Below are 72,089 nucleotides of genomic sequence, written 5' to 3' on the forward strand. Positions count from 1 at the left end.
ATGACTTCCCCAATGGGCACCAAGTCCATTTTGCTGAGCCGACGTCCAAGGGATGATGACTCCAAGGTGGGCTTTGACAAGTGGCCTTTCATGACCACCCACACATGGGGGGAAGACGCCCGAGGAACCTGGACCCTGGAGCTGGGGTTTGTTGGGAGCACACCCCAGAAGGGGGTGCTGAAGGAGTGGACACTAATGCTGCATGGCACGCAGAGCGCCCCTTACATTGACCAGGTTGTGAGGGATTACCAGTCCAAGCTGGCCATGTCCAAGAAGGAGGAGCTGGAAGAGGAGCTGGATGAAGCCGTGGAGAGAAGTCTGAAGAGCATCCTGCGTGAGAACTAGCACCTCACCCGGGCCTCCACCGCCTCCCTCCCTCCCCCATCTCTGCCTTCTCTGTCCTCGTTCCACACTCTGTCAGGAGCCTAGCAATTACTGTCACCCTCACATAAGCGATCCCAACCCCCTGACCTGAAGCTTCGCTCACTGTCACTAATTCTTTTCTTTACAATGGAAGCACTCTTTTTCATTCTCTGCCCCAAATACAGTGTTCCCATCAACACCTATGTCCTATTTGTGACTCTAAGCTCTTTGTTTGTGTCATTCAAATAGGTGATAGCCAGCAAACAAAACTGGGACAGCTTTCTCCTCCATTTTTTTCATATCTGAGAAGAGACTGCATTGAAAAAGCCATGCACAGTGACTCCAAGAATGCTAATTCATGGTCTCAACTGAGAACCTGTTACATAAAAAGAAAAAGATTATAACAGAAGGTGAGCTCTGAATCTCTAAAGCACAACAGATGCCGTCGATCCTTTGGGGAAAAATGTTTTGAGCTTAGCAAGATTTTTCAGTGACGTAGATGGTAGTTATGATGCGAAAGACACCATCCGTGACAGCCCTGATTACTGGCTGGGGAAAGAAACAGTCAAAATGCACGAGCATTGGAAATCCTAACCACCAACACCAACAGGTGTTGTCCTACTCAGCCAGCGTGATACATATAAAACCTACGTAGCTTGGCTGTCCTTTTCACCAGCTGCTGCTCTGAGTTATGGTAAAATCTGCTAGAGAAACCCAAATTACTCAGTTTGTATAGAATTCATCCTAGCCCCAATTTTCTGGGGTCCCTCACATAGCTATTCAGAAGAAAAAAAAAGACAAGGGAAGTCTGGCCACATGTCAAGTAAAGAATAGCTTTGTAGCTTAGAACACAGGAACGTTCCTTTTCCTAAATCACTTTGGGGCTTCTTCATCTGATGTAAGTGAGACATGAAATGAGTATTTTTGGCATACATATACTTAGGCTTTGACTTCCAAAACATATGGTTGTGGTTTCTTTGATATGTTGGGGGAATAGCCTGTGTTCTAGAAGAGGTGTGTGAAGGGTGAAGGGGGCATGTTCGAAGATGTGGACCTCCATTTGTGTGGAGCCTCTTCTGCCAAACTGGAGGGTGGGGGGGATGCTGACTCTTCCTCCAGCAACGTGAGACCTGAAGGAAGCAAGAGATAGACCTCCGTAGGGAAAGCACACAGTCAGTCACCATGTTGATAGCAATCCATGAAGGTAGTCAACATGCAACCCAAAGGTGACACGTCTCTCCCTGCTGACCCCAAAAGACACAGCACCATTTTATTACCAAATAGAAATGCTTTCTGACCTGTCATCCCTTTGGTTTTCTACCCGAGGATTGTCCCCTCATCAGCAATCCCAATGCCCATCCATTCCCAAGAAATGAGTTATTTTTTTGATTTGATTCCCAGGAACAGGTCAACCACTCCTGGCTGAACTTCTCCCTTCCCATGGGAGCACGTAGCAAAGCTTGGAGCACCTTTCCTTTAAAGCCAGCAACACAGGGCACTAGGTTCTGTTCCCTGAAGGTGGCAACTTTAAGAGAAAACTCTGTAAAACCCATTTTCTTTCCCCTCCACATATTGGCATGAATTTCTGTCTTCTCTAACACCGTATGACCTTCTCTATATGATGCTTTAAAATGTGATATTATTTATGATTTTTAAAAGAAATTTATTACCTGTCGCAAAGGTCTTTTTAAACCAGTTTAGATTTAAAGAAAAAAATTAATAGAAACCATCAAAAATCCATTTCATATTAACAGTCTGAAAATAAACCAAAGGACATTATGTGTGCATAGGTGTATAAGTGCACACAGAAATATATATACATATGTAGACTATATACATGTGTGTATGTATGTGTATATATATATATATATACACTTGTATAAATGTATATACACACATATATCTAAAATGTGTGTATGTGTATTTATTGAAGAAACAGACACCATATTCATCTCGAAAAGAATATTCAGAGACTATCAAGATGATTCTGGCTGAAGAAAAAGGCCGGTGGAAATTCAGGTGAAAATGTTCATCGATTCCCATTACATCACCTCTGTGATTTTTGCAGCTCTCTGTATAAACATTAAATGTCTTATATAGCATCAAAAATATAAAATAGTTGTCCATATTTTCACAGCTGTGGTATAATTTATGAAATTAGAGAGTAACTTATCAGCTTCTTAATAGAAATGGCAAGTTTTGATATGAGTATACAGTATATAAAAATATATATAGTGCTATATACAAATATTTGGTCTCTATTTCATTTTTTGCACCAGTATTAACTAACACAACAAATATGTCCAGCTAGTGAGGTTTTTATGATATCCCTGATCCCAATGCAAGAGACAATTATTTATAATCATTTATTTTAAAAAATGAAAATAAGTGAATAATGATTAATCAAGTTAACATTGTTACTCCCTGTGACAGAATTTTATAAGTAAATTTAAAAAGACATGTTGTAAATTAGGAGACTTAACAATAAAGCATTGCCTTCCAGAAATTACGTGGGATGTGAAATATATTACATAAAAACACTTCCATCTGTTCTAGGAGCAGATAATAAAAAGTTGCCAAAAAGAAAGCTAAAAAGCCTGCTTTCATAAATTTGCCTGAGAGATTCATAATTAGCAGATAAATCATATACAAATTACAATCTACAGTAGCATTTTTCAAACCCAGGTTATATCCCATTAGGTTGTAAAAAAATTTAGAGAGTCAAGAGCAACATTTTGGAAGAGAATAAAATAGAATAGAAGAGAAACTGGAATAGAATGGAATAGGTCATGCATATTAGTAAGTATTTCTTAAAATGTCTGCTTTGGGAATGTGTGTGTGTGTGTGTGTGTGTGTGTGTGTGTGTTGGATCGCAAGGTAAAATATTTCTAATTGTGACTTGTGATCAAAAATCTTTTATAAAGACTATTCTAGAATGTATTTATCAAGCTAGACTGAGTTATGCTGTAATAACAAGCAGCCCCAAAATGTCAGTGGCCTAACACAGCAAAGGCATATCGTTCACACTAATTCTTCGGTGGGTTCGGGTGACTCCCCAGGGCCAGTGACTGAGGGATTCAGGATGCTTTAATCTTCAGTCTTATAGTTTGTGATCAAAACACAAGATTGCTAAATCACTACACGGAAGAGAACCCATGGAAGACACTCATCCACTCTTTATGTTCAGATTGAAGGAGACATACATATACAGTAAAACCTTGGTTTGCGAACAGCATTTGTTCTGGAAATAGGCATGTAATCCAAAGCACTTGTATATTAAAGTAAATTTCAAGAACCATTGGCTCAGTTGTGATCATGTGACATTCGGCATCGTGTAGCACTTGTATTGCAAGACATCACTCATGTATCAAGTTAAAATTTATTAAAAATGTTTGCCTGTCTTGCAGAACACTTGTAGAACAAGTACTCACAATCCAAGGTTTTACTGTATGCCATTTAAACTGCTATGCATTGGTCAGTACTGGTAAATGACCACACCTAAATGCAAAGCAACTGGGAAATGTAGGACAACTAATGGAATACTTGGTGAGCATCAGAGCCTCTACCACAGATAGAGCTTGACATTCTCTTAAAATATAGTTAAGTACTGATTTACATGGCAAACCACTCCTCATGGATAGCATTACAAAGTAGCTGTAACCCATGTAACCACACACTATTCTAGCAATCTTAATAGTTATTAATAAAGTGTTAATGCATTTTATTTATCATGGTTCATTGTAAAAACAATGTTTAGTTTTCTCCTATAATAGAATATGTATCAAACCAAATGAGTAAAATCTTAAGAGAGGCTATGACCAAAACCAGCCATTGAAAGGCATAAGGTCCAAAGTCTGAGGTTGTGACAAACTGAAACACTGCTTTTCAATACTTAGGTCCAAAAATTGATTTCCAAAAGATTAAGTTAAAACTGATCATTCTTATTGTGTTATTACTGTACAGTCATTGTTATTATCACTTATAAATTAGTAAGAGTGGTTTTCAGGTGATCAATGGCTTTCATTGCAGTGAAAACCACATACTATAAAACTTTGGGAAACATAGCTAAGCATTTATTTTTATTTTTTTAATGTTTATTTTTGAGAGAGAAAGAAAGACAGAGCATGAATGATGAAGGGCCAGAGAGAGGGAGACATAGAATCTGAAGCAGGCTTCAGACTCTGAGCCCTCTGTCAACACAGAGCCCAAAGCAGGGCTCAAACCCACAAACTGTGAGATCATGACCTGAGCCAAAGTTAGACACTTAACTGACGGTACCACCCAGGCACCCCTAAGCATTTTATATTTAGAGACAGAAGTGCTTAATTAGGGGAACTGGTGCTCTCATAGCCAGAGTAAGCTCTTGGATGCAAAGAGTTTAATTTGACAAAAATTTCTAAAAATCAAAATGCCAAGATTAAAGACCATGCTTGTAAGAGACAATAAGGGGTTCTAAAAACTCTGGGGGTTCGAAGTAACATCAGCACCAAGGACGATGGTTTGGTTATAGCCAGCTGGGTGGTTCCAAAGAAGGGTTCAACACAAAAGGTGGGGAGAAGGGCCAGCACTCAGCACGTGAGTGCTTAGGGAAATGGACAGTCAAGAAAACAAAAGTTGGCAGATGGGATCTAGAGGTGTAAAGCATAAGGAAACCCTCAGGCTGGTATAAAGGAGAATTCTAGTCTCTGAAGAGCTCAGGTCTGTTGAGGACAGAGCCCACTGCACAGAAAGCCATCCCCAGACAACACCATCCACCTGCCAATGGTCAGACTCCATGCCCACCCACAGCCTCCTGAGCCTTATTTGGCTTCCCAAGGACACTGACACCAGGAGAGGGGGTAACCAGTACAAGGGATACCAGCACCTGGAGCTCTAGGGAAACTTCTTTGCACTGCAAATTAATCAAGTAGTTCTTGAATTCTTCCACTAGTCTCTTAGGTATTTAGTTGCCAAGAGACCCTTTCCTTGGGTTCAAAACACGCCAGCTGAATTTGCTTTTGGATTTATAAGGGACCAGGAATCAAAGTTTAACCTGAGGCAAGTTCTCCAAGCCAGCCTACCAGCTTTATTTTTCTGTTAGAAGAGTCTTGCTGTTTTGAACCTGGGGATGGAATGAACCAAGTGAGAAATGTGCTTGGCCCAAGAGATGAAGACTTCATACTGCGAAGTTCCTAATGTTTGGTGCTACACAGTTTGGGGTAGCATGGGGGTGACTGGTGATCTCAGCCCACAGAGTTTTAAATGCCACCACAGCCAAATGAGTCTGAGAATTCCTTTGGTTTGATGTTAACGGACTCTGATTTCCACCACGGAGGCTTCAGGCCAACCTGCCCTCCCCATCCCAGTGTGTGTGACCCACCTCACAGTGCCTTCAAAGATGTCTGTCAGCACCCAAGAGGACACCCCATAGGGCTACTCCAAGCTGGACAGAAGGCAGAGGCTGCAACTTGTCTTTTTCTCTGGAGCCACTGACCACAGATGACAGATAAGTCACTAATAAATTCGTGATAGGAAGGATATAAGAATGTAGGTGAAGGGGCAGGTGTGACTAGTGAGGGTACCAGCACAGCAGTTATTGACCAGGGATGTATCTCATGATAGAATATACATCTCAACTCCAAAACCCTATTTGTTTGAATAAAACATAAGCCACTGTGGCTTTTTTTGTGGCATTTATTTGCTTTTATCCAAGCATGAGAAATCAAAGGCAAGCATTTTTACTATCAAGATATCTGCAGGGTGTCCTTTATCATCAATGTGTCAAATGTCATATGAGTTTTGAGGAAGGATATAAGAATGTAGGTGAAGGGGCAGGTGTGACTAGTGAGGGTACCAGCACAGCAGTTATTGACCAGGGATGTATCTCATGATAGAATATACATCTCAACTCCAAAACCCTATTTGTTTGAATAAAACATAAGCCACTGTGGCTTTTTTTGTGGCATTTATTTGCTTTTATCCAAGCATGAGAAATCAAAGGCAAGCATTTTTACTATCAAGATATCTGCAGGGTGTCCTTTATCATCAATGTGTCAAATGTCATATGAGTTTTGAGGTGACTTTGTTCACCAGCAACATCCCAACGACAAACCTATGATACAAAAATTGTAGGAAAGCTAGATTATAATGGAGGCTTGATGATTTTTTCTTATAAAATAAGCTTTAAGTCAAGGGGAAAGACCTAAATGGAACTTTCCAATGGGAAAGGAGAAGGAAGAAACAAGTAGAGACGCCAGGTTAGAAATGTCTTCTGGGGCACCTGGGTGCCTTAGTTGGTTAGGCATTTGACTTCAGCTCAAGTCATGATCTCACAGTTCGTGAATTCGAGCCCCACATCAGGAAAGCTCAAGCCCTGCTTCAGGCTCTACACTGACCGTGTGGAGCCTTCGTGATTTTCTCTCTCTCCCTCCCTCTCTCTCTACCCCTTCCTCACTCATGCTTGCTCTCTCTCTCAAAAAGAAAAGAAATGTCTTCTGATATGTAAATTAATTTTGTATTAGACCCTGTTGGAGCATGCCCTATATCATGGGTCAGCAAACCCTGGGACCCAATCCAGCTTTCTGCCTGTTTTTATAAGTAAGCCTTCACTGAAGACAATCCTGGGGCACCTGGTTGGTTTCAGCTGGTTGAACATTTGACTTGATTTCTTTCAACTCGGGTCATGATCTCACAGTCACGGGAGCTGAACATGGATTCTGCTTAAGATTTTCTCTCTCCCTCTGCCCTTCTCCCCTGCTTGCACACTCTTTCTCGCTCTGAAAGAATTTTTAAAAAAGGAAGGAATGAAGGAAGGAAGGAAGGAAGGAAGGAAGGAAAGAAGGAAGGAAGGTAAGAAGGAAGGAAGAAAAAGAAAGAAAGAAAGAAAGAAAGAAAGAAAGAAAGAAAGAAAGAAAGAAAGAAAGAAAGAAAGAAAGAAAAGAAAGAAAGAGAGAGAAAACAGTCACGCCTGTTCACTTTTATATTGTATGTTAGCATGCTTTCATGCTAAAGCAGCAGGGTTGAGCGGTGCCTGGGTGGCTCAGTCGCTTAGGCGTCCAACTTCAGCTCAGGTTATGATCTCTCAGTCCATGAGTTCAAGCCTCGTGTCGGCCTCTGTGCTAACAGCACAGAGCCTGGAACCTGCTTTGGATTCTGTCTCCCTCTCACTCTGCCCCTCCCCCAGTCATGCTCACTCTCGCTCTCTCTCTCTCTCTCTCTCCCCCCCTCAAAAATAAATGAACATTAAAAATACCCACAAAGTTGGGGGTGCCACCTGAGGGTGGGGGTTGTTGCTGGGCATGTGCCAACCAGCCATCTTAGGTTGGGTCCTCCCACAAGTGGAGTCTGAAATAAGGAGTTGAGGTCAAGTCACTTATTAGAAAGGAGCATCTATATACAGGGGACAGGAAAGTAAGGCAGGGATAGAAGGAAACGGATTCAGGGCGTATGGGTAAATGGGTTTCTCTGTGGTCATCTGGGGATCAGACCCCCCAGGGAGAGCGTGGGACATCTCAGAGCTAGCCCAATGGAGGGGAGTGGGAGTGGGGTATTTATGCAGGAGATCCTGTCCATCCTGATGGAGGGCGGCCCCTGGGAGCACCAATGTCCCAGTGCTCCCAACCTGCCGGCTATGATGACCGAGCACACTCCTACGGCCACGGGAGCCCCGGAGGCAGAGTTGCATGTGCTTGGCATGAGGAGCGTAGGGGTGCAGGCATGAACCAGAACAGCAAGGGTCAGAGAATCCGGGGGGGGCAACACCCACAGTGGCTCCCACAACAGCGGTTACCGGTCACCAACTCAAACGCTTGGCAAATGGAAGGGGTGAGCAGCTGGGATTCAGCTTCCTTACGGACGAGGCAGCTTCAGGAGACTCTCAGTCCTGGACCTGAGGCGGAGTCGGGGAAGAGGAGGCTGGGACTCTGGTGCAGCTGCCACCTGCCCGCCGGCACTTCAGGTACCCGGGGCCTTGTCAAAGCCCCAGCGCTCTCTTGCCACCAATGCTACCAGGAGGCCTGCTCTGAGCCCCATGCTTACCGACAAGAAATGCTTTTTATAAAATTAAAGCACTTGTTTTCAGAGACCTCAGGGAGAGGGAAAGCTATGCAACGAACCCATTCTGCAGCTCCTTGGGGAAAACGGAACTAAGCAGGAAAAATGGAGAGAAGGAGGCAAGAAAAGAGCAAGTGGGGCTCCGCGGGACTGGGGACTAGCCCAGCTACACCCTCAAAAGTGTCCGTTGTGAGCAGTCCCACATTCCACGTGGTGAGGCCAGCTTGAGGTTAAGGCAAGGCAGTCAGGAAATAGTGTTTTCTTGGTTCCTGCCTCCTTCCTTTATTTCATCTCCTTCAGCGTCCCTCTATAGTCCCCTTTATTTCTCCTCCTTAAAAAGGCTAAGTCCGTTCCTGCCCCAGGGCCTTTGCACTTGCAATTCCTCTGGCTGAATCCTCTTCCCTCAGCTCTGTACATGACTGGCCCACCTTGTCATTCAGATCACATGTCACCTCGTCCATGGGGTCTTTGCTTGACCATCCAATCCAAAGTAGACCCATGGTCACTTTTAGTTGGTTCCCTTCCTAGTATTGTTGGACCAATTTTTCTCTTAGTTATCTGCTTGCTTACGCACTTCCTCCCCCACCTTGCCAAAAATGTCCGGTTGTGAGAGCAGAATCACATCTGGTCTTTCTCTGCTGCCTCCCAGTGCCCAGAACCATGCATGGCACAGAACAGACCCTCAATCCATTTTTGATGATAGACTGAATATAAAAATAACATTTCTTTCCAAAGTGATACCCCTGCCTTTGAAAAGAAGAATATGAACTGAACCTACAGTCCACACAGTAAAAAGACTTCATGGGGGAAGAGATAAAGTCTTCAGTGGCTGTGATGTTGAATATAATATACACACGGATTCAAATTCCTAGTACATTCTGGGCTCCAGCTAATGGTTTCCATCACTCTCCTTTAAGCTTTTAAATTATAAATATTTCAAAAGTGTGCAATGGAGTGGGCCCTTCCATTCATCTTTTAGAAAGAACAACAAAAGCATATTTCTTTCTTGAAGTCAAAACCTCAAATGAATTCAGAACAAGGTTTTTTTAACGCTCTAAATAGAAAGAAAGGTGACTATTAAGTATTCTTTCTATTATTCATAACAAAGAAATAATAGAATGTAATTTACGACCCCATCAATTTTGTCTAATAACATGTCGCTGTGTTGCCAGATACTTTTGTTTAGGCAGATGCAATAATCCATTTAAGCACATTTACTCAGTGCCCACATGAGCATCTACATAGGGTAGGAGCAGCTTCTCAATTGGTAGAAGTGAAAAAAATTTTAGACTCGTAGTAGAAAAACAGATGCCTAGACGCAACATAGAATTTTTGTAAGGCTCTAGTTTGAAGTGGGGCACCTGGGTGGCTTAGTTGGTTAAGCATCCAACTTCAGCTTTGGTCATGATCTCGCAGTTAATGAGTTTGAGCCCTGCATGGGGCTCTGTGCTGACAGCTCAGAGCCTGGAGCTGCTTTGGATTCTGTGTCTCCCTCTCTCTTTGCCCCCCTCCCACCATACTCTGTCTCTGTCTCTGTCTCTCTGTCAAAAATAAGTAAATATTAAAAAAATATTTTTAAAAGATTCTAGTTTGAAGTAATTTGTTCGTTTCCTAGGATGTGACACAGGAAGTATCTATATGCACATGTGCATGTGTGTGTGTGTGCAAGAGGGCATGCAGACGCATGTATATTATGGTATACTATATTATGATAATTGAGATCATTGATGAACCTGAAAAATCTCCCCTATTAGCCCAGCACATGGTATATGCTCATAAGTGCTTGTTGGACCAAACAGGCAAATCCTACCCAAGGAACTACACAGTGACATTTGATTTTGCTTTCTGAAACCTGACCTCTGATTGCAGTTTCTGAGTGAGAACATTTTCAGTATCCAGACAAAAGGACATTGGGGACATACGCTGTGGCAGACGGCACTGGTGCCCCAATTAGATCCTCTTGACCCACGTATTTCCATACCCAATGTCCAAACGCCTGCACCTGTTTTTCTGCGCCTGAGGGTTTTCCTGCCCTTCAGCTAGTGCCCTGGGAGCAGCCCTCCCCACTGGCGGACCGGAGTTGGTGGATGGGTACTCTAGCTCCCTCCTCACTCGGGGGGCGGGGGGGGGGGGTGGTGGTGGCAGGAGGATAACTCTAGGGCATGTGTTCTACTCCATCCCCCAGAGTCCCTTGGGGCGACTGAGCTCCAAGTACCCACAGTGCTCACCGATCTGGCAGCATGCTTCTCATTGGCTGCCTTGCTGTCCCCGGCTCTCTCTTGCACACCCCTTCTGGCGCTTTCTGGGATCAGACCCCAAAGACACTACATTCAAATCCCTCCTTCAGGATCAGCTTCTCAGCGAACCCAAACTAAGATAGACACCTTTCATCATGTACCTCTAATAAAACACTCCTCCATGTGAACAGGTGTTTGCACTTGAAATGCAATAGAAAGGCACCCAGGGATCAACTAGCATGTTTCTGTGTGAAGTACAGACACTCGTCGACTCTCTAACGAGTCTCTCCGTGACCCATGATGAAAGGCATGTCTCTTTCCTTAAAGGAGCAGGGTGTGATGACCCCTGACCAGGGCAGCCCTGTCCTGAGCACGGCTGCCCCGCCTACACTCCCGAGGCCCCTGTTAATTAGACAAAGGGTGTGCAAGCAAAGAAAACTTTTTAATTAAGGCTTCATTAGCAATGTCAGAAGGGCCAACTATGGTCTAATCCAAACAAGGAACCTTCACTCTTTTGTCTTCTGTTCTAAAACATCAAGGCACTTCCCCTACAGTGGCCCCAAAGACACTGTTTCCCCCTGAGCCCAGGAATTTTAAGAGCTCTTCTCTCCTGCTTTCTTCTTGTTTGCCTTTGTCTTCCCAATCATGGTCTCCACAATGACAGCTGTTTCTTCATACGTCTGGATGCTCTCTGTGGAAAACTTCTCAATGGATTCCATCACTTCCACCTTCTCATACGCCAAAGTCCTGGGCAGACTTCTCTCCTGTGGGTCGCTGCTCCTAGCCTCATGTCCCCCAGATCCATCCGGACCGACCCCGGGCCTTTGAGACTGGGGTGTAGACGGTCCCTCTGGACCAGGTGGGATCACGGGAGAAGGCCTCTTGGACTCCTCCTCCTCCTTCTCCTCCTCCTCTTCCTTCTGGTCATCAGGTTTCTCCTCAGGTCCTTTCAGTTCTTCAGCACTAAAATCATCCTTCTTGTCGGCAGGATGCTGGTTGGGTGGCTTTCTGTCTTCCTTCTCCTGAAGATCGCCCTGTCCATTCTCCAGAGGGGGACCCGGCTGCTCAGGAGAGGGCTCCACAGGGCTGTCGCGATGCAGAGAGTCATCTTCAATAGAGATAACCACTCCACCTTTGGCCGGGATGGAGGAGGAACAGAACCCAGGGTCCACATAACTGGCATCCCCAGATACCAGCACGTACCGCCCTTTAGTGTAGAGGTCAGCTGGAGGCTCAGGTTCTTTGGGGCTTTTCACCTTGTCCTTGACCATCTTGAACAGTTTCCCAAAGGCTTTGCTTATCTGCCCTCCATCTGGCACGTCCTCTGGAGCCCCTTCTGGGGTTGGGAGACTTGCTTCTTCACCTCCTGATTCGAGCTTACATTCACCTTCTTCTTTGGGTACCACCTGCACCAGCTTTGTGTCTTCTGGACCTTTCAGTGGTATGTCTTCCAGACTCTCATCAGCTTTGTCTTTAGCTATAATCTCCTTTTTCCTCGGAATGTTCTTGGGAAGACCTTTCTGTCTTGGTTTTGCTGCTGTTATATCCTGCACAGCCCTAGTGAGATCTAAAAAAAGGGGGGGGAGGGGGCAGGGGCATAAGTCAAGTTTGTCAATGAAAGAGGAAGAAAATGTATTTGCTGGAAAATATGCTGTTTTGGAGACCAAGGCCTAGCACAGGGGTAGAGTTTACCATACATGGGGCAAAACGAAGAGGGGAAGATGCCTGGGTCTGACCAGAAGCGTTCATGGCCCCCATGAAGGTCCCAGCTCTGCAACCAGCCAGGTGACTCTGGACAAGTCGCTTGATCCCTCTGGGCTTGCAGAGAGGAGGAAAGCTACTGCCTGTTCTGGCACTCATAGTTTCCACCCCACTGGGCGCAACTTACTGAGACATTCTACCCCAATAACACTCGGTGTCCCCACCCCAGCCCCTGCTGAGCTCATGATGAATACTGATCTACAGGCTCGTCGATGGAACTCAATCTACAGAGTTACCCTCGCCTGGACTTCCCCAAAGGAGAGATGGCAAAGCTGGCTGGGCCTCTGGTGTGTTCTGAATGGCTTCAGGCAGGGGAATCAATCTCCCCTGCTCCACATGCATCCCAAGCTAAATAGATACAAATGCTCCTTGAGCAGCATCCCTTTCCTCCTGGGCAAGAGAGGAAGCAAGGTACTAAATTCAGAAATGAAAGGAATCCCCTGTTCCCAAGGCTGTCTTCATTTCTTCACACTAGCTAAAACGAAAAACTGAAAGTTTAAGAAAACATACACAATCTCGCCTTGCTTCATCCATGAGGCATTTCAACCTAACTCACACACAAGTTTCATCTCGAAAGTCTTCTCCATGCCCTCCCTCCATGAACCAGAGGATGACAGACAAGCAAAGGCATCTAGCACGGGCTGACTCAGAAAGCTGAAATGAACCATGAAGCCATAAGGGCGAAAGGGATGTACAAAGAGACATGTCAAAGATGGCCTGCTAGGGGCAGGTGTGGGGGAAGCGGGGGGCTTGCAGGAACCAGAGGAAAAGGCAGCCCCCTGTTCAAAATCATTAAGAAGTTCCAGACAGTGGGGCACTTGGGTGGCTCAGTCAGTTGAGCACCCGACTCTTGATTTTAGCTCAGGTCATGATCTTGTGGTTTGTGAGTTCAAACCTCACATTGGGCTCTGCACTAACAGTGTGGAGCCTGCTTGGGATTCTCTCTCTCCCTCTCCCGCAGCCCTTCTCCTATGCATGTGCATCCCCCCAACCCCCACCTCTCAAAATAAAATGTTTTTAAAAAAAATACAGTTTCAAGACAGTCACAACCGAGCACCACACCAAGTGTGTGCTTGTCCTTGTGTGTACAGGGCCCTGTGTGTGGTCGCATTCTCCTACAGCCAGCCCTGAGACTGCGGCCCCCTTCCAACATGTTCTGACTCTGAAACCCACTTCCACAAACTCCTCTGAGCTCTCTGAGGGACATGGATTTGAAGGCACCATAGGTACGAGCAATCAGCAGCACCCTCTTCTTGTCCCCTATAGCACCAGGGAGACTTAGCTGTGAGGTAACATCTCTCAGGTCCATGAAACCATCCCCAAAGGACCAAATGTTGAAGGCAGAAGCCATGCTTGCCAACCAAGCTGGTTCTGCTTGGTTTTGAAAGGAAGAGAAAAGAGGGATAATTGAGCGTTGACTCTGCCCCAGACACTGCATTAATAAGCACTTTTGCACAGCATAGCTCATTTCCTTTGCTAAAGTGAATATTGAATTATATTTCCCCCCAATTTAATGCTTCAAGTTCAAGGATGACATTCCCAAGGTGGCCTATCCCCCAGTCTGATTTTTCTCCTTGTAAGCTTTCTAACTCAGTCCCTCAGCACCTGTGGGAGTGAATCAGAGAGGGAGAGAAGACCTCACATAAAAGCATTTAATTTTCAAGTGGATCAGAAGGAAGCATACATGTTAAGCTCAGGAAGAGAGCCGTTTGATTTTTTCCCCCCACTTTTCCATGATGGAAAATAGCAGAAGCCAGGGTTAGGAAGCATTACCTTTTCCACCAAGCCGAGAGCTAAGAGAGGTTCCATGGCTTGGGGTGAACAGGGCAACAGGAGTGTCAATGAAGGCGGAGCTCAGCCTGGAGAAAGAACCAGAAAGAGGATGGTTGCCATCTTGAATTCATCAAACCAAACAGATGGTGGGGGATTAAGAGTGAGTCTTTAATGTGAGCAAAAATGAGGAAAGCTTTCTCTAAATCACACTATTCATGAAACATACACACACTTATACAGTAGATGAAAATGTGGAAGATTTCTTTGAGCTTGAGTCATACACTGTGAAACACACAGGGGAATTATAAAATAGGGATTGCTTGTAATCTAAAAAATGCCACTTCTCTGTTGAACAGAGTTTTTGTTTTTGCTTGTTTTAATAAAAAAGTAGTAAGCCCAGGTGGAAGTATTTAGGGCAAGCAGGATATGGTATCTCCAACTCTTTTTTTAAAAAATAATATGCATTATATATAAATAGAGAAAAAATTGATTAAGCAATTGCGACAAAATATAAACAAGTGGTGAGTCTGAGAATAGAGTGTTCAGGAGTTCCTTGTTCTGTGCTTGTGACGTTGCTATCAACTTGAAATTACAACAAAATTCAAAGTTTTAAGCAAACCAATGAGAGGGCTATCCGATGACCCTTTTGTGAAGCCTTGCCTTCAAAACAAAAATCTTCACACAGTCACTTAAATGCCAGTACAAGGCGTATTTCCATGTGTGCATAAAGCGTTCACTGTGACGCAAATATAATTTAGGATTACACAACAATCCACTGACCATAACTAGAGAAAGAAAAAGAAAATCTTGCCTTCTCTGCTGAACATTGGATCACTCATGGCCAAGACACAGCACTCTAAGACAAGGAAGGAACTGCTCCTAGTGGGGCAATCCTGGATGCCTCTCTTTCAATTCAATCTAAACTCCCCAAATCAGTAAGACTTAATCAAAGAATCACAACTTAATAAAGTGAGAGACCTTCTATGAGGTAACTTCTATGAGTCCCCAATCTGCTCTCTGAATAATATCTATGGATACGGACATGGACATGGACACAGATACAGATGATGTGGATGTAGTTATAAATAATGCAGATGCAGATATGGATAGATGCACATGTACACAACACAGGTGAGCACAGACATGATGTAGGTGCAGACACACTTGATACAGGTACATGTGTAAGTGTGCACAGACATGAAGATGACATAGATGCAGGTGTAGATGAAGTATGAAGATGCAGATAATGTAGATGTAGGTGTAGTTGTAGATGTGGATGTAGACGATGTAGATGTGGATGTAGACGATATAGATGTGGATGTAGACGATGTGGATGTAGGTGATGTTGATGGAGGTATAGATATAAATGTGGATGTAGATGGTGTATATGTGGATGTAGGTGATGGAGATGTTGATGTATGTGATGTAGATGGAAGTGTAGACGTGGATGTAAATGACGGAGATGAAGGTGCAGATGTAAATGATGTGGATGTGGATGTAGATGATGCAGATGGGGGTGTAGCTGTAGACAGATGTAGAGGATGTAGACGGAGGTGTGGTTGTAGATGTGGATGTAGAGGATATAGATGGAGGCGTAGATGGCATACACGTAGACGGTGTAGATGTAAGTGTAGGGGTAGGCGGAGATGATGTAGATGTAGGGATAGGTATAGGTGTCCGTTTAAATGTAAGTGCTGTTGGTACAGGTGCAGATTATATGATACAGAAGTAGATGACATGCACATGTGGATGTAGATGCAGATGTAAGTGTAGGTGTCAGTACACCCAAATGACACAGAGTAATGATGGAGGCTGTAGGTTTAGATGATGTAGAGATAGAGGAATAGAGAGAGAGAGAAAGAGAGATAGGGGGTAGGGATGGGGATAGTGATAGGGGATAGGGAAACAGACAAGAATAGGGGATAGGGACGAGATAGGGATGGGGATGGGGGACAGGGATAGGGACGGGGGTAAGGATAGGGACAGGGGATAGGAATAGGGACAGGGATAAGGACAGGGATGGGGGACAGGGATAGAGACAGGGATAAGGACATAGGATAGGAACAGGGGTAGGGGATAAGGATACAGATAATTTCTCAGTGATCCTGAAGTTAATGGAGCTTAACTCACAGCTCCATTATGAACGAGACCAGCCAGTGCATTGACAGTCACATTACTGACCTGTCCAGGTGACAAAAACAATGATAGTAGCAGCAGTAATAACACCAACACCTCCGAGCGCTTGTCGAGTGCCAGGCACTGCATTAGGCACCTCACCAGCAGCATCTGGATAAATACTCCCAGGCATCCCACGTACTAAGACATTTATGTCCCCAGAGGCCTGTGGGGCCCAAAGCAACCTTCTCCATGGGGTCTTTTGCAACCACCCTACTTAAAATTTCAAACATTCCCACCATCGCCCCATTGCCACTCCCCTCTCCCCCGTCACAATTTACTCCATGGTACTTGTCATCTGTTACAAAGCCACCCGTCAGCTGCCTCCCCAGCTAGCATTCCAGCTCCACGAGGCCATGGGGTCCTGACTCCTCCCCTACCACCTGGGACAGTGCCTGGCACACAGGAAGCACTCATAGAGGACCTGGGAACTAAGCCAGCGGCCAGGACGTAGAGAGAGATGCACCGCCTCTGGGCCGTGCCCGTCTGTGACCGCACCTGTTGCCCTCATTCTCAATGATCCGGTGGTACCGCTCCAGCTCATTCTTCAGGGTTTGCTGGGCGACCACCAGCTGCCGGCAGTCATAGGAAGATCTCTCCAGGCTCCTCTCGGTCTCCTCAATCTCCTTCCGCAGGGTTTCGATCTGCTCGTTATAGAGCTGAATCTCATCATCATAACACTCGTGGGCATCTTTAATAGCGTGCTCCAGGGCCGCTGTCTGTGGGCAAAAGACAAAGCTGTAAGGAAACCCACCCTGCTTCTCCCCAGGACACAGACGTCTCAGGATGACAAACCCAGAAAACAAAAAGAAAACCTGTCTGTGGAATAAAGTGTACAATTCAAATAAACTAGATCACTCATATTCTGAGTTAGCATAAACCTGGCTAAAAGATAAATAGAAAGAGGGGTGCCTGGGTGGCTCAGTCGGTTGAGTGTCTGACTTTGGCTCAGGTCATGAACTCGCTTTTGTGAGTTTGAGCCCCGAGTTGGGTATTGTGCACTCAGCGCAGAGCCTGGAGCCTGCTTGGATTCTGTGTCTTCCTTCTCTCTGCCCCTTTCCCACTTGCACTCTGTCTCTATCTCTCTCAAAAATAAAGATTAAAAAAATTAAAGATAAATAGAAAGAAGTCCACATACTAAATAGACAATATGCTATTTTCACTGAAATAATGAAGTCAGGGGCAGGTGCTCCTTGTTCTTATTTAATCACTGTGGCACTTTAATTTTTCCTGATTTCTAACTAGTAGAGTTACATATATGTTTCAGTAGCTAAACTGTGTGGATGCACTTTTGTATACGTAAAATAGCTTCATGGGGCGCCTGGGTGGCTCAGTCGGTTAAGTAAAGTAGCTTCAGGCTAACACTATTTAAATACTAAGGCAGAACAAGTCCAAATTAAGGTAGGAAAATAGAAATATGACAGAATATAAGGTGGTCTTACAGTCACTTTAAGAGCTCCCACCAATGCACAAAGAGCCACATGTGTCCTTTTTTACAATAAGCTCAGTATGTGTGCAGTCATGACTTTTATAATCACATTTTCCCCAGTAGAAAAGAATTCACCGTGCCTTATCAGTCCTCAAAACAAAATGAAGCAGAGTAAACCAAAAAGTCACTTGTACCTAGAACATCCCAAAATTCACTGCACATTTGAACCACTGGAGGATGCTATTAAGCTGCAGATCCTGACTCAGCAGGTCTGGGAGAGGTCAGCGGCTCCACAGTTCTAACCAGTGTCCACACGACACCACTGGTGCTGGTCTCTGGCCCACACAGTGAGTCATGGGGGGCTGGACAGGTATCTGAATTCAACTTCATGTATGTTTGCCACAAGGTATCTCACATGCAGCTGAATGTGTATGTTGGACAAATCTAGAGGGTGATTACTCCTAGGAGGACACCTGATTCCTCACTTTTTTTTAAAAGTTTATTTCTTTATTTTGGCGGGGGGGGGGAAGGAAAAAAAGGAAGGAAAAAAAAAACCAAAGAAACAAAAAAAAAAAAAAGAAAAAAAAAAAAAGAATAAAACCAAAAAAAGAAAAAAAAAAAACAAAAACAAAAAAAAAAAAAAAAAAAATAAACAAAAAAAACAACCAAGAAACAAAAAATACAAAAATTAAAAAAAAAAAAAGACATAGAAAAAAAAAATTACCAAAAAAAAAAACATTAAAAAACAAGATAAAAAAGATTTAAAGAAAAAAAAAAAAAAAAAAAGAAAGAAAGAAAAGAAAAAAAAGAAAGAAAAAAGGAAAAAAAGAAAAGAAAAAAAGAAAGAAAAAGGAAAAAAAGAAAGAAAGAAGGAAAAAAGGAAGGAAAAAAGAAAAAAAAGGGAAAAAAAAAAAAATAACCCAGGAAAAAAAAAACAAAAAAAAAAAAACCCCATAAAAAAAGACAAAAACAAAAAAAAAAAAAAAGAAAACCAAAAAAAAAAAAAAAACAAAAAACCAAACAAAACAAAAAAAACAAGGGCTGGGCCCGATTCAGACAGGCCTATCACATGCTTCTTCCCTGTGGAATTTGGAAAGGGAGCTCAGAAATAGCAGAGAGTTGATGGCAGGATCATATAACTTTGGGGCCGCCATTTTGGAGTGGCCATCTTTCATAACGTGCCTGGAGAAACTGAGAGAGGCAATTCTTCAGAGGGGCAGAGAAATGAAGCCTAAGGGCAAAGGAGAGCAGAGATGAGAGAGCTTGTGAGAGAGAAGAAAGAGAGAGATTAAGCAGCTGCCTCAGATCCGAATTCCTGGTTCCTGCCCCACACCTTGTCTCAAATTTCATCAACCACCTTTTTATATCTTGCTCCTCTTGGGGGGAAAGTACTATCTTCACAGTGGAGAAACCCGGCAGACACCACCTTAACCAAATGATCCAAGTTACATCACCGGCAGAAAACACGCCCACATGACACTCCCCCGATGAGACACACTGAGGACACTTTCCCTCTATGCATTCCAGCCACAAACGCATAGCCTCAGCTTAATCCTGGAAAAACATTGGGTGGCCCACAAGGAGGGACATTCCACAAAATAACTGGCCATCAATGTCATGAAAGACAAAGAAAGGCAGGAACTATCCCAGATTGGGTAGACTAAGGAAACACAACACCTAAATTACAAGTAGGATCTGGGACCAGAAAAAAACGTTGGTGGGGTATTTGTGAAATTTTTGTCAAGTCTCTTACAAGGATGCTATCGTTGTTAATTTCCTGATCTCGTACTGTGGTAGTCAAGGTGCTAACACTTGGGGAAGCTGGATGTGCTATTTTTGCAGTGTTTGAGAACTCTAAAATAATTTCAAAATAAAGTCACAGTGTACCCTTTCCTGCTTAAGCTAGTTTGATCGAGTTTCTGTTCCTCATTAAAAAAAAAAAAGGGTTTTAAATTCAAACAGTAACCTGTCATATCAGATACCAAGGCATACCACTGATTCCTGGTGCAGCCACATTTTCTTACCTATCCCGGGGTTCATATCCTCTAGGAAATACTTCCAGGAAATAAGGAATTTAAAAGGCCCCCTTTGAAGCTCGAATCTTGGAGACCAGAAGCCATCCAGGAGTGGAAGAACCCTGAAGTTAGGAGTTCCTTTTCTATGGAGCAGTCCAGAGAACAAACCTGGGGGACACTGGCCATGCTGGGGCCCGGGCAGCACAGCTCGGACCCTGGAGCCTGCTTCACATTCTGTGTCTCCCTCCCTCTCTGCTCCTCCCCTGCAAGTGTTCTGTGTGTGTCTCTCTCTCTCAAAAATAAATAAATATTAAAAAAAAAATTTAAAGGTGGGTTAATGGCCTTACATTCTATACAAGCAACCCTCATCTTTTAGAGATACAGTTGGAATATTGCCAGATGAGATGATCTGGTGTCAGGGACTGCTTCACCATTACATGGGGGTGAATGGGGGGGAGGGGGCAGGTGATATAAGAGGGACCATGTGTTGGAGGATGGAGGTCTAGGGGCTCCTGAGACTGTTCTCTCACTTTTATATACGTTTAAAGTGTTCCAGAACAGAGTAAAAACAACCAAAGATTACATGTGAAGCGAATCTATTGCCCCCTTTGGGTATGGGTTCCTCAATCAGCAAGAGAATAATGGTTTGTGCTGGCAAGTTCTCCCCTGGAGCAAGTCATCAGCCTCACAACAACCTTACGGGGGAGGGGCTGCTATTGCTCCCGCTTTCCAGATGAGGAGACTGAGACACACAGGCAAAGTGACTTGCCAATAAATACAGGATTCAGAGCCACCTGTACAGGGTCTGCGACACTTCCTGAAGCCATGGGCCTCCCTGCATCAGCCTCCTCCCAGCTGCAGGTGAGCAGGACACACACACACACACACACACACACTCACTCACGCACTCACGCAATCACTCACCCACTCCCTCCAGGCTCTTGGGAAACCCCCTATTCCTACACATCACCAGGCAAGCATCACCAGCGTGTTCTCACTGAAGACCTAGGGAGGGACTCAGGGTGACCAACACATAGACCCCTCTGCCCCTGAGCACATCCACTTAGCAAATTTCTAAATGGTAAACAGGATGGCAAAGCATTGTCACTAACTGGGAAATCAGAAACAAGAAGAATGTCATCTATAACCTTTGAGCCCTGCAGGGCAAGCATGATTTGTTGTCTATCTCATGAGCTGGTGGTTTGTTGTTGGGAGTGGCTGAGTGGGTGGGTGATGACTGTCCTCTGGCGGAATGTGTGGGAGGGGTGCCTGCCCCAGGAGGAGGCTCTAGGCACCACTAAAAGGTGTCTTCCTTTCAGGCACTGGCGCTCTGCATAACTCTGCCTGTGTCACCAAGACTCCGCTGTGTCCAGTGACGTGTTGACTGGCTTTACAACACCAGATTTATATCTACATCAGTGTGGTTTTTACAGCTCAATGATTTAAACTACTCATCAGAAGAGGGGTGTTCAAGGAAAATAATAAGAGCCCCACTTTAACCACCTTAAAGGGGGCTGAAGAGACATCTCTGATGTGAGCAACCTTGACACCTGCTTGGCTGCCTGAAAATGAGACACGGACGCTCCTCCGAAGAGCCTACAGCCTGGTGTGGGGGAGGTGGCTCAATCACAGCGACAGGCCCAGCACATCACAAAGGTTGTGGAGGCCCTCAGGTACTGGGAGATGTCAGAGAAGGCCAGTCCTAGGTACTGAAAAAGAGAAGGTGCTTCCAGAAAGAGGAAAAGTGATGAGTAAAGGGACAGGTGCCACAGGGGGGTCAGGAGAAGAAGAGAAGAGAGAGCAGCTCACGCCCAGCCCAGGATTTCTTGGAGGGAAGCGGCCACATGGAGACTGGAGAGCGAGGCAGGTGGATGGGGTGGGCTGTGCAGCAATATGAACTTCATCTTGAACAAGAGTGACTGCTGTGTTTCTCCTTGGATGGTTTAGATAGTCTGAGAGCCGCTGCAGGCAGGAGCTACATCAAGCTCTGATCAGTATTCCCTGAACCTCACACGGAGCTTGGCAGTCATGGATGAATGAAGGAGTCAGCATTCAAGCACAGGTGTAGGGCTTGCCTTTGCACAGCATGGGTCAACCAGACCCTGGCAGTGCCACACAGTAAGCCCCATCTGGACGGGTGACGTCCTGCTTGGGTCCTCTTAGGCTCCCAGATTCCTTTGGATTCAAGGTCTTCTTTAAAAAGGAAACAGGTTCCCTTTTCTCCACATCCTCACCAACACTTGTTGTTTCTTGTGTTTTTGATTTTAGCCACTCTGATACGTGTAAGGTGATACCTCATTGTGGCTGTGATTTGCATTTCCCTGCTGATGAGTGATGTTGAGCATCTCTTCATGTGTCTGTTGGTCATCTATATGTCTTTTTTGGAAAAATATCTATTCAGGTCCTCTACCCATGTTTAACTGGATTAGTTGTTTTTTGGTGTTAAATTGTATAAGTTCTTTATATATTTTGGATATTAACCCATTATTGGATATGTCATTTGCAATATCTCCTCCCATTTAGTAGATGAATGGCTGAAGAAGATGTGGTATACAATGGAATACCACTCAAGCCGTAAAAAAGAAAGAGATTACTCCATTTGCAACAACATGGATGGGTATAATGCAACGTGAAATAAATCAGAGAAAGACATATACCATATGATTTCACTCACATGTGGAACTTAAGGAACAAAGTAAATGGGCAAACAAAGGAAAAAACAGACAAAGAAAATACTCTTAAATACAGAGAACAAACTGGTGGTTACCAGAGGGGAGGGGACAGAGGGGATGGGTGAAAAAGATAAAGGGGATTAAAAGTACACTTATCTTCAAGCACTGACACATAGAATTATTGAATCATTACATTGTACTCGTGAAATTAACATAACACTGTATACTAATTTTTTCAATTTAAAAAAAAAGAAAAACAATCTAAGAAGGAAACGGAAGAAGACAAGTATCCTTCATGGATTACATGCTGTCTTTCCAAAATCTACCACTAGATGGTGCTAGGCAACTTTAATGAGAAATGATACCTGGGAGGTTCATTCCTTCCAAGTAACACATGACCTTTTCCACTTCCCTGTCTCAGAAACTCTCAGTGAAAGGTAATTTAGGGAGCCAGAAGTGCCTGTTCCTTTTCTTCCGCCTCCAGGAAGTGTCATCCCAGTGGTCTCATGCATGGACTGTGTTCGGCTTCAAAGAAGGGGCTGCCAGCTTTGAGAGTGCTGTTCCTTCCATCCTTTGGACTAGTGTCTGGTTTTTTGTTTTTGTTTTTTAATGTTTATTTATTTTTGAGAGAGACAGGGCATGAGCTGGGGAGGGCCAGAGAGAGAGGGAGACACAGAAAACCCAAAACAGGCTCCAGGCTCTGAGCTGTCAGCATAGAGCCCAACACAGGGCTTGAACCCACGAAATGTGAGATCATGACCTGAGTGGAAGTTGGATGCTTAACCGACTGAACCACCCAGACACCCCTGGACTAGTGTTCTTAAACTTGAGCCTGCAAAACCACCTGGAGGGCTTGTTAAAACAGAAATTGCTGGGCCCCACCCCAAAGTTCCTGACTCAGTAGGTCTGGGATGGGCCTGGGAATGTGCATTTCTGACAGGTTCCCAGGTGATGCTGATGTTGCTGGTTTAGGGATCTCACCCTGAGGACCACGCTACAGAGGGCTCTGGAAGCATCAGAAGCTCCAACCACGAGCAGAACCAGATGCCTTGATTCTGCCAGGTTGGAGCACTCAAGCTACAGGGAGTTCTCCCTTCCCCACCCCCCTCCCTTGTCCCTAGTCACAGCACTGGCCCTGCTGAGGGGCTAAGTCACCAAATCTCCCTTAGAGCACTCAACTTAGCCACTCCATTGGGCAATCACTAGAACCTTTCAAAATCAACAAAAAGCCAGCCATGAATATCTCCTGAATAGGATGTGAAAGACCCAATCCAGGGACTCAGGTAGACCAGACCTAGAACATTCTGACCCAACCTGGGACCCACCCTACACCAGTGTTCTCAAAGGGTGATTCCTAGACCAGAAGCATCATCAGCTGGAAATCTAGAAATGCAAATTCTTGGGCCACATCCCAGAACTACTGAGTCAGAAACTCTTGGGTGGGACCTGCCATATCTGCGTTTTAATCAGTACTAATTCGGCAGACTTTAGATCTCCATGACCTTTGCCCCTAAGCTTTAGGCCCATGAATATGTTGTTACGTGGCAAAAGGGACTTTGCAGATGTGATTAAGGCTCTTAATCAGTTGGCCTAAAAAAAAATAGGGAGATTTTATAGATTATGCCTGATCACATGAGCCCTTAAAAGCAGAAATCAGAGAGATTAGATGCCTGAGAAAGAGTCCATGTGCAGATGCTGGATTTGAGGATGGAGGAGGCCATATGCCAAGGGATGTGTGTGGCTTCTAGAAATAGCTCCTAGCCGGTAGCCAGCAAAGAAATGGGGTTCTTAATCCCACCTGCACACAGAACTGAATTCTGCCAACAACTTGATCGAGACTGGAAGATTCTCCACTGAGAGCCTCCAGATAAGAAGGCCGGCTGACACTTCTCTATCAGCCTTGTAAGACAGAGAGCAGAAAAACCAACCAAGCCTGCCCAGCCTTCTAATTTATGGAAATGTGAGACAAAGGACTACTATTTCAAGCCCTTGCAGGTATAGTAATGTCTTATAGCATTGAGAGAAAATGAATACAGCTTGTTTCATTAGACCCACTGCTAGTTTTATTTGATATAAGCACATATATTATTATATAGAAAATGACTTGGTAATATTTTGATAACTGGTTCAATATAATTGGTTTCCTTTTAATTACATGTACCTCATTTTATATATGACTTTAACACCTTTCTGAGAAGTGGACCATGGACTTTGCCAGACTGCTGGGGGGTTGGGCAGGGCACAGAAAATGTGAAGACCCCCGACTTAGAGAGACGACAACATCAGAGCAAGACCAGTCTTCCTGAAGCAACTATGGGGAAGGGGACAGGTGGCCAAGCAGACAGATTAATTTCACGTTCTCGGAAACTAGGTTAAGCCTTTATGAAATGTCTTACTTTTACATTCAACAAATAAATATATGCACATAGAAACAGAAACTTTTTTGCCCTGGAAGTGGGATTTACCACATCAGCTGGGCTCTTTCAATTTCTCGGTCTCTAGGGCAGGGTTTTCAACTTTGTCACCACGCCCATTGGAAGAGCCACATTTAACACCACAAACCATGTACATCATACAAATGTATGTGTGTGCCTGTGTGTGTGTGTGCATTTGAACAAATATATATATATTTAAATATGCAAACACAGATATTTAAAATACAGGCTTCACAAAACAAATCCCACTGTTACATGCCATGCACTCTGTTATTTCTTATTCTACCTTACTCTAGTGTTGTCAATTTCTTCTTTATTACTGCCACTCAATTCTGCTGAATTCATTTTACAACCCAATAATAAGTTGTAAACAGTGTTTTGGAAAATACCAGTCTCTAAGACCAGTGGGCTTGCATCCACTTCTCCAGTCTCTCATTCACACACACGTGCGTGCACACATACACATGTACATACATAAACACACACACATTCAAAGGTGTACATATATATACACACACACATATACACAGACTTATACACATATACAAATATAAATATATGCATATAGTGTACAACGTGCACACACATGCACATATATACACATCTACACATATAAACACATGACATGCATACACATACACACATACACACACACATTCACTCATGCTCGCTCCATTCTTCCGGGGCCTCAGAGGAAACCACAAATTACCAAGTCACCAAAATGGTGCGTCTGGTCCCCAACCCATGGTTTGTCATGAAAGGATGAGTTTAAGGGTAGTTCTTGATTTCTCCAGCTGTGATTTTTACCCCGGGAGACAATCACCTGACCCTGGTTTGCTTTCAGTGGCCCCCTGAGAGTTGCTGCATAGTGACAGTGTGTGGTGGGGCAGAAAGGAAGATTCCAGAACTCAGTGGTCCCTGCATGAGATCCCGGGCAGATTTGGAGGGTACCAAATACCTACAAAAGCACCAGATCAGTTGTGTCTTTAACTGTTTTTGATTTTGCAGACATTGGAGGGATAGGGACAGAGTAACATATGACATATAAATGTTCCAGGTTTCTTAAATAGTCCAATTTTTAAAACTTTATGTTCTCCTGTCCTTTCAAGTGTCCTTGTCAAACCAAGCATCCATTTATTTTTTAGACTTAAGAAGCGCAGTTGCACAGGCTATGAAGGTTTAGTATTTTAACCCAATATCTCCCATCAGAAGGGGACTGAAATGAGTGCAGACCTGAAAGAGTCAAGGGGATGAGCCACGGAGCTCACTAACCAAGAAGGGAGGCCACGGAAACAGGAGAGCGTTCTTCCGGTGACTTTAGTTTTCAAATTAAGCTTTGCCAAAAAAAAAAGGGGGGGGGCACAGAGGGAGTGGTGGAAATGGGAACTTTACACTAATGAATCCTGAGGTTAGGCAAACACTGACACGACTGCCCCCTCCCAAGCCTGTAATCAAATTCCAAAGGAGAGATTTTAGGTCGTGGAAAGAGAAGCAGGAAGCATAGAATGGGAGAATAAAAATCCCAATATGTGTCCATCTCTTCTTATTTTTAAGAATAAGGTTAAAGCAGGCAAAACGGGTCTATTGTGCAGGAGTCAGGAGAGCCTTACCCTTGGTGGTGGTCGGGGGGTGACTCAAAGCAGGCACAAGGGGAACCCCTGAGGGTCCTGGAAATAGTGTGACCCATGGTTCCCGTTTGTCCGGGGCTTGGCCAGTCCGGGCGTGAACGTCCTGCATCCTGGGAAATCCTCACTTCAAGCAGGAAGGCTGGTCACACTGCTCAGGACGGCCTGTTTCTGGCCCTGAGCACTGGACACACAGGCGTGTTAAGCTCATGAGAATTCCCTCAGACGGATACTCGTACACTTTCCTGCATGCGCGTGACACCCGAATAAAATGTGTCGTAAAGCTCAACTGACATGTGTGGTGGGAAAGCCCAACGCGAGCAGCGGACTCGAGGGTGTGGCGCCCTACCTGGGCCTGTAGCTCGGCTCGCTGTGCCTGCAGGAGGCACACCACCTCCCGGCCTTCCTCCAGCTGGCTCTGCAGGGCGGCGGCTTCCCGTTCCGTCAGGAGCTTCTCCTGCACAAAGAAAGCCAGACTCAGCGCTCGCTGTGCCTGATGTGTGAGGAAATCCAGAGGGTAAAGGGGCTCAGAGGGTTCTTCGTGCTCATGTGCCCCTACCCCAATTCATATGCTCAAGCCCTGACCCCCAATGGTCTTAAAGGTTGGAGCCTGGAGGAGATGATTAGGTCTAGGTGAGGTCATGAGGATGGGGCCCTCATGGTGGGATTAGTGTCCTTATAGGAAGAGGAAGAGAGGGCTCTCTCTTTCCAAGATGCACCAAGGAGACACCATATGAGGACCCAGCAAGGCAGCAGCTGTCTACAAACCAGGGAGCAGGCCCTCATCAAGAACTGAACCTGGGAGCGTCTGGGTGGCTCAGTTGGTTAAACGTCTGACTCTTGATTTTAGCTCAGGTCATGATCTCATGGTTCGTGAGTTTGAGCCCCAAGGCAGGCTCTGAGCTGACTGTGTGGAGCCTGATTGGGATTCTCTGTGTGTCTCTCTCTGCCCCTCCCCTGCACTCTCTATCTCTCTCAAAACATAAAAAAGAAAAAAAGGGGGCGCCTGGATGGCTCAGTCGATTAAACATCCGACTTCAGCTCAAGTCATGATCTCACAGATCGTGGGTTCAAGCCCCATGTCAGGCTCTGTGCTGACAGCTAGCTCAGAGCCTGGAGCCTGTTTCAGATTCTGTATCTCCTTTTCTCTCTGACCCTCCCCTGCTCATGCTGTTTCTCTCTCTCTCTCAGAAATAAATGAAACATTTAAAAAACATAAACATTTTAAAAAAATAAAGTGTCTTCTAAAAGAAGTTCTGGGATTTCTTTAGCTTTGCTATAAAAAGTATTACATTAAAACAAAAAGACCCAAGCAGCCAGCCCCCCTGTCCGTGGGTTCTGCAGCTTGTCCACACGCTGCCCTCGGAGCTTCTAAATGACTGGGTCAGGGCTACACCTGCCAGGAGGCTGATTAACTGACTTGGGGTGTGGTCTAGGCAGGCTTCCAGGCGATTCCAAGTGTCAGTGGGTTTGAGCACCACTGTCCTAAGTTGTCCTTGCAAAATACCAGAATTTCACCAGTTGACCAGTCCCCCCAAACCTTGTATCAGCCTACCACAGCCTCTGGACATTTTTGTTTTAATCTGCATTATTGTCACTTTATTTTTACATGCATCATGCGTGCATCACAAAATCCATTAAATTACATTAGGGAAACACTACACCAGCAGCTAGAGAGCACAGTGAAGAAAGAATGTGGAACATTGCCTCAGAAATGAGGGGGCCACTGGGTGACTCAGTCGGTTAAGCATCTGACTTCTGTCTTCAAGCGCCGTGTTGGGCTCTGTGCAGACAGCTCAGAGCCTGGAGCCTGCTTTGGGTTCTGTGTCGCGCTCTCTCTGCCCCTCCCCTACTCACACTTGCATGCGAGTTCTCTCTCTCTCTCTCTCAAAACTAAATAAACATTTAAAAAAAATTTTTTTTAAGAAATAGGCTTTTACTTCTAAATTCACATTTTAAAACAATCAGCTTCAGGGGCACCTGGGTGGCTCAGCTGGCTAGGCATCTGACTTTAGCTCAGGTCATGATCTTGCAGTTCAAACCCCACATTAGGCTCTGTTCTCAGAGCCTGGAACCTGTTCTGGATATTGTATCTCCCTCTTTCTGCCCCTCCATGGTTTGCACTCTTGCTCTTGCTCTCTCTCTCTCTCTCTCAAAAATACATAAACAGTAAAAAAAAATTTTTTTTAAGTCAGCTTCTGTAATTTCTATTTTTTCCCCAGTAGTTTTCATACAACAAACTCACATAATCATTAACAGAGGCCAATGTTGAAAATATAGTCATGAACTGTCTGGGGCTCAAAATTCATGGTCCAATTGATAAGGAGAATAAGAAAACAAACACTTTTTTTTAAATGGGCAAAAGACTGGATCAGATACCACAAAAAAAAAAAAAAAAAAGACATGGATGGCAAATAAGCCCACAAGAAGATGCTCAACATCGTTAGTCACAGGGGGACACAATTAAAACCACAGTAAGATACCCAACACACCTGTTAGAAGAGCAAAAAGCACAAACAGAACGAAAACCTAACATCCCCAGTCCTGGCAAGGACGCAAAACAACAGAAACGCGAATTTTCTCCTCGCTGATGGACTGCAACAGTGCAAACTGCATTGGGGAACAGTCTGGCCGTTTCTTATGAACTACACAAGGAAGAATGGCCTGGAATTCTCAAGAGAAAATGCCTAAGACAATGGTCAGGGACACAGTTTGTGTCTTCAGATGTCTAAATACCAGTGTTCCCAGTCCGAGTAAAAGAATGGAAGGATAAACTTCAAAGGCGAACACAGAGTGAGAGCGCAGCCAGTGAGCGCAGCGCAGCTCGGGCGCCTGGTCCAACCTGTCCCACTCCACCTAACACCTCACCTGAGTCTCTGCTAAACTAGGCCCTTGGGAGTGTAAGCGCCCTCTCCAGGCAGCCTGGGTTCCAATTCTTACCTCCCTCATCCCACTTGTAATGGCAGATGCTTGAGGGGTGGTCTGGACAATCTGCTGCAGGATGGTGACGTAGGTCTGAATTTCCAGAAGATTCTGTTGGGGGAAGGAAAGCACTCTCATTAAAACTTGAGATTTTGCCTCCAGGACCGGGTGACCCCAGGGGTGAATGCTTTCACATGTTCACCGTGACAGACAAGACAGATGATGACCTGTGCAGTGGACACTTAACATCCTCTTTAATCTTCATAAGAACAAGGGGACGGATGAATAAAGAGGCTTGTTTATCTCGCCACTTCCCCTCAATTACATGGATGCTTTTGCTGCTAGTCTTCCTAGACCCCATGAATGGCAAAGCTATGAGAGAAAGGGGAGGTGGGGGACAGAGAGACCCTGCAGGGTACAAAGGACTCTTTCTGACCCCAGAACAGGGCAGTGCTTCAAAGGATGATCCCAGACTAAATCGCTTAGTAGTTGTGTGTGGTAAGCAATTCAAACCTCCTAAAATTCAGGCTCTTCCTTATAAGATGATTAACAATCTGGAGGGGGTGCCAGATCCTCCTTCCCAGCAGAACACCCGTGTCCCACTCCTTGCGTAAGGGCCGATGGCGTAGCGCAGACAATTCCCCTCCTCCAGACAATGGCTATCTTGTCCAGGAAGCAATGGCCCCCAGTCCCACCTCGCCCCCACCTTGCCCCCACCCCAGACCAACCTTGTGGAGTGAGTGATTCGTGTCCCAGAGCTTCCCATGGGATCAAACTGGACAGACTCCAACTAAGCCCACACCCCCGCTGTTCCCCCTCCTCTCCTCCTGGGAGCTCACCACTAATACAGCAATCGCACAAAAATCACCACTTGGGCTCTGCTGGTAGGCAGCCTACCCTAAGACACTATTTCAGGAGGCTGCTGTTGGGACCAACGAGATAATGCACAAAAGCTTCACAGTGTGAGCTCTTATTATCATGTTCTACATGGCCTCGATGGGGTAGGGAGGGAGGGGAACAGGCCAGGCAGAGGAACGTCATAGGGAGGGGGACCCCTTCAGTGCAAACAACAGCGCCTCCCATGGTGCTGAGGCAGGTCCACGCTGAGGCAGGAAGAGAGTATCTACTACCACACTGCCTCCATTTCCCCAGAAGCAGACTGTTAGACATTGAATATTACATTCCTCCAAATGTCATGCATTGAAGCCCTGACCATCAGTGGGATGGGGTTTGGAGGTGGGGCCTTTGGGAAATAACTAGATTTAGATGGGGTCATGAGGATGGAGCCCCAGGACAGGATTAGTGCCCTTATAAGAAGTGACACCAAACAGCCAGAGGCACCTGGGTGGTTCAGTCAGTTGAGCATCCGACTTCGGATCAGGTCATGATCTCACCATCTGTGAGTTCAAGCCCCGTGTGGGGCTCTGTGCTGACTACTCAGAGCCTGGTACCTGCGTCTGATTCTGTGTCTCCCCCTCTCTCTCTCAAAAATAAATAAACATTTAAAAAAATTTGAAGAGCTGGCATCAGGGAAAGCCCAGGTGAGCACACAGTGAGGGGGGGATGTATGCAAGCAAAGAAGAGGGTTCTCACCAGAACCTGGGAATGCACCCTGTTCTCAGTGTTCTGGCTCCTAGAACTATAAGAAATGAACGTCTGTTGCATAGAAAACCACCCAGGTGGTGGTACTTTGTTCTAGCAGCCTGAACTGGCTCACATACAGGCCCCAAGAGGTCTGAGTACAAACAGTTAATTTGGGTGAAGATGCCAGGAAACTTTATTAGAGGGAGAAGTGAGACAGGAAAGGCAAGACAGCCAATAAGGAGTGTGTTAGCATGTAAGTTACCCTTTGGGCACCTGGTGCTCAGGCCAGCGGGGGATGCTGAGAGCCGTGCAGAACAGCAGGTAAGAGAGAGCTGGGGTAGGAATCCAACAATGTGCACCCATCACTGGTTGAGACTGCTCCTGGGGCATCAGTTCCCCAACACTTGCCATGAGGCAGCGCCACCCTCCCCTGCCCGGAGAGCGTCCGGAGGCCGAGCCGGCAGATACTGGCAATTGGACAGTGGCCAGAGCCCAGCAGAGAGGTCAGCCCCACGGCCAGACTCACAGGTCTGCTACACTCAGTGAACCACACAGCTGTGCAGAAGGAGAGTCTGGCATTTGCATTCTGAAGATGAAGCAGCTCAGAGTGGGGAGGCCATGTGCCCATGGTTACGCAGCTCCAGGATTTGATTTTTCCAGTACGCTAAAGCCCTGCAAAGTCAGGCCTGTGAGCAGCTAGCAGGGGTGAGAGACAGAGCCAAATGCTTCCTGAGAGGAAGCTCCTGAATGCCCTGTGTTCCCTCTACTAACTGGCTTAGAGACAGGACTATAAATAGCTACATCGCATTTTCCGCATTTCTGCATTTTCTGAGCCAAAACAACTGACAGGTCCTAGCTTACTCAAGACGGATCTGTGTAAGATCAGTTTGTAACATACGAAACAGACAGTGGTTCCCTCCCCACAACACACACACTACTGCCTCCTCCTCTCCCTATGTCCGGCTCCCTGAGTGCCACCCAGCAACCAACCCAGAGTCCCCTTTGGTTCAGGGGCAAAATCCACACAAAAGTAACCCACTGTAGCAGGCTCACATTTCAGCCACACGTGCCCTGGACTTGTCTGGCCAACCCCAACCTGGGCTGTCTAGGGAAGGGCTTCGGAAGGGCCACAGTTACCTTTTTGTACCTGTCCTTTGCTGCACTGATGTCGTCCTGCAGAAACTGTGCCTCTATCTGAAGGCGGAGGTTATGCAGTAAGGCTTCATCAGCTTCCTGCAATGAGAAAGGGAGCCACACGTCCAGCTCAGCGGGGCTGCACAGTGGAGGCATGGGCACACGGGTGGGAAACCGGCCAGGCGCACAAGCACATGTACCTCCCAGGGTCTTATTAAAACACTGATTCCTGTCCTGTAGGTCTGGGAGAGTGTCTGAGATTCCACATTTCCAATAAGGCATTGGATGAGCCCGTTGGTCCTGGTCGAGGACAGCAGTTCTCAACAGAGACTGACTATTTGACCCCCAAAGGAGCATTTAGTAATACCTGGAAACATTTTCAATCGTGACCACTTGGGCAGTGGGGTGTGACTACGGGCATCTAGTAGGTAGAGGCCAGGGATGCCGCAAAATATCCTACGATACCCAAGACAGCCCCACACAACAAAGAATTCTCTAGCCCAAAATGTCAATAGTGCCAGCACTGCAAAGATTTTACCTAGAAAGATCAGGGAGAAGATTAGGATATATCTACATACCAATGGCCTTAAAATTTAAGTTCTATCTATATCTGTTCTATATCTCAGCATCAGTAAGTTGAGTTTCTAAGAAAGACCAAGAAAGAATTTTCCATTAACACTGAAAACTTCATTTGAATAGTTTCTCCCAAGTACTGCTGACACTTTCCCTGACACTATGTATCTTTAATACAACATGCATTTTTTTAGAATAATTGCTGTGGTGAATACTGTTTGTTTATTCCCTTAAAGTGGGAAGTGACATGTATGACACAAGGCTCGGTGTTCTCATCAAACATTCTGATAGTTTACTGACTTATATCTCCGTGATCTTGTTTAGGTAAAACCAAATAGGCTGGATTACTGTGCTCTTAAGAAGACAGTGCTGGGGCGCCTGGGTGGCTCAGTCTGTTAAGCATCTGACTTTGGCTCAGATCATGATCTCATGGTTCGTGGGTTTGAGCCTCACGTCGGGTTCTATGCTGACAGCTAGCTCAGAGCCTGGAGGCTGTTTCAGATTCTGTGTCTCCCTCTCTCTATGCCCCTCCCCAACTCATGCTCTCTGTCTGTCTCTCTCTCTCTCTCTCAATAATAAATAAAAACATTAAAAAAAAATAACTCAGTGCTGTGATGGCTGGAGCTGCCTTAATCCTACCGCAGTCCGGTGTGATATTAAGGTGAGTGTTACCTGGGTTCCTCCATCTCCATAGACTCCTCAGCAATGCTCAGCTGCCAGTGCCTGAGGGCTTGCCAAGGGAATTTTTACTGACTTATTAATCACTTGTTTAAAAGCATGAATGGAAGCAATCGGCTTTCCTTAATAAAGGCAGATAAGTAGTTGGCAAACATATTTAAGACCCTGTCCATCCTCGTGTGAATAGAGTTACAGCAGTCAGGCATGTGCAAGGGCCCAGGTATTTTGAGACAGACTCCACCTTTGCATCAACAGGGTTTAGATTCCAGGGAGGCCTGTGGCCTGCACTTCTCAGAAAGGCACTTGATTCCTTTGTCACTCCTATAAAAGATGGCTGGCATAGGAAGATTTTGATTGAGACTAGAAAGCAGGCTGTATGAACTTCTGGGGGCCTGCATCAGAATAAATGCTTAATTGGGGCACCTGGGTGGCTTAGTCGGTTAAGCGTCCGACTTTCGCTTAGGTCATGATCTCGCGGTTCGTGGGTTCGAGCCCCGCATCGGGCTCTGTGCTGACTGCCGGCTCAGAGCCTGGAGCCTGTTTCAGTCTGTGACTCCCTCTCTCTCTGACCCTCCCCTGCTCACGCTGTCTCTCTCTCTCTCTCCTAAAAATAAATAAAACACTAAAAAAAAAAATGTTTAAAAAAAAGAATAAATGCTTAATTAAAAAATATGTGCCTGGGGCACCTGGGGGGCTCAGTCAGTTAAGCCTATGACTTTGGCTCAGGTCATGATCTCACAGTTCATGAGTTTGAGCCCCACATCAGGCTCTATGCTGACAGCATGGAGCCTCGAGCCAACTTCTACTTCTGTGTCTCCCTCTCTCTGCCCCTCTCCTACTCATGTTCTCTCTCTCTCAAAATTAAAATAAACATTTATTTATTTAGAAGAAGAAGGAGGAGGAGGAGGAGGAGGAGAAGGAGGAGGGAGAGAAGGAGAAGGAGAAGGAGAAAAAAGAAATATGTGTCTGTGTGAATTTGGTCCAACACTTGAACAAAATTGTAGGGGAGCAGTTAATCTCCACCCAACTTGAACTTCTGAGGCTATTTTATCTACCAAAAATAACTTTGAGTTTCTCTTAAAAGAACTTCAGATTTCTACAAAATCAACTTGGGTCAGTTGGAAAACATCAGAAATGGATCTTAAAGCATTCCTGTTTGCATAGGGTTTATGCAAGTAAAAAACAAAATAAGCTATCTTAATACAGCACTGTCCACTGCCCATAAAAAGAAATGGGTAAAAGTAATTTTAATAATATATGTTATTACACCCAATACAGTCCAAATATTATTCTTTCATCAGGTAAACCTTTTTTTTTATAAATTTTTTTTACATTTATTTATTTTTGAGAGACAGAGCACGAGTTGGTGAGGGGCAGAGAGAGAGTTAGACACAGAATCCAAAGCAGGCTCCAGGCTTTGAGCTGCCAGCACAGAACCCGATGTGGGGCCTGAACTCACAAACCATGAGATCATGACCTGAGATGAAGGTGGACATTCAACCAACTAAGCCACCCAGGTGCCCCAAGCCTTTTTTTTTTTTTAAGAGAGAGAGAATGCATGTGCCCATGAGCAGAGGAGGGACAGAGAGGGAGAGAGAATATCCCAAGCAGGCTCCACGCTGTAAGCACAGACTCCGACGTCGGACTCCATCCCATGAACCGTGAGATCATGACCTGAGCCAAAATCACAAGTCAGATACTTAACCGACTAAGCCACCCAGGCCTCCCTGTAATCAATATTTTAAAAGTTATTAATGAGATATTTTACACTTTTTTTTTTCAGGCAAGGTCTTTGAAACCTGGTTTATATTTTACACTTACAACACATCATGATTTGAACTCTCTGTGTCTCCATCACCCCCCAGCATACATGGCTGGCAGCTCCCAAGTTGGACAAGGCAGCTCTATAGGATTAATTTTAGGCACGAAGGAGAAACTCATTCTTCCTCAGTATCTCCTCCAGGTTTCTGCCCCAGGGGGAAATGCTCCCAATTTCCTTCCTCTAATTTCCTGTTACTAAATCCTTCCCTTGGAAGAGTCTGAAGTCCCTTATGAGTACCAGGGAGGCTAACATTGAGCAACCAGGGAGGGAACCCTCAGACAAAAGGAGGGAAGAATCCCAACCCAGAGCTGGCTTCCTGCCCATGCCCCTAGACTCTTCTCTGCTGTCCCCAAGGCTCCTCTCACTCCTTCGCCCTGGAGCTGCCCACTGGCAGACGCAATAGCATAGGGGAAAACTGCACCCTCTGAGAGACCCACATGGCATCTGAAGTCTTTTTTTTCCTAAAGATAAGTAAAAGAATGAACCAAATTACAAAACAGGGATGCATGTTTTCCAGACCATGCATGACTCTGAATGGTCTGAACTAAACTCATGTGAAATCTAACTATGGGTGTTCAGTTTCTGGGCTCATTCTTTTGATTAATGAATTGATCTGATGGGTCACTGACTTTTGATGAGCTCTGTTCTCAGGGCTTAACGATAGGTCCTCAAATCTTGTGTTCCAGAGACAGTAATGAATATGCCCTTGTACAATCAAGGTGTAAATTCCCCAGGGCAAGTGGGCAGGTCTCTTGGAGGCCCTGATGACTGTCTCTCTGAATTACCTAGAATTATCACCCGAGCCTGGTGAAGACCCCTGAGAGAGGAAGGGTGGTGCAAAGAAAGCCTGGGTGACTGCCCAGCAATAGGAAAGGGCTGAGGCAGAGCCAGGACAATTTACAGACACCAAAGGAAACAACAGCCAGGGCTCAAGAAAGACAGAGAGCAGGACAGTTCCAGGAATCTAAGAGCAGGAGGTAACGGCTCCGCCCTCAGGATGACCCGGCTGCCAATGAGTTTGTCTCTGTGTCTCTTGAGTCACATCTCCAGGAGAGTGCTGTGATGGCCATCATGGGTCACATGACCACCATCTTAACCAACTGAGCCACTCAGGTGCCCCAGACATGACCACCATCTTTTTTTTTTTTTTAATGGTTTATTTATTTCTAGGAGAGAGAGAGAGAGCGAGCGTGAGCAGGGGAGGGTCAGACAGAGAGGGAGTCACAGACTGAAACAGGTTCCAGGCTCTGAGCTGGCAGTCAGCACAGAGCCCGACGCAGGGCTCGAACCCACGAACTGCAAGATCATGACCTAAGCGAAAGTCGGATGCTTAACCGACTAAGCCACCCAGGCGCCCCAACATGACCACCATCTTGACTGACAGTCCTAACAAGACTGCAGTGATGGGAAGGACAATCAAAGTGTTTGGGGATGCAGCCATACTCCCTTCAGGAGCAGAGGTTTGCTGCAGAAATGATTCTCAACCCTGAGCATGGGGACACCCCTTGGAGGGGCACAGCTCAGTGTGGGGCAGAGTTGGTAGAAGACCTTGAGCCAGTCCTTCTGGATATCCTACCCTCCCTACCCGCTAATCTCATTCCCACCCTCCCACCACACACCTCTTAAGACTGCTGAGGATGAAGCGGGGCAGAGAATTCTCACACATCTTCATTTTTATCAAAAACTCGTCCATGATTGATCCGCAATCACCAGAGTTGAAGAAGTGGGAAAATGGCTTCAAGGACACTTTGTGTCATTACTTATAAAGGGACCAAACACTCACAATTTTAGAAATAGAAGGGACCTCAGAGATCACTGGTCCTCAAGCGTTAATGTTAAGTCACATGTGTCATCCTTCCAACAAAATATCCCAGGATGCCATTGTATATAAGGCAATACAGAGATGTGTTTCTGGAACAACACGACCACCGTGGGTCCATGCAGCAGCCCTCTTCCCTCAGAGGCCCCTCAGCAGCTCCATGGTCCTGCGGGCTCTGCCAAATGCAGCTCTCCTTATAGGTGAACAGGCTGAGGCCAGACCGACCAGTGGGTCATGTAGCTACTTAATGGAAGTTAACGGGAAGTAAGAGGACTGGAATCTGTCTCTACTAGTCAAGAGTTGCATGCTGAGTCTTGACCCCATCCTACAAGATGCCTGCCTTTCTTCCTGCATCTCCCTCTCAGAATGGTGCCCAAGCAACCACTCTTGGCTCCCATCAGCCAAGCCTTTAAAGCTGCTCATGGTGATAATAAAGACAGGCCAATATTTGTCCTTAAAATAGGGATTATACAGATGCCTCTGCATGCACATTCTCCTGCTCTGAGGACAATCATCTGATAAACTGTCCCCCAAGCCCCCAAAGGTGAGTAGGTGCCTCTGGAATGTGCAGTTGCTAGTATGTTGAGGAGAATTCGTTTGGAAGTGTTTTGTTTGCACCAGAACTCAGAAATGTGTGGACGCTGGTGTTTTTATTATGCTTCGGATGCTGTCAGCTGCATTTTCAAAAGCTCCACCAGCAGAAGCATCTAGACTTTTTCCGAATCGAGACGCTGGGTCAATAGTCTAATTTTAGAAAACATTCCAACCCTGATGTTGTATGTGTTAAGGATCTAGGCCAGTGGTTATCAAAGTGTGGTTAATGATGACAAGGGTAAATGAGAAATGTACAATGATTCAGGATGTAAAATATCTGGCAGATCTCAGATGTACTGAGTCAGAATTTCTGGGGACAGGACCCAGGAATGTGTATTTTTTTAAATTTTTTAATGTGTATTTATTTTTTGGGAGAGAGAGATAGAGCCTGAGCAGAAGAGGGGCACAGAGAGAGGGAGACACAGAATCTGAAGCAGCCTCCAGGCTCTCAGCTGTCAGCACAGAGCCCGACACTAACCACAACCGCGAGATCATGACCTGAGCCGAAGTTAGATGCTTAGCCAATTGAGCCACCCAGGAGCCCCTAGAAATGTGTATTTTAACAAGCCCTCCAGGTGCTGCTGGTGGATGTGGAAATTTCAGATTCACTGATCTAAACCACTCTTTGAGAAAGAGACTAGAGAATTAACTGGAGTCCAATGTGCCTCTCAAGAATCAGCCTTGCTAACCCATTCACAAGGATGCTAGAAATCCCTTTAAAAACCCAACTGTCTGTATCTTTACCCAGCCTCAAATACAGCATCCAAGCAGCCACCCCTCCCCCTAAAAAAATCTGCTCAAGAATGGGTATTCAAGTTCATTGAGATTTCTAGTTAATTAGGATTTAATTAAAAAACACCTCAACCTTGGATGTCAAAAACCTTTCCAGAAATTGTGGGTTTGCTCTCCTTCCCGGTGCTCAAGCTGGCCTGGAGGATGGTGCTGAGTATGTTCTAGACTCTGCTCCCTCTCTTACCACTGTCTTCTCTCCCTGGGCACTCCTCCATTCTCCCAGCCTCCCCACCCCTAACCTCCTCCCGAACTCAGCCTTTCCAGTTCCCTCTCCTTCTCTGCCCTGGAAGTTCATCTCCAGCCTGAGTTGTTCTCAGGCAAATGAAGGCTTGTAGGTAGCCCTTAAGGCAAAGGCATCAAGCCCCACCTTGTTGTTCTCCAAATGTCCTTGCCTCTTACCCTTTTCTGGACATATTAAAGATACAAAAATTGCATGAAAAAGCACGTATAACAGCTTTAGGTATTTCTTTAAGAATTGTTTTTAGGGGGGGCGCCTGGGTGGCTTAGTCGGGTAAGTGTCCGACTTTCGCTTAGGTCATGATCTCGCGGTGCGTGGGTTCGGGCCCCGCGTCGGGCTCTGTGCTGACTGCCAGCTCAGAGCCTGGAGCCTGTTTCAGTCTGTGACTCCCTCTCTCTCTGACCCTCCCCTGCTCACGCTGTCTCTCTCTCTCTCCTAGAAATAAATAAAACATTAAAAAAAAAAAAAGAATTGTTTTTAAATGAAAGCATTTGACTAGAACCTACATCATTTTAAAATTCTGAGGATTTTAAAGGAAAATAGGAGAGAAACCTGAAAGCCTCCTTATAGTTTTCTTATCTAAGAAATTCTGAGAAAATGGGTCAAAAGAAAAAGTTTGGCCAAACCAAAATATTTAAAAGTCACCAAGAATTCTTACTACATCACAATACCTTTGGCCACAGTATGTAAGTGGTATGTTGAAGAATTTATTTTATTTCAAAGTGCCTAGCAAAAAGTGGCTTGCTTTAGCTTATGTGGCTGTTAAAAATACAGGAACTCTGTTCTGGAGATGCGATTATATGGGTAATAGTCACAGATGACAGTCTGGTGAAAGCAGTAGCAATCAATCTTGTCAACATACATGGTGATATTTTCCAAGCATGGTTCAAAGACCGGGTCACAGCAATAGCACTGCTAGGAATTTACCCAAGGGATATAGGAATGCTGATGCATAGGAGCACATGTACCCCAATATTCACAGCAGCACTCTCAACAATAGCCAAAACATGGAAAGAGCCTAAGTGTCCATCAACGGACGAATGGATCAAGAAGATGTGGTTTATCTATACCATGGAATACTACATGGCAATGAGAAACAATGAAATCTGGCCACGTGTGGCAACATGGATGGAACTTGAGGGTGTTATGGTGAGCGAAATAAGTCAGGCAGAGAAGGACAAATACCATATGTTTGCATGTATAGGAGGATTAGGAGGATTAGGAGGATTAGGAGGAACTTAACGGAGGACCATGGGGGAGAAGAAGGGGGGAAATAGTGGGGGAGAGGGAGAGAGGCAAACCATGAGAGACTCTTGAATGCTGAGAACAAACTGAGGACTGATGGGTGTGGGGGGAAGGGGAGGGTGATGGGCATGGAGGAGGGCACTTGTGGGGATGAGCACTGGGTGTTATATGGAAACCAACTTGACAATAAACTATTTGTAAGAAAAAACAAAAAAACAAAGACCAGATCAATGGTTTCTCCCATACCCCATTTTCCATGGCCACACTTAGGGATGAATGAATCCCTTCCACAATACCAAAGGAAAGGGGTGCTGAGACTAAGCTGACAGTCAAAACCATGTTGCTCTGATGTGTGTAGACATTCCAAGTTTTGTCAGCCCAAATCATTTATATTACCAGCCAACAAGATGTGAATATACTCTTGCATTTTCACCTTCTCCATGGACAGAGAACAAGAATGTCCAGCCTTCCTCTGGCCAGCCCCCTGAGTTTCCCTGAGGCAAGGATTGGGTACATGTTGTTTATTCCAAGAAGCACTGGAGGGGAGGAAATGATCCAGGGAAAGGAACAAAGGCAATAAAGCTGTATGAGTAAGTTACCATTGTGGACAAGCAGCCCTCAGTCCTACCGGGGACCCTTGGAGAAACTCAACAGAATTCACCTGTGAGCTCTTATTGCAAGGGGTGGGGCAGCTGGGGAACTCATCCACTCATCCCCACCCCTCAGTGGCCGAGGGCTGCTCCAGGGGGGTGCTAACTCCCACACTTCCAGCTTATGCCTCCTGTGGATCATGCACGTCCTCACAGCCAGAGACACGCAAGAAGCTGCCAGTATGCTCAGCATGTCTGTGTGATCTCAGCCCAGGGAATATGGACGGAGCATCAACATCAAATGTGAAGGGACCATCTTTCCCCCAGAGATTCTGTCTTAGTGTATGTCTCCTGAGAGTCAGTGACTGGAGGCAGGGAATGAGCCACATCTACACAAAAGACTCCTGACTACACCTGGCTCCTGGCTACGCTTGCCCAGGACGGGATGTGGGGCTCCTAAGTCACTGAGTTTCATCAAGGGTGGGCCTCCTGCTGGCAACAAAGGGGTCGGACTGGGTCGTTTCTGGGGGTAAAAAAAGTAACAAGAAGCTCCAAACTAACGCATGGATTTGGCCAATCCCTGCATCGTGTGCTGTGCTTATGATTCCTGCTATATCCGAGCACCACCTGTACTATTAGTCGCTCCATATTTTTCTTGAAATGGATTCATTTCCACTTGCATGCATTTAAAAAGGAACGTTTTTATGTCACCAGCTGTAGAGAAGAGGTGATCACAAAAATAAATTTTGAGCTACTCAAAACTTGTTCCTCTACACACCATCTAAAGTCACCCCGCACACCATCAGTTATGAATCCCACTCTCTGGGAGAACTAAGCTGGCACCCATCACATCAAGGGATCTGTGATAATAACCATGACAGGCAAGTCACATACACTGTCATGTCACTTCGTTCCTACTATGGGGGTCGACAGACATCCACTCCATGGTGGTGGCAACTATTACTGCTCCCACTTGGGAGATGAAGGAGCTGAGGCTTAGGGAGATGAGGCAGTTACCCCAAAGTCTCACAGATACTCAACAGTAGCCCATGATCAAGCTGTTCTCCCGTTTTGGACTGCACAGCTCACTTGTGGGAAGAAGTGTCTTTCCCTGGACCCAGGAAGAGTCACACTGATGCCCTGTGATGGCTCTGGCCCAAGCTGCTGGTAGCATCTTTCCCCAGAGCCTTCGAACCCCATACTTCAATGGGACTCATACCCCAACTGTCCACACTCTCTGTCACAGTATACACAAAGGTGTTGCAGCTGTGTTCTCAGGGGGACGAAACAGGGGAAGGCCTCTACCTTACTTCTCATCGTCTCTACTACCATGTTTTTCTTCTGAGAATATGTACTGCTTTTGTAATAAGAGAAAAACAACAGAAGGCTGGAGCTTGTTCTTAAATTCAGTGTTACTGGGACACCTGGGTACCTCTTGGTTTTGGCTCAGGTCATGGTCTCACCATGAGCTGGAGCCTCATGTAGGGCTCCACGCTGATGATGCAGAGATGTGTGGGATTCTCTCTCTCCCTCTTCTCTGCCCCTCCTCTATTCACTCTCTCTCTCTCTGAAAATAAATAAGCTTAAAATTTTTTTAAATAAATAAATAAATCTCTGGTGTTACTTTCCACCAAAGCTAAAAAGAGGGAATGCATTCTGTCTCCTTCTATGAAGAGTGCACACGATCACATTGTATGAGTGACAACCTCAGAAATAAGTCTGGAGAGAGCTCTGCTTGCAGTGAGGACAAATACGCAAAAAGCAAAATGTGGTGGGTTAGGGAGGGGCTGTATTGGCATATAAGTGAAGGGTGTCAGGCACCTATGTCCCTGAAGGCAGTGGTCTGTGGACAAGATGGTGGCCCCAGCTGGCAGCCTGGGATTACCACCAAAATCAAGAATGCAGATGAGCTCCAAGTATCAACAGAACAGCTGGGCAATGTCTGATGCTAACACCCAAATGCCACCCTCTACGGATGTGGGGCCATCACAACCCAACCCAATACAAGACCCATCATTGAGCCTGTGCATGTAGGGCTCTCCTGAAGCACACCATCACCCCCACCTTTGTGTTTATATCTAGAGTGTTACAGGTTGGCTGGCCTGAGACTACTCCAGTTTCTATCGTTTGGCCTTGGTAATATTGACAGCACCTCCTTTCACACAGTGTCCTGGTTTGGACAATATATGCTCACTAAGGGAAGGGCACAGAAGCATCACGGGGTAGATAACATAGACAAAGAAAAATTCAGTTTCCCTAGGTTGTGGTTCTAACTCCTACTGATTAACAGACTAATCCTGGACAACAGAGGTTGGACAAAGCCAGGGACTGGCAAACATCCTGAGCTAACCTCAACTATCTGAGTTCCACTGCCTGGAACTCCAGGTGGAGAAGAATCCTAAGGCCACACATCTGGGCACAGCAGGGAAAGGTGCTGTGTTTTATCAGCAATTGTGATGAGGAATTATAGGTGTAGAAGGGAGGGAAAGGGGGAAAGCGGCCATGTACCCTAAATAAGCAACCCTTCAGTTAAACAGTCTCCATGAGTCTTTCCACTCAAGACATTTGAACTCTGAAATTACAGGTATTTGCCATCCCTGGTTTTGTCCAACCTCTGAGATCCAGGATTATTCCATTCTGTAGTCCCGTTCCCCTGGCTACAGAAGAAAATCCAATCAGTTACATTGATGATGGAGGTTCTGAAGAAGAAAACTCCCTGCAAAGAAAAATCCCTCACAACCCTGCAAAAGGGTCCCCAGCAAGAAGCTGAGAATCCGTGGTGCCCTCCACATAGCTACTTTCCAGGCTCCAAGAGGCGAGAGCTTGAAGGGAAATGGAAACTTCTTCCTCTGTCCTCTGAGAGTTCTCCTGCAGAAGAGATTCTCAGCCAACAGAGTAGAGATATCCTTGCATCCCAATAACCACTGCCCAAAGCAAGTTCCCTGAGTTTGATGTTTGGGACCAGTACATGTGAATGGCAAAGCCCCAGCTGGCCACTGTGATGCAGCCACGTTTTGACAGCCTAGCGCAACCCATAAGCTTAATGGTCTCAGGTTCTCTGGCGAGACCCTGTGTGTGGTGGGAGAGAAGTGTGTGTCTTGGGTATGTGAGTTCGCACAAAGATTTAGTTGAAATTATGAACTGAAGAAAGAGAGTGACAGCAAATGAAATAGGTGAATCCTAAAGGGATACAGAGAGGAAGGGTGTGATGGTCACTTCAGCCATTTAGTTCCATTCTGTCCCTATTCCGACTCACAGACGTGCTCAGCTCACCTTGTTAAGCCGTTCCAGCATTTCTTTTAGGAGCAGCTGACATTCACACTCGTTTTCATACCTGCAAATTGGACACAAGCAAAAGTAGGGCAGCTTCCATGATTCCACATGTAATGACCACACAATCAGTGTTACAGGGTACTATGCTGTCTCTTTCAGGAGAAACTCTTAAGTTTAAAAAAGTAGCTGGTGCTGCATTGCTGAGCCTGCCGCTTCCACAGCATGCACAGAGTGGTGCTGTGGCCACCATATACAGGGGCAACTGGGAACGGTAAATCAACAGGAGTCCCCCAGCCTGGAGGCCCAACCTCCACCCCTACCTCCCACCCCTGTCCAGCCACCTCAAGGATAAGGGAATCATATCTCCACACACTCCTAACCCAAGTAGAGCGGTGACACTGAAAATGGGAGACCCGCCCCACATGACCTACCATTAACCTGACCTTGACCTTGTTTGGGTTTCCTATGCTATTGTATCTATCTACATGTGTCAGTTTTTCTGGATTATGCCATTTAATCCTTACAAAACTCTGGAAGAGAGCAGTTATCATTGCCCTCGTGGGGGAAATGAGAAAAAAGGCTGAGAAACTGTCCCATGACCTCAGGCACACTTCACCCTCATCTCTGTGCCCTCAAGGCCTGCTCTTGGCCACTAGGCAGGGCAGGCTGGACGGGCCAGAGAGTCAGGGCCCCTGAGGCAGCCCTTGACCTCTGACAGAAGGTGAGTGAGTACATAAATACCCCAGCCCCCTTGCCCTCAGCTAGGACAACTAAAGTGTTTCTCCATCTAGTAGGTTAGCTCCAGGTTAATCTGCTGAATGCACTCAGTGTTCTCTGCTTTTCCTTCCTGCCTCACTTCCTCACTCCCCAACCTATGAGGTCACCTCCCAAATAAGCTACTTACTCTCAAACCCCTTTATCAGACTCAGCTTCTGGAAGACTCCCAACTAAAAGAGGGGTAGGGTCACGACTCACACTTGAATCTGACATCGAAAATTATGCCCCAATAGCCACACCATGCTACCTGGGAAGAGCAGGGAAACCGCCCCCCCCCCTCCAAATTTGAATACACACAAAATTGATAAAGCAATGGATACTAGGAACAGGTGTGTTTTCCCCTCCTAGTCATCTTCTTCCCTGGACTGTAGAAAATGATAGAGATCAGGAGGCAGAGAGACCCCAGAAATCATTCTGTTTAGAGAGTTTCCCTGAAGAGGGATTCTCTTCCTCTTAAGAGAGAAGGCTCCTTCCCAAATGACTCTCCCCTCCTTCCCTGCAAGGTGCCCCCAATATCCATCCTGGCCTTCTTCCAGGAGTCAAAGCCCTTGCTGTTGGGTGGGCACAGGGCTGCCTAGAGGGAAGACTATATTTCCCAGCCTTCCTTCCAGCTAGGTGTGGCCATGTGACTAAGTCTTGACCAATGAGATACAAGCATAAGTCTGTGGCAGCTTCAATGATAAGAGATGCTGTGGGTGTGTCCTTCTGCATCCTTTCCTCCATCCTGCACCTAAAACATAGATGCTCCTTCCCCAAAGGCCAGGCAGAGCCTTCTGAGCCTCAAATATTGTAGAATGGCATGCTGAATTGCTAGGCAAGACCTTACACAAGAGAGAAACAAATTTCCATCCTGGATAAGCCAATGCCACTTTGGAGTTTCTGCCATTTGTGGTTGAAACGAATCCTAATTAACACTCAGCCCAACCCACAAAGCATAGTTTTCAGAGCCGTTGCACACGCATGTCACGGGCTCAAGTATTGAAAGAGGCCTCTAGAAAACCATGCTGCTGTAGGGAGAGTCCTAACTTCAGGAAAGAACAATTAGGAATATGTGTACTGTGCACACTCCCAGTTCTAAACCACCAAAAAAGCTCAGCTATAACCAGCAAGCAAAACATCTTTGTACAAATTTTACATTTCCCACCAGGATGTCGCATTTATCAGTGTCTTTTGTGTGTGGCTCTAATGGGGCCAGAAATTATTTTCTAATTGCTAGTTAGCTTTGAAAATAAAATTGTTAGCAAAATCCAAATTTTCTCATTGGCCTTTCCTGCTAGAAACATCCAAGAATTTCTGTTGCTTAAAAACATGTTTGATAAATAATGCAATAATGTGTTATTGTGGGTGATTTTCATGCTGTAAAGACAAGTCTAGATATTAAAGACAAGTGATTTCTGCTAGGAATTTACCCAAGGGATATAGGAATGCTAATGCATAGGAGCACATGTACCCCAATGTTCATAGCAGCACTCTCAACAATAGCCAAAACATGGAAAGAGCCTAAGTGTCCATCAACGGACGAATGGATCAAGAAGATGTGGTTTATCTATACCATGGAATACTATATGGCAATGAGAAACAATGAAATCTGGCCATGTGTAGCAATATGGATGGACCTTGAAGGTGTTATGCTGAGCAAAATAAGTCAGGCAGAGAAGGACAGCTACCATATGTTTGCACGTATAGGAGGATTAGGAGGAACTTAATGGAGGACCGTGGGGGAGAAGAAGGGGGGAAATAGTGGGGGAGAGGGAGAGAGGCAAAGCATGAGAGACTCTTGAATGCTGAGAACAAACTGAGAACTGATGGGTGTAAGGGGGGAGGAGGAGATGGGTATGGAGGAGGGCACTTGTGGGGATGAGCACTGGGTATTATATGGAAACCAACTTGACAATAAACTGTTAAAAAAAAATCCACATTCAATGGTTAAAAAAATAAAATAAAATAAAGACAAGTGATTTCATTATAAAGACTTCATAATAAGAAATCATAATATGGGGTACCTGGGTGGTTTAGTCAGTTAAGCATCTGACTCTTGGTTTCAGCTCAATTCATAATTTCACAGTTTGTGAGTTTGAACCCCTTATCAGGCTCTGCCACTGGCAGTGCAGAACCTATTTGGGATTCTTTCTCTGCCCCTTCTGCTCTTTCTCTCAAAATATATAAATAAACTTTAAAAAAAAAAAGTTTTAACAAAGAAATAATGATATATTTGTATACATATTCACATAAGTGAATATACAAATGAATTCATAAAGAACACATTGGCTTCAATTATCTGATTGTTTCACATAATTATTTTTGGTTGTTAGCAATCCGGACAATTGATGGTATTCATTAATGTATTTGGGTAGTTTTGTTTTTATTTCATCTGTTTTATTTAGTCTTTGTTTGATGTGCCAAAAACCTGATTTTGAAATTATTCAACTATCCAAGAAGAGAATATGCCTACCAAGGCTGGATTATTTTCACCTGGCTTTGGCTAACCAATAACTCACCCCTGGGATGTAAAACCAAATTTGGTGTGTATGCACCCCTGCATGAAAATAGGTATGATTTTTATTATAATTTTCAAATCCCAATACCTCAATTGGAATATCAAAGTATCTGCAAGGGGACAATGGGAAGGAATAAATTAATGAAAATTATTAAATAAATCACAGAGCCTGAAGGGACAGCTCCACGATAAACGTATAATTCAGAACCAAGTAAAATCACCAAAAGACAGGAAAACTCAACACAGCCATTTCTTCAATGAGGGCTCAAAGGAGTCATGTTCGTCCAGCCAAATCTCAGTAGACTGGGGCCTGGTAACCAAGACCATTTGGGGATCCAGGATTTACTGTCAGCTCATGGAGCTGCTCTGGGTGTCTAAAACAGTGTATACTTCCCTTTGCTTTAGAAAACATGAGCTTCATTTGAATGACGGTCTTATCTCTGAGCCTCACTCCCCAGGAATCCAAGAACAGCTTCTCTTCAAAATACTGTTCTAGAAAGCATAAGGTGAGAAAATCCAAGTTCAAGTCTCCTGCCACCCACAGTTTTCCCAGGAAGGGCTGTAACAGGTGGATTTCCAGATCCCTTCTTCCAGCTCCAAATCTGTTTTTAGGGCTCAAACCCAGAAACAGGACAGATAGGAATGAAACCAATGAGTATGATCTGATAAATACGTTCAGTACACACTGTTGAATAACCTGCCCAAGATTCAGATTAAGAACGTGGAACTCAGGGGCACCTGGGTGGCTCAGTCAGTTAAGCGTCTGAATTACGCTCAGGTCATGATCTCACAGTTCGTGAGTTTGAGCCCCGCGTTGGGCTCCGTGTTGACAGCTCAGAACCTGGAGCCTGCTTCGGATTCTGTGCCTCCCAATGTCTATGTCCCTCCCCTGCTTGTGTTCTATCTCTCTCTCTCAAAAATAAATATTTAAAAAAACCCACATTAAAAAAAAAAAAAAAAAGAACATGGAACTCAAACATAGAGCATGTTTGGAGAAGACCCACTGACTACCCTAGGCCAGGGGTCCCCAAACCTGGCTGTTCACTGGAATTATCAGTGGAGCTCATAAAACTTAAAATTCCTGGGCCCCATCTGAGGTCGAGGGTAGGGCCTGGAATCTGTATATTTAAATAAATTTATAATTTTTAAATGGGTAAATCTCTTACACGGCTAGACAATTTTTTTTAATTACATAGAAAGCTGTTCCATTAAAAGCCTCCCTCTCTCTCCTGTTGTCCAGCTCCTACTCCCATATCCTCCACATGTAATCAGCGTCATGGGGTTTTGGCCTGTGTCTGTTTGTGCCCCCTTTTTCCTAATGCAAACAAAAAATTTTACTCTTCTCTCCTTTCTTTTTAAAGTAAATGATAGTGGGGTGCCTGGGTAGCTCAGTCGGTTAAGCATCTCCCTTCGGTTCAGGTCATGATCTCACGGTTCGTGGGTTCGAGCCCCATGTTGGGCTCTGTGCTGACAGCTCAGAGCCTGGAGCCTGTTTCAGATTCTGTGTCTCCCTCTCTCTCTAACCCTCCCCTGCTCATGCTGTCTCTCTCTCACACACAAATAAATAAAACAGTAAAAAAAAATGTTTTTAATATAAAAAAATAAACAATAGTAACATGCTATTCCCTTTTCTACCATTGGGTAGCATTCCATTGCATAAATGAAGCACAATTTGCTCGCCTATGAATAGGCATTTAATTTCATTCCAGGCTTTTGTATTGCAGATCACACTGCCACATTGGCATGCCATTTTACACCTGCTGGAGCATCAAAAAATAAATTCCTTGAAGTGGTCCCTGCAGAGTAAATACAGGTCCCTGTATTTATAGCCTGGGAAGATGGTGACAAATTGCTGAGCATCCTTTTTTCTTTTTAATAGTTCTTCAGGTGATCTTTTTAAAAATGTCTTGTGATTATTTATTTATTTTTGAGAGAGTGCAAGCCAAGGCGGGGCAGAGAACGAGGGACGCAGGATCTGAAGCAGGCTCTACGCCTACAGCAGCAAGCCTGGTGTGGGGCTTGAATTCACAAACCGTGAGATCATGACCAGAGCTGAAGTCCCACACACAACTGACTGAGCCACTCAGGTGCCCCAATTCTTTTTTTTTTTTTTTTAAGTTTATTTATTTTGCGAGAGAGACAGAGAGCAAGTCGGGGAGGTGTAGAGAGAGAGGGAGACAGAGAATCCCAAGCAGACTGTGCAGTCAGTTCTAACTTACATCATAACCTGAGCTGAAATCAAGAGTCAGACACTTAACTGACTGAGCCACCCAGGTGTGCATGCCCCATTCTTCAGGCGATCTTATCACCATATTCATTCTATAGGAAAGGCAGACATGCCTTGGACCCTGGCTTCTGAAGCTTGAAGCTTAACTCCACTTCTAACCAGCTCCTGGGTGATGGCAATGCTGTCCATCCACAAGCCACAATCTGAGTAGCAAGACTCTAGAGAACACACATTGAAATAATCTCCAGGTATCAGCTACGATGTGGTAATGCTTAGACTTAGCATGCAGAGGACCTGAACTCCGTCCGGTGCTGGGATTCACTAGCTGAGTGATCTTGCCCTAAATCTTGACATTGTCTAAGCCTCAGTCCCATCATCTGCAAAACAGGTGCAGTACCATCTATTAACAGGGTAAGGCTGTGAGGATCAAATAACATGAATGTATCTCAAAAACACTTGTGCTGAGCAAAAGGAGCCAGACATATAAGCACGAATCTGTAAGATTCCATTTTTGTGAAATTCCAGAACACGCAAAATTAATCTACGGTGACAGCAATCAGAAGACTGGGCACCTCCGGGGTTTTTGTGGAGGAGGGGTACAGACTGACCAGGAAAGGGCAGGAGGGAACTTTCTGGGGTGGTGAAAATTCCCTGCTTGTCTGCGTAAGATACATGGGTACATACATTATCAAAACTCACTGAACCATGCACTTAAAACCTGTGCATTTTTTAAAGACTTTATTTTTAAGTAATCTCCACGCCCAACGTGGGGCTCAAATTTACAACCCGGAGATCGAGTCGCTGGCTCTACCGACTGAGCCTGCCAAGCGACCCAAAACCTGTGCGTTTTACTGCATGTAAATTATACCTAAATGTTAAAGCACATTACAAGCAAATGATACCGTTTCATGCAAAGCTTGTAGTGCCGTCGGAATGGAAGAGGGTCCTAGGTGAGGGAGAGGCACCGTGGTGCGCGCGCCCTCTGCGGGGCTGAAGTCCTGGGTCGCCAGGCGACAGCCCACGCCCTGCCTCCGCTCCCCCAACCCCTCTGCCGCGCCCGCCCCTTACTTGCAGCGGAACTCGTCGAGAACGCGCTGCGCCTCTGCTCCCTGGCGCTCCAGCCGCGTGCGCTCGGCCGCCAGGTCCCGGGTGCGCTGGAGGTTGCTCTCGACGTGGCGGGCGAGGGCGTCCTCGGGGCCGGCCAGCTCGCCCAGGCGCTGGAAGGCGTCCAGCTGCCTCCGGAGCACGGCGTGGCGCTGTTCGAGCGCGCGGGCCCGCTGGACGTGGGCGGCCACGCGCTCGCCGAGCCCCTGCAGCGCGGCCAGGCTGGGCGCCGCCGCCCGGCCCTCCGCCAGGCTGTTGGGCTCGGCGGCGCGCGGCGCCTCCTCGGCGCGCTCGTACTGCTCCTTGCGGGTCTGGAAGACATAGCTGCGCCGGTACATGGCTCCGGTGCCGGGGAGCGCGCGCGAACAGGCTCGGGGAGGCTGTGCGCCCAGGCGGCGGGCCGCTAAATAAACATCGGGGGGGCCCGGCAAGCTGCTGGGACGTTCCAGAGCTGGTCAGCTGTTGAGCTGGACGCGGTGCCCAGCCTCCGGGAGAATAAAAGAGCAGCAGGCCTGCCTTTGTGCGCCGGATTAGCGGACCATGCAGCTCTGGGGGTTGGAAGGTTACACGGGGCAATGAGGTTTTTGTTCGTTGATTGTTAAAGCCCGTTGCTCTGTGACTGAATGCAGGGTCAGGAGCACAATGGAGGCATGCCTGCTTCCTCTGGGAATTGTGAAGGAAGCCCGAGGGAGCTTGTTAAACTTGGACTAGCTCAAAGGCCCACGGACCCCTCGCTTTGTCTCCTCTTTTTCGGTCAAACTCTCAATTACAGACCTTTTCAACAATACCATGTTTTTTTTCTGATCACGTAAGCAATTCTTTTGCATAATTACAACATGACACTTAGGAACCCTCATTACGTTAGGGGTCTTAAGCAAGGATGCAAAATAATGGCCCAGCTCAGAAAATTGTGATGTGTGCGGCAAGCAAGTTCTTACTAATACTTGTGCATCTGCGTGAGGAAAACATTCTTTGTGCAACTTAAGAAAACAGATGCACGGTTATCATTCTAACGTTCTCCTTGCTCTCGTGGATTCTGCCATCCTTTCCGGAGTAGAAGCAAGCAGAGTTCCATCAGGATATTGGCATAATTGATTCTTTGAACTAAAGAAAAAATCATTGCAGCCTAAAAGATTTAATTGGCCAACTCTCATTTAGAGAATAAAAAGAAGTTTTTTTGCCACTATGTTTAATTTTAATCTGTATTGTGGAAATAACAAAGCTAGGCTTTAACAAATTTAAAAGTAAATTGTGAGTGTTGAAGGAAACTAATAGCACTTGCTAAGAATGTGCCTACATAATGAATATTTTGACATGTCTCCAATTTATTTTTTTATATTTATTTTTTTTTGACAGAGAGGGGGCGCAGTGAGAGAGGTGCAGAGAGAGAGAGAGAGAAAGAGAAATAGGGCTAACCCGAAGTGGGGCTCCTGGTTTTTTTAAAACAAAGCGGGGGGTGGGGGGGGGGGCTCCTGTTCACCGGAGGTAGGCTGGACTAACCTGATGCAGGACCCGAATGAACATATGAATCGTGAATCATGACTTTAGCCAAAGTCAGTTGCTTAACCGACTGAGCCACCCAGGTGCCCTCCAATTTATTATTTTTTTAAGTTTATTTTTATTTATTTTGAGAGAAAGAGAGAGAACAAGCAGGATAAGGAAGAGGGCAAGGGAGACAGCACCACATGCAGGCTGTACCCTAACAGCACAAAGCTCAATGCCAGGCTTAAACTCCCAAACCGTGAGATCATGACCTGAGCCAAAATCAAGAGCGGAGCACTATAACCATGGACTGAGCCACCCAGGTGCCCCAAGTCTTCAATTTAAAATTCATTATCACAAGGTTGTTTTCCTAAAAATAAGGTTTCAGATTAGCAGTACCGTATAATTAACAACTGTATGGATTGCACATAATTATACTACAAATCAAAGTTATAGTTACCAAAGTTCAAGAAAAGGACACATCTTTGATGGGTTATTTCTCCAAAAAGACTGTAAGATAATGGAATGAATTCAGTTTGAAATGACTCTAATATAAGGTCCAAAATTGTGGTGGTGGTGTGGTTATTGTTCTAGTTTCTTTTCTTAAGCCATTTAAAAATAGATGTTATGATCAAATCAAGGAGAGCCACATGAGTATTTTTGGTAGATACGCGTGGATCATGCTGATGGCATGGTAAATTGGTTTCCGGCTTCCTAGAGAGCAAAACCAGCACAGAACAAAGAAAGGATATAAAAGCACTCCTTCCCTCTGACATCAGGTATCACTTAAATATTGCTACAGAACAAACTGACCCCAAAACTAAGTGGCATGCAAGAAAAAATATTCAGTGCTACGCTCCCAGGTCTGCAGGTCAGCTGGATAGCTCTCCTTCAAGCTGCAGATCTTTCGATCTGATAGGGTAGCTGTGCTCCAAATGTCTCTCATCCTCCTATAACTAGCAATGACAGGGCAAGAGCAAGCCCAGCCACACAATCTCATTCCAAGCCTTTGTTTGCATCCTGTCCATTAACACCCCTTTCATCAAAGCAAACCACATGGCCACAGTCAAAGTCCAGAGGCAGGGAAGAGGCATGACCCACCCCCTCCCTGCCCCCCGGGTCAGGCAAGAGTGTGGGTGTGTAACTGTCACACTGCAGTCAAGAACTGGGACCAGCAACCCAGTCTACCACACACAGTAACTCCATTTGAAGAAACAGATACCCCAGAAACATAACAAAGGGAAAAAAATATTTCAGTGTAATCCAGTGGCACAAACACTAAGAAAATATTTACTCACAACGCATCGTCTCAGGGAGATAAATATTGAATAAGGTCAAGTCCCTTCCTACCCTCAAGGTGCAGGGAGACAAATTGCTCCCCAACTAATTAAAACACCAGGAAATCTGGGATAAGTTCTAAAATAGAGATCTTCTCAAAATGCTGTGGTTGTACCTAAAGCAGAAAGTTGATGAGAAGTTAGAATTTCAGGCAGAATGGTATAAACAAGGTGTGAGAACAACTGGAGTGAGGTGCAGTAAAGTGAGCCCCATGATTCCGTGAGCATGGTGAGGCTGAACTGAGGAGAGCCAAAAAAGGAAACTTCGAAGGAAGGGCCGGGCTTCCCGTAAGTTGCAATGGATTGTATGTGGGCATCATCGCCACTCCTTCTCCCAAGCCCTACCAAAAATGGCAGCAAAGAATTTATTTTTAGATGAAAACTCCACAAAAATAAGGAAGAAAAGATCACAGTAGACAAGATGTACCAACAAATTTTTGGAATGCTGAACTGAGAGATTAGTGGCAACTGACTTAGTGGAGTGAAGCAAGCTGACACCTACCTGCCACAGAGGGTACTGGGAACGGAAAACAAGGTGGTTCATGCAAAAAGGTCACAGAGAAGCTTAGAAAGTGGATGTACCAGGGGCGCTTGGGTGGCTCAATTGGTTAAGCATCCAACTTCAGCTCAGTTCATGATCTCACAGCTCATGAACCCTGCATCAGGCTCTGTGCTAACGGCTCAGAGCTTGGAGCCTGCTTCAGATTCTGTGTCTCCCTCTTTCTCTGCCCCTCCCCCACTCATGCTCTGTCTGTCTCTCTCAAAAATAAACAGTAAAACAAAAAAATTTTTTTAAGTATATGGATGTACCAGATAAGACAGAAGGTAGGAGTAAAGCATAGAGCTAAAAAACCAGAGGGTTAGCCCCAGGCATAAGAAGCAGTTAGAATTTCAGATCCTATCTCATTCCTGCACAGCCTGGCAAGGCTAGGTGAAACTGAACAAGACAGGTCATGAGTTCAAGGTCACCAAACACAGCTAAGGATAGGATGAAACCATACTGAAACAAAGGAGTTAAGGAAAGAGATACATCACAAAAGTTGAGCTGTATGATCCCCATTTCCATTTACCACATCACTTCTCTTCTAGGATGCTGGTCACCTGGCATGTATTTCCCCGGGGCAGGAGGAAATTCTGTGGAGAAACTGAGTGACTTCAGACGAAAAGATCACCAGAGGGGCACCTGGGTGGCTCAGTCGGTTAAGCATCCGGCTTCGGTTCAGGTCATGATCTCACTGTGAGTTTCAGCCCCGTGTCAGGCTGACAGCTCAGAGCCTGGAGCCTGCTTCAGATTCTGTGTCTCCCTTTCTCTCTGCTCCTCCCTCACTCATGCTCTGTCTCTGTCTCTCAAAAATAAACAAACATTTAAAAAAATTGAAAAAAAAAAAAAAGATCACCAGATACTGAATTTGGAATGTTGACTGACTGGCTTTTGGTTTGAGCACAGACCAAAGTCGTACAGTCCAAGGTAACTCAAACCCAAGCCATTGATCATCAGACTAAGACCCATTTCAGAACGAAATTTTACTTGTTACAGCATAGGATATTTAAATCTCTTTCTCACCTAGATTTTTGTTTTTGAGAGTTAGTACTTTTCCCCAAAATATAGATTCCCTAGATTTGTATAATTTGCACTGCCCTGTACCAGGGCGAGGGTACTATCGTGATATCCTGCTCCCCTCTGCTGTTGCTATTAAAAGTGTAAATATTTCTTACTGGAATTTTACTATAATTGGGTTTTCATCTCACAGGAGAAAAGAAACTAAGCTGATGTAGTTAGCTTCTTCTGTGGGACCCCTGGCTAGTTTGTGACTTTGTGACCTGCTCTTGAATCCTGTTTTTTAACTAGCCATAAAATATGACAACGAGTACTAATCGACAGCTGGATTTACCCTCTACTGGTCATTTTAGTTTGGGTTCCCCCAAAGCAGACTTGAAATAAGAGTTAAAGTGCAAGTAGTTTATCTGGAAGGTGATCTCAGGAAGCACCCGCAGGGAGGTAGGCGGGAGATGGGGAAGACAAAGCACACTTTGTGATAATAAGCAAGTCACCCTTACTGGGAAAATGCAGCTCAGAATAGGCACCTTAGAGCCACCCCCACCCAAGGGTGAAAGAGCTGGAGATTTACCCGCCACTCCTAGGGCCCAAGGGCTGATCACAGGGCACTTCTGGTCAGCCACAAGCAGCCTAAGTAGCTGTTAGGTTTTGGCCCCACCACTTTGGCAAGTGACTTAACCAATCAGGTTCCAGCAGGGACACCGGAAAATGGGAATAATCACTTACATGAAGAGGATCATCATACATTTCAGTTCACCCAAGATGATCCACGCTTATGCCTTGCCTTTATCTCCCCACAAGTACAGATAGCACCCTCGTTTATTCTCCAGAGTTTCTTGGTTTGTCTGAATATACTGCCTCTCTTATTCTGGCCTGCATAATCTGAATGTCTAGCCGGAATCTGATCATAAGGAAACATCCGCACAAACCCCAAATAAAAAACATTCTATTAATAAAAATAGAAGGGGATGACATTCTTCCAAATGTTAATGCCATCAAAGAAAAAGAGAGACTAAAGAAATGTTCCAGATTAAAGGAAACTAAGGAAACATGGCACCTATGTGCAATACTGTTCCTAGACTCCATCCAACATTTGGAGGAGAAGAAAATGCTATAAAGGTCATCACTAGATCCCTTGACAAAATTAGAATGTGGACACTCAATTAGATAAAAGAATTGTATCAATGTTAAATTTACTGAAGTTTATGACTATACCACTGTTAAGTAAAATGACATCTTTATTCTTAAAAATACATTCTTAACCATCAAGGGATAAAACAAATGATGTATGCAACTTACTCTCAAAAGATTCTGAGAAGCATGACATGTATCAATATAAACCAAAACATAAACACAAAAATGTATGGAGAAAGAGAGAGAAAGGAAATGACACAAAATGCCAACAGTAGGTCAGTCTTGGTAAAGATATATGGGTGTTGTATTATTGCAATTTTCCTGAGAGAGTTTGAAATTACTTTAAAAAATATTTGTGTAAATCCTGATCCTCCTATATTTTAAGCAATGCCCAGTGTAGGTATTTAATAAATATTACTTCCTTTACCTTATAGCCATATACATGCATAACAGCAAAGAGAGAGAGGACAGAGAGAAAGGTAGTTGAGCCAACTGTGCAGTAACAACAGAAGAAAATGGTCTATAGCCATTGTAATCATGTGGAAGATGTGATGATATAAATGAAAATGTTTATAACAAACATGTATATGTACAAAGGACCAGATGCATGGTAATTACACTCATATAAGAACACATATATGTATATCATCAAATACTAGTGTCATATACCAGGTTTTATGTTCATCACATCTTATTGTCATTTAAAGTTAATTGCATTATGATGTATCTTAAAATTTTTGATTAACATTCTTAATTAAAGAACTGAACAAATATTTTAAAATTCTGAATAAAATAGGCCTAGATGTTTGCCTTTTAGTGAATTTCATACTCTACAACTTTGAGCTTTCTCTTTGAGTTTACATACATCCTGAGTTTGCTTTGGGCTTTTTCCAGACACAAAGGGTAGTCAAGAGCATTCTATAAATACCAGATCTCTGCTGTTTTCTAGTTGTGTGGCCTTGAACAATTCAGTTAATCTGTTTTCTAAAATGATGGGTTTGAGCAAAAGACTCTCTAAGACCTCCTTTCTGCTTGTTAGGTGCTAAATTGTGTCCTCTAAAATTCACATTTTAGGGGCACCTGGGTGGCTCAGTCCATTGAACATCTGACTTCAGCTCATATCATGATCTCACGGTTCGTGGATTTGAGCCCCGTGTTGGGCTCTGTGCTGACAGTTTAGAGCCTGGAGCCTGCTTCAGATTCTGTGTCTTCCTAACTCTCTGTCCCTCCCCTCACCCTCTCTCAAAAATAAATAAGAAACATTAAAAAAATTTTTAAATAAAAAATAAAAATAAATGAAAATCACATTTTAGTCCTAATCCCCAGGGCCTCAGAATGAAACTGTATTTGGAGACAGGGCCTTTAAAGAGGTAATCAAGTAAAATGAGGTCATATGAGTGGACCCTAGTCCAGTGTGACTGGCATCCTTGTAAGAAGAGTAGATGAGGACACAGACATACATACAGAGAGAAGACCATGTGAGGATACAGGGAGAAGGTGGGCATCTGCACGCCAAGGAGAAACCAACTCTGCCAGTACCTCAGTCTCAGACTTCAAGACTCCAGAGCTCTTAAAAAAAAAAAAAAAAAAAAAAAAAAAAAATGCTGTTGAGGCCACCCAGACTGTGTTTCTTTGTTATGGCAGCCCAGGCAAACTGATGTAGTGCGCTAACATTTCCAATTCTTCTGCTTGCTCTCCTTTCATAGGCCATCCCTTTCCCAGGATATATAAATGTCCGCCACAAGAGGGCCACGCTGCCCTCAGAGTGAACACCCTTTCTCCCGGCTGCCCAGAGGGCGATTGCAGATTGCGCAGGGGGCAGATAGATGTCCAGATGAACAGCCTGAAGCCTTTCCACAAAAGTGGAACGACCCCAAAGATGAGCCATCCTGGAAAGGTTCATTTCCAGTAGGGCGACCGGCAACCTGAGAGAAAGGGCAGACCTCTGGGTCCCGAGCCCCTGCTCTCTTAGACTGGCCTCCGCATCAGGCCCCCACTTTTATAGTAAGCTGAGCTGCCCTGCAAGTGATAAGTCCGCGTCAAGAGTGATAACAGATAGAGAAACACTCAGAAGCAAGTCTCCCTCTCCAACTGCACACACATGGGTGACTATGAAGACTTCCAGGAAAGTAAAAGCCACAGGTTCAAATACTATCAAAGGCAGGAGGGCACTGGGCACCAACCTGCTTTTCTCAGGGTCTAATACAGAAACTGAAGGAAGTATGAACAACCTCAAATTTGTTGGATGACAGACATGTTTCATGGGTTTTCGACTGATGGACACCAGGACAAGGCATGACAACTGAATGCAATGCATGATACCGAATAGGATATTAGACTAGGAAAAAAAAGGAATATTAGTCTGACAATTGATGGAATTTGGATACGGAATACAAATTAGATAATATTACAAGTGTTGGGGTGCCTGGGTGGCTTAGTCTGCTAAGCATCCAACTTCGGCTTAGGTCATGATCTCACCATTTGTGGGTTCGAGGCCCGCATTGGACTCTGTGCTGACAGCGCAGAGTCTGAGGCCTGCTTCAGATTCTGCATCTCCCTGCCTCCCCGCCCCTCCCTGCTTGCACTCTGTCTTTCTCTCTAAAAATAAATAAACATTAAAATAACAATAATATTATTACAAGTGTTAAAATGGCTGCTTTTGGTAATTGGACTCTGGCATGTAAGAAAATGATCTTGTTCTTAGGAAATACATGCTAGTTTAAAGAATAATAAGGCACAATGTCCAATTTGCCCTCATCTGGTCAGAAAATAATATACATGCATATAAATACACACATATAAAAGTAAATAGAGAATAATAACGCAAATGGAGAAAAATGTAAATAATTGGTAGGTTAGGGTAAAGGCTATATGGGAGTACCCTGTACTCTTCCTGCAATGTTTCTATTAATTTGAAATTATAACAAAAGAAAAATCACCCCCTCCCCAAATCTCAAACACTTCTGGGAAAATTGTGCTGAGAATAGATATTTCTTAATAACAGCAAGAAAATCTAAAAATGCTCCTTGCTCCTTTGATTTACTAGATGGTATCATGGTCTCAGCAACCAGGATTTCTTTTTTTTTTTTTTAATTTTTTAATGTTTATGTATTTTTGAGAAACAGAGAGAGACAGAGCACGAGTGGGGGAGGGGCAGAGAGAAAGGGAGACACAGAATCCGAAGTAGGCTCCAGACTCTGAGCTGTCATATCATGACCTGAGCTGAAGTTGGACGCTCAACCGACTAAGCCACCCAGGTGCCCCTCAGCAACCAGGATTTTGCTGATGATCATGGTGGGAGTTAAAACGCCAAGAATAATGAAGGGCTTTTGAAACATATATGGACTTACCGTCCCTGAATACGACAATGAGGCACTACCTTGTATTGTCTCTTAGACATTGTTATACCTACTCACCCATCATCATTCTGGCTATGCATGAAGTGACCATACCCATGACCTCAGAGATGCAGAAATGAGTCATTGTCCCAGCAGGCACCATCTTCAGGACAGGTATGGAGAAATCTCTTTCACAGTTACAATTTCTTGTGGATTTAAATCTAGCCTTGCTATTCATATTTCTGCTCTGTACTTCTCTTTAAGATATCATTAAACAGACCCAACACCACTCTTAAGCTGGGTCAGCCTACATCTGACACAGCTCCTTTTCTTCTGGGAATAGATTGTCAAGTGGTTTGATGTAGCATCGAGCCACGATTGGCTAACTGGCATCCCCACTTTGCCCTAAAAGGAAGATGTTCGAGACCATGGTTTGTACCACTTAGGAAACGGATACCAAGGAATTAGGCACACATATCCGGGAAGGTTTTTCAGATAGAAATATACATTCACAGATTTAAAGATACATCTGGTATGTCGTTTTTATAGGGCCATATGTACTTTCGCATGGATATCAAAAGGAACTGATATAACTCTTTCATAAGAGAAAATGTTATCTCCTCAGGTTCATCCAACTTCTTACTTAGCTTTTAACTGAAATTGGGAGGGATGATATTCCAAGCTATTTTATCCACTATTTTCAGACTCTGCATGCAGTTTGAAAGTACAGTAAGGGATGCTAAGACTGTACATTGTAAGCCCTAACCTTCAATTCTTGGACTTAAACTCCATGTGAAGTTTTCTAATGAAATTGGTAACGATAGCCTGTTTGAGTAAGATTGCCACTGTTTGGCAGGCATAGGAGTCTGACCAGAATTCTAAGAACTACCTATTCCAACCATCTGACTTATTAGTTCATTCGGAAAAGGACTATAATGATGTGAATTAGCCTACTATTCCACTCTCTACCACCTGCTCATGGTTGACACTTACTAACTCCCAGCCCTTCATTTATCTAATATTCTTGTCTTCTGACTTTTCTTCTCACCCAGCAGATGAGTGGGTCCTTTTCTTCATTTGTCTTTGTCCTTCAGTTTGGAAACCAAGATCTTCCTTACTCCCTTGCACCCCACACCCACCCACCCACCAGTTCATGCATATTAATTTATGAAGAAGACTGTTGAAACAGGTCTTCATTTCCACACACCTGAGCCCCCCATGGGCTTAGCCAAGACACCTCTCCTGGCTAAGGCTCCATCTCGCTGCTACCCAGGCACACCTGCTCACGTGGTTGTTCTAACTAGCCTGGAGCTCTTTAAATGCAGGGCAGATGTTAACGCTGTTTATTCTATAGTGCCCACTCTCCACCAGACGATCATTCCAGAGATCTGTCCTCCATCCTTCCCCAGGATGCTGGAAACCCTAAAAGGCTAGCCCCTCCTCGATTGCTTCACCTGCCTCCCATGTCCTTGGGCTTCCTGTAGGGTTTGGCAAATGGAGGTCACTGGCAGGAGATCAGAGAGACTTCCTTCCTTCTTCCTTCCACCCCTCTAAGCAAAATCACCCCTCCGTGGCATCTCTTGCTTCCTGCTGTTGCTAGTTTTAGGCCTTTTATCATGCTTTGCTGATTCCCTTAACCCTGCTCACAACTCTGGAAGTTGTCCCTTCATTAAAATCTCTTCAGTTAAGCTCTTTGTTTATACTATTTATTTCTGGCTAGATCCAGAAGAACGCTGGCAGAGGCAATATCTCACTCACCAACCAGTAAAGCTTCTGAAACAATGTAGGTACCTGCTAACGTGAATTAAATGACAAATGAAGCTTAGAAAGAAACTTGAAATAAAGACAAAATTTTTGAATATTGGGAAGTTCATTTGAAACTTTCAAATGAGGAAGCTGAGTGTGGCTTGGCCAAAGATGAAGCATGGGGCCCTTATCGATAGCTGTACCAGAGGCCTGGCCCTCTTACTTCACATTTGCTGACTGGGTGTTTCAAAAGACGTGGTTAAATTTTGTAAGCAGCCGCAAATTGAAATTTGCTTTGCTCTCCGCTATGATGGCTACAGTTTTGTTGTCTTCCATCGTTAGAGGAAATATAGAGGGATAGGACAAAAATACATTCATTAAGAAAGAAAACAGAGCCCTAGTCAGCAGAATGACCGCATTCACAGACACAATAAAAGAAAAAATAATAATTCCTTGAAAAAGAGCTTTCTGTTTTAAGAAGAAAAAAAAGAAGAGCTGCCCTCAAGTGACAGATAATGAAGACATTCCCCAGGCATCCTCAGCCTCTGTGGCTTTTCAGATGTAAACCTGAAACATAGTCCATTACAAAGGGTGGCTTCCAAACTGGGTTCCTGGCTGCTTATTTTGTTCTGTGGTCAGCCTATGCTGAACATAGCAGTTTAAACAAGCCACAGAGCTGTGAGTGGCCCCTGTCTCTAAAATGCCTTCTGGATTATCCTCAGTGACCCTAACTGTAGGACTTAGAATCTGCAAGGATGAGAATCAGATGAGACATTTAGGATCCAGGGCTCCCCGGAGTATATTATTTTTTTCAGGCTAACCTGGGTTTTTGAGTAACACACACACTGTGTCTGAAAATACCACTTTGTCAGGATTGGCTATGTGATATCCTAGTGACCTCTAAGACCAATTCCAGGGGATCGCAGAGGCAACACACCAGTGTCCCCAAGCCTGAATTTGGGGCACTATTTTTGCTGAGTCAATTGCAGTATTATCCTGGAGCTGCCTCTCAGGAGCTCGTAAGACCCAACTATTGTATTTCCAGGAAGTTGGGGAGCTGGTTAACACCTCACTGGTAGCTTGAAATCAGCGATGGTGGAGTTTTTACACCACAGGAGTTGACACACGTTATGACACTTAGGGACATTTCTTCCCTTGAAACTCAGTTGTTCAACATTCACTGGAATCATGTTAACTATGAAATAATGCTGACCCATCTCTCCAATTGAGGAGGAAATATGGTAAACACAAATAAAAAGAACCAGCCAGATGTCTGAGGCCAGATATTCCCTCCTGCATGCTTTTGGCTTCTGCAATCTTACCTGCCTCTTGCATCAGCCAGAAGCCAGGAACCTGAAGCTCGACTACACTAGTCCCGCCCAACCCGGAAGCACATACATATAAAAGATCAGTATAACCTGAGCCAGATGCTCAGCCTTTGGAGGTGACTTCCCCTGGGCTGCCACTGGTGTGAAATAAACAGTCTTTTCTGATTCCCTGAGTGCTTGCCGTTTGTCTCTTCCTGGATGCCAAGTATTTGCTATAACACAGTGGCTGAAATTGATGGATAGAAACTTGTTCTTTCTTCAGTCCCTGCAAGCTCAAAGAGAATCAGCCTTCCCAAGTACATTATTCAAAATGGTCCCCTGGCTCAGTCAGTTAAGTGTCCGACTTCAGTTCAGGTCATGATCTCACGGTTCATGGGTTTGAGCCCTGCATCAGGCTCTGTGCTGACAGCTCAGAGCCTGGAGCCTGCTTCAGATTCTGTGTCTCCCTCTCTCTGCCCCTCCCCCACTCATACTGTGTCTCTCTTTCTCTCAAAAATAAATAAACATTTAAAAAAAATTAGAGTGGAGTTAGAGTCTACAGCCTGAGAAAATGGTTTGTTTTGATTTCAAGTTGATTCAAGAAGTTTCTGACAATTAATTTCATATAATTGCCTTATAAAGTTAAAATGCCTTCCAAAATTTTATGGGGCCATTTCAAAAACTGAGGAAATCAGCCAGTAAATGAAAGTATATCTCTGCAAGGAGAGAAAGAGATTTATCTCAAAACTAGTTTAGGCTCAGCTGGAGGAATTAGTGTCTGTTCCAGTGGAAAGGAAGATAGCCATCCTTAGCAAATCCCAAGATTTCCTTTTCCTGAAATAATGGCTGACCACTGCCTCTGTTGTTTTTGGCCAAGTGTTTGACCAAAACAAGAATTTTGCAACTGCAATGACCTAACTTGGGAAACAATTTTATAACATTTTCTAGGAACCACAAAACATTTGTTTTACTCTTTCTGAAGACCCAACAGTGGGACCAGAAGGAGAGAGCCTAATATTTTGCCGTGTAACAAAGAAAAAACTTGATAAGGTCAGCGGCTGGAAGAATATTTCAGTTCAAATAACGGTCATTCAATGACCTTTGAAATGCACCCTTTCAAACCAGTAATGAACATGGTTCGCACAACATCACATCCAGCTAAAATCCTGGATCCGCTCAGCTGATTATCAGGGCATTAAATGGTGACCTTTATCATACAATAAATTGTAAGCCAGGCAGCTAGGTTTGACAAAAACAGCAGGAACCGTAGTTAGCTGCAAAAACAGACTCACATGTTACAAGGGCCAGGAGAAAACGTGTTGACGTGGTTGGGAAAAAACAAAAGCTTCTTGCAGTGACTCAGACTTCAGTTGGGTGAGTGCAGACAATCCAAGCTAGGCAACATTATGATTACTGGGGACTGCGAAAAACATCAACCCACTCAACTATCAGCAAAATGCCCTCCCAAGACCTATTAAATAATATACCAATGACGTTAAAGTAAGATGATATATCATGCCATGGGGTGTATGGGTTAAATCTAGGTTTAAATTCTTTGCAACCCATGGTGTGCCTGAGTGGTTTAGTTGGCTAAGTGTCTGACTCTTGATTTTGGCTCAGATCATGATCTCAGGGTTTCGTGGGTTCAAGCTCCATGTTGTGCTCTGCACTAAGAGTGTGGAGTCTGCTTGAGATTCTTTCTCTCTCCTTCCCTCTCTTTGCCTCTCCCTTATTTCCACGCTCTCTCTCTCTTTCAAAAATAAATAAATGAACTTTAAAAATTATTTGTGGCCCATTAGCTATGTGATCTCAGAAAAGAGGCTTAATCTCTCCAAGCCTCACATGCCCCATCTAGAAACCGGGGGTGATAGTAGTTCCCAAAAGATGTTGTGAGGGCTACATGATGTGTTTAGAATGGTGGGTGGCATATCGTAAGTGCTTAATAGAGATTAGTGATTTTTTTTTTTTTTTTTTGCACGTAGGCTGATGGATTTTAAGCATTTGTCTTGGTTTGGAACCCCCCAGAAACAGCCCCCAAGCACAGTGGTATATTTAGGAGAGGCTCATGTCATACCAGTAGATGAATGGGGGAAGTAAGGCAGGAAGGGAAGGTGGCCAATCGCAGGGGTGTCATCACCACTACCTCTGTGAGCAGCTGGAGCTCACTGTATCTGGGAACTCTAGAAGACAGAAGAAGTTCTGTCTTCTAGAAGGAGGGAGGAAGCTGGGTTCTTATCCACAACTCCCTGTCCATCTTAGGCTGGGAACTGCTCCCAAGGGCATCAACACTTTAGGACATGGGACAGGAAATGGCAGGTAGTTGAGAGTAGGCAGCCTTCAGCATTCGAGTGTAAGGGAACACAGGAGGAAGGCTAGCAGCAGCTGCTAGAGCCCTGCATCACTGTTTTCAGATCATTAAATGAGCTGGAGTCCCTTTATTTTTTTTTAATGTTTATTTATTTTGAGAGAGAGAAAGAGCAAGAGAGAGCACAAGCAAGGGAAGGGGAAGAGAGAGAGAGAGGAGAGAGAGAATCCCAAGCAGGCTCTGTGCTGTTAGCACAGTGCCCAATGCAGGGCTTGATTTCATGAGCCTGGGATCATGACTTGAGCTTAAATCAAGAGTCGGAATGATTTTTTAATCTTTATTTATTTCTGAGGGAGAGAAAGAGAGAGACAGAGTGTGGGCAGGGGAGGGGCAGAAAGAGAGGGAGACACAGAATCTGAAGCAGGCTGCAGTCTCTGAGCTGTTAGCATAGAGCCCGATGTGAGGCTTGAACCCACGGACCACAATCTCATGACCTGAGTCAAAGTCAGACACTTAACCGACTGAGCAACCCAGGTGCCCCATGTTTTAAATTAATTTTCTTAATGTTTATCTATTTTTGAGAGAGAGAGAAAGAGTGAGAACAGGGAAGGGGCAGAAAGAGAGGGAGACAGAGGATCCAGAGCAGGCTCCAGGCTCTGAACTGTTAGCATAGAGCCTGACATGGGGCTCAAGCTCACAAACCGCTAGATCATGCCCTGAGCTGAAGTCCAACATTCAACCAACTAAGTCACTCAGGCACCTCTGAAGTTTATGTATTGGTTTTAATGGGTCAAGTCTTAAGTGACAACAATACAACAAAACAAAACAAAAAACTGTGTTCATTCTAAGCTGGTTTTGAGGGAGGTATTAAGAAATTATGTAACTTTAAAATATTTGTATGTAATTTCCTATTAAATCAATACAATGTTGAGAATAACATATGGAGTTTAAATCCTAATTCTGCCTTGAGAGGCTTATTCTTCCTCAACATCCATCACCTGAAGCTAGGGAGGGATCCAGTGTTTTTCACAGTGCTGTGGAATAACCAAGGCTTCCTGGAAAAGGAAAACATCCCTCTTTTTTCAAAAGTCACCAAACTTCTAGCAGTTGCAATAACAGGCTTCTTCAGTAAATCTGAGATTTTAGGAAAAATAATATATTAAGACTTTCCCATGCATCCAAAGATTCAAAATACTAAAACGATAATGAAAACCATAAACTACATTCCTAAATTGAAAACTGTATCTGTTGGATAATCTGATTGTTTGTATCTTTTTCATGTGAAAGCAATAAGTCTTTATATATGGCCAATGTTTGTGAAAATGAATAACTGCCTCAGAGGAAAAGATTGTAGGTTTTGCCTATCTAAAATATAAACTCTTTTGTGTTACAATCTCCCCTCCTCCCCCCAATAAAACCCAACAAATCCTGACCAATGTTAAGAGCTAAAATAAACACAGGGGGATGGTTTGCATATTAGACAAAAGACAAAGGACTAAGTAATGAAAATTACAAATCAATATCAAAAAGACAAAGACAAATATCCAGTCGAAAAGGGAAGGACAAGTTCAGCTGAGGATTTTATCTGTTTCAGAAATCACCCATTTGTGACATTTCCCTTTTTTAAAAATTTTTAATGTTTATTGATTTTTGAGAGAGAAAGAGACAGAGCATGAGTGGGGGAGGGGGTGAGAGAGAGAGAGAGAGAGAGAAAGAGACAGGATCTTAGGCAGGCTCCAGCCTCCGAGTTGTCAGCCCAGAGCCCGACACAGGGCTTGAACTCATGAACCGTGAGACCATGACCTGAACCAAAATCGGTTGCTTCACCAACTGAGCCACCCAGGTGCCCCAATTTGTGACATTTTCAAATGAAAACAGAAAGAACCATATATAAGTGGCCCAAGTTTCTGAAGCAAAGAATTACTTTAGAGTTTGATATGAAGCGTTCAAGTTTACAGAAGGCACAGGGTGAAAGACGTTCAATTTCACTATTCATCAAAATACTACAACATATCAAAATACACATCAGAATACATATATATACACATATACATGCATATATACATACACATATACATATGTATATATATATAAAGAGAGAGAGGAGGGGAATGGTTATTTCAAGGAGGTGGCTTATGCAATTGTTGGGGCTGGGAAGTCTGAAATCTGTAGGGCAGGTTGGCGATTCCGGTAAGAGGTGAGATTGCAATCTTGAGTTTGAAATCTGTAGGGCAGGTTAGCAGGCTGGGAAATTCAGGAAGGCTTTTTTTGGTTTTGTTTTTTTAAAGTAGTCTCCACGCTGGGCTCCAAGCTCCATTGTGGGGCTTGAATTCATGACCCCCCCTCCCCCATCAAGACCTGAGATGAGATCCAGAGTTGGAAACTCAATTGACTGAGACACCTAGGCACCCCCCAGGAAGGATTTCTAATGTTACATCCTTGAGCTAATTCCTTCTCCAGAAAACCTCAGATTTGGCTGTTTAGTCCTTCAGTTGAGTGGATGAGGCCGAGCCACATTATGGAGGTTAATGACTGACTCCACATCTACTGATTATGTTAATCACATCTACAAAATACCTTCACATCCATGTGTCGACTAGCATTTGACCAGAGCCCAACCACTTGACACATAAAATGAGCCACCGCAGATGGTCCTGCTGCTAGTTGACAGAGAAAATAGGAGTCCTCTGAAAGACTCTCTCTTACCCATCCCCGAAGTTTTCAGTCCAACACCCCATTTCTCCACCCAGGACTGCTTGTCAATATTTGAGTCGGCTGACTACATCCCCCTTCTTGAAGCACCCTTTCTTAGGCCCTTGATGCCACTTACTTCCAGGTTTTCTGTTTCTTGGCCTCTTGAAGAGCTCCTCTTTGGCTTCATATCTTTGAATTCCTGGGCTTCCTGCAGCATCTGTCCCCAGCCCTCTTCTCTTTCCACCCTCAGAATGTATCTCAGCCTCTCCGCACTGTATTGACTGGTATCAGCTAGGACTGCATGCAGGTGCACACAGCAGGCAGCTGATAATAGTTTAACCAAATGTGATCTGCTTTTTGTCTTAGAGCAGAGTCTCGAGGTAGGCAGTTCAGGGCTGGTATGGTGAACCACTCTTCACTCTGTTGTCCTCAGTGTGTGGCTCGGTACCCGTGCTCACAAGATGGTGGCTGCCTGTAGGCATGGTGTCTACACCTGACGTATCTTCCCACCAACTCTTTGGAACCTACTTCATTTACTTATTCAACAAATATTCACAACTTACTATGTGTCAACACTCTTCTAGGCACTAGGAAATACAGAAGTGAAAAAAATGGTTTAAAATCCCCGTTCTTGTGGGTCTTATATTTAAATGCGGGGTGGGGGGAGCAGAATAGAAAGCAGGTAAGATAAACTAGTGAAAAACGTAGGTTCGATGATGATGAATGTTATGGAGAAACATAAAGCAGAGAAGGGAACTGGAAGGGTAGGGGTGTGTGGTAATTTTAGATGGGGTAATCAGGGAAAGCCTCACTGAGGAGGTGACATCTGAGCACAGAACTGAGAGAAGTGGTAAAGCAAGCCATTTGGTTGCCTTCCAAACATAGGGAAGCAAGCTGATGATGGAAAGTACTATTAACATTTTTTTTTAATCATAGGAAGACGAAAACTATGTCTGTATTGGCCCATTGGTGGTGTATGTGCATATGTGCAAATATGTGGTATTGGAGTGGGGATATACCCAACAAACTCCGGAGGACACGCTCCACACCAATGACAGGGATTAATTTTGGTGAGGGGCAAAGAAATGCAGGGCAGTGAAGGTGAAGGTTTTTATATGGCCTTTTTTTTTTTTTTTTTAAGTAAGGAGAAGGTATTCTTGGACCATCTGTATAATTAAATTTTCTTTAGTTCTTTTTAATTATTGGATAAAAAGCTGTTGGAACAATGACCTTGGAACCCTTATTTTCTTTGTCTTTTCAGGGTTGTTTTTCTTTGCCTAACAAACTCACATTTTATTTAATAGCCAGGAAAAAAGTGCAGCAAAGCAATTTCCATTCTGTAATTATTTTTACTGCTCTTTGGCTCAACAAGCAGAATGACCCAGGGCCCATCTGTGTCATGGCGTGGGGCCCAGGGGGCTCCCTCTCGCTTGGCAGCAAGCAAGGTGATCTTGCCGAGGCATCCCCACAACTGCTGTCTCTGTGGCTGCCAGCATCACCTTGGCTACCTGCAGACACTCCTGCCATGGCCTCTCCAGTGGGGAAAGCTCCCTTCCCATCAGGTTGCAAGGCTTATTAATATAAGATGAGCAGAGACGCAAAGGGAGGAAAAATACATAGGGCCAGGCTTTCCAAAGGGGAAGTCCTGTTTCCTCAGTATTGACACCAGGCATCTCCCTGATTAATCTGGCTCTTGCAGTTTCTCTCTCCAGAGAAACTTGAGAAAAGTTTCCCAGCAGCTGGGGCAAAGGGCATTCGGATGCAGTGTCTTGTTGTGCCTCCCTTCCCATTGCACTCATGTTCCAGATCACGCTACCACCTTGTTACTCTCCTACCTCATGGTGCTTTCTAAAAGAGCCTTTGGAATGGTTTCTCTGCCATCCATGTCTTCTGCAACATGCTCTAGAGCCTTGGCTCTGGGTGTCCACAGCTAGCCCAATATGGTCTCCTCTTCCCCAAGGGAACTATGAATGCCTGTGACTCGTTCTAGGAGAGTTATCGGTATGACCTGGCAGATTTACTAAAAACACCTTTTCAGATTTAGGCTTCCTCCTCTCAGGGCCCCGGCTTGGGACCCAGTCTCTTTGGCTGCTCTATTTGAAGCACAGAATTATGGCTTAAGTCTTTTTTCACTTTATTTCTTTTTTAATCCTCCTTACCATGTATTAATCATGACTCCAGTCTTCTATAAAGTGTGTGTGTGTGTGTGTGTGTGTGTGTGTGTGTGTGTTGGGATAGACAATTCTTTTTTTTTTTTTAAATATTTTATTTATTTCTGAGAGAGAGAGAGAGTGTGAGCAGGGGAAGGTCAGAGAGAGAGGGAGACACAGAATCTGAAACAGGCTCCAGGCTCTGAGCTAGCTGTCAGCATAGAACCTGATGTGGGGCTCGAACCCACGAACCATGAGATCATGACCTGAGCCGAAGTCAGATGCTTAACCAACTGAGCCACCAGGGCACCCCTAGGATAGCCAATTCTAACAAACACCACAAGTAGGGGTGCCTGGATGTATCCGACTCTTGATTTTGGCTCAGGTCATGTTCTCATGGTTGTGAGATTGAGCCCCAAGCTCTGATCTAGGCATGGAGCCTGCTTAAGATTTTCTCTCTCCTCTTTCCTCTGCCCCTTCTCTGTTCTCTCAAATAAATAAATAAACTTGAAAAAAAAAAAAAAGAACAATACAAATAATGCTGCTCTGTTAATAAACCTACAACAGTTATATGGTATAAACCTGCTTGTAAAAGGCAGATTCAAGCTACTCATTAATAGGTTTTGGTAAGTTGTGACACTAGCCTTTTCACTGGGTATGACTATGACTATTCACATTTTCTTTAGAAGATAAAATCAGAGGAAAGGTAATGCTGACTGTTTCGTGAGAAATAAAACCTATTCAGGAGGAGGCATATTTAAGGCTCATAATTTCTTTTTAATTTTTAAATTTTTAAAATCTTTTATTTATTTTTGAAAGAGGGACAGAGCATGAGTAGGGGAGGAACAGACAGAGAGGGAGACACAGAATCTGAAGCAGGCATCAGGCTCTGAGCTGTCAGCACAGAGCCTGATGTGGGGCTCGAACCCACGAACCATGGGATCATGACCTGAGCCGAAGTCAGACGCTCAAACCAACTGAGCCACCCGGTACCGTAAGGCTCATAATTTCTGAATTTTCTCTGAAACAAGTTAATAGTCTGGGTTTTAACATCTATGCAGATTGCCTAGCTTTGTCTATACACAGATATAAAGGGATTTTTACTCAGGAAAGAAATTATTTATTTTCCTTTTTTTTTTTCCAGAGGAGAAAATATTTCCAACTTCACCCTCATTAAGTTTTATGGTTGGCAAAACATTTTCATTATATTAGCCAAAAGGAGTCTGGACTAAATAGAGTAGGAAACCAAAGGCATATGAAATGGTTTCCTGGCCAGGAAGATACTGCATCCATCTCGGGAAAGTTTCTGTCCTCAAGAAAAACAAATGAAATCATGGCCTGCCAAGCCACCTCATGGAATCCAGGCAATACTTTCTGCTTTTTTTTCCTCTGAAAGCTTGGACATGGAGTCACAGTTTATTTGTTGAACACGCTCTTCTTGTTTCTTGTAACCATAGACTCTGGTCTAGATGAGTGTTTCTTATGTCAGGCTAAGTCTGAGCCAATATTTATCATTTAAGAAATTTCCATGAGTCATAAAATAAACCTGCGGTAGGCACTACCTTCTATGGGAGTTTCTTTCCTAGAGTTTTTAAGATAAAAGGGAAAACACTGAATCTGGAATCCAACACCTAGCATTTGTCAGACCACACAGATATTTTCTCCTGTGGGGACGATCCTCCTGATATTTCAAAGCCATTCAAAGGTGTGTCACCTCCTGCCTGAGCACCTTCTGGCCCAATGGCCAGGACCCATCTCCAAAGGGCCAGGCCAGGTCTGGAAAGGAAAGGAAGCTGTAGAGGTTTCAAGGGCGGAAGTGACTCACTGGCTCAAGGGGTGGGAGGAAAGGTTCTCCATTGGAGCGAGAATACAAGTGAGTGAGTGATTCCTTCCACCTCCAATGTGGAAAATCCTGCAAGGGAGCCTGAATTTACACTGACCAAAGGGAAAAAAAATATTGCAAGATGTGATGTGTAACTCTTATTTATATGTAAGAGTGTGCATCGTTAGTGCTATTTCCCCCTTTTGTGCCAATCAGCTTCTTGTGGCCAGATGTGAACTTACTAAGAGTCCACAACCTGGACGATTATGGCAACTTAGTGATTTTGCTGTAAAAACACGCCCTGTGTCAAGAGCGCAAGGCCTAGAGTTTATAAATCAAAATTCAAAGATCTGCCTTAGTATTGCTAGGATATTCCACAAATTGCTAATATGGCCCTAGATACTCAATAAAGTTTTTGTATTGTGCAGGCATTACACTTTAGAACCAAAGGGGTTAACCTCACAACACTTTCAGTTTGCAAGCAAGGATAAGTGGGTCCAGAGAGGTACACCTCCTAAGAGGTCACATAGCCAGTCAAGACCAAAACTTGAGCCAATGGTGTCAAATACCTTCTTGGTAGCCTGGCGATAGAAATACTGGAGTTGCAGTGATAAAGGCAGAGGTTATACTAAAGACACTTTAATTTCACATGATGGCCAATGTCCCTCAGCTGTTTCTGGTGGAGTTGTCCTTGAATATGCTCCAAATTTCCTCACTGGGCAGAGCTGGGGTTCTTTGGCTAAAGCACCATTTGACATCCTGCCTCCCACCCCTAGACGGAAAAACTAGGTATAAGCCATAACACCCCCCTCCCAAAGCAAGAAACAAAAG

The 72,089-nt window shown here is 44.6% G+C and overlaps 2 protein-coding genes across 2 annotated transcripts in view; one reads left to right on the forward strand and one right to left on the reverse strand.

The window, feature by feature from the left end:
* The window catches only part of PCSK2 (proprotein convertase subtilisin/kexin type 2), a gene marked incomplete at its 5' end in the record, with an annotated part of 33,756 nt that extends 31,556 nt beyond the window's left edge, over positions 1-2,200 (forward strand). Inside the window, one exon of the mRNA XM_039256479.1 lies at positions 1-2,200. This exon is cut by the window's left edge and continues 142 nt beyond it. Coding sequence (XP_039112410.1) covers positions 1-345 — 345 coding nt within the window.
* Positions 2,201-11,089: 8,889 nt separating this feature from the next.
* Positions 11,090-50,723, reverse strand: BFSP1 (beaded filament structural protein 1). Its single transcript, XM_039256522.1, has 8 exons — positions 50,350-50,723; positions 43,781-43,841; positions 32,160-32,255; positions 29,457-29,549; positions 26,866-26,973; positions 16,839-17,059; positions 14,166-14,251; positions 11,090-12,198 (listed from the first exon to the last, which is right to left on the reverse strand). The coding sequence occupies exons 1-8, from the start codon at positions 50,721-50,723 to the stop codon at positions 11,225-11,227; spliced, it is 2,013 nt and encodes a 670-aa protein (XP_039112453.1). The 3' UTR covers positions 11,090-11,224.
* Positions 50,724-72,089: the final 21,366 nt, after the last annotated feature.

This window comes from Hyaena hyaena, unplaced genomic scaffold (assembly GCF_003009895.1).
Source record: "Hyaena hyaena isolate Hyena2069 unplaced genomic scaffold, ASM300989v1 scaffold_579, whole genome shotgun sequence".
NCBI lineage: Eukaryota > Metazoa > Chordata > Mammalia > Carnivora > Hyaenidae > Hyaena > Hyaena hyaena.

What these genes read in the sequence shown, in the direction of transcription:
- BFSP1 (XM_039256522.1), bottom strand. Translation starts at nt 50,723, where the DNA reads ATGTACCGGCGCAGCTATGTCTTCCAGACCCGCAAGGAGCAGTACGAG. An exon ending in TTACAAGTGGGATGAGGGAG is followed by an intron (nt 26,974 to 29,456) that starts GTAAGAATTGGA and finishes TTCTTTGTGCAG; the next exon opens with GAGAAGCTCCTGACGGAACG. An exon ending in CTCTCGGCTTGGTGGAAAAG is followed by an intron (nt 12,199 to 14,165) that starts GTAATGCTTCCT and finishes CCCTTTTTTTAG; the next exon opens with ATCTCACTAGGGCTGTGCAG.